Source organism: Cryptotermes secundus, unplaced genomic scaffold (genome assembly GCF_002891405.2).
Source record: "Cryptotermes secundus unplaced genomic scaffold, Csec_1.0 scaffold1806, whole genome shotgun sequence".
Taxonomy (NCBI): Eukaryota; Metazoa; Arthropoda; class Insecta; order Blattodea; family Kalotermitidae; genus Cryptotermes; species Cryptotermes secundus.
The window spans coordinates 154,371-226,459 of NW_019743678.1; the positions used below are offsets into that span (position 1 = coordinate 154,371).

The 72,089-nt window shown below is 39.6% G+C and overlaps 3 protein-coding genes across 3 annotated transcripts in view; 2 read left to right on the forward strand and 1 right to left on the reverse strand.

Annotated features, from left to right (window-relative positions):
- Positions 1 to 8,677: 8,677 nt before the first annotated feature.
- On the reverse strand, positions 8,678 to 17,716 carry LOC111874289 (caltractin). Its single transcript, XM_023869665.2, has 6 exons — positions 17,599 to 17,716; positions 17,394 to 17,462; positions 15,714 to 15,896; positions 15,254 to 15,335; positions 11,902 to 12,086; positions 8,678 to 11,637 (listed from the first exon to the last, which is right to left on the reverse strand). The coding sequence occupies exons 2-6, from the start codon at positions 17,394 to 17,396 to the stop codon at positions 11,548 to 11,550; spliced, it is 543 nt and encodes a 180-aa protein (XP_023725433.1). The 5' UTR covers positions 17,397 to 17,462; positions 17,599 to 17,716; the 3' UTR covers positions 8,678 to 11,547.
- Positions 17,717 to 17,780: 64 nt separating this feature from the next.
- Positions 17,781 to 54,707, forward strand: LOC111874290 (chromatin-remodeling complex ATPase chain Iswi). Its single transcript, XM_023869666.2, has 21 exons — positions 17,781 to 17,951; positions 21,353 to 21,415; positions 23,129 to 23,298; positions 23,532 to 23,664; positions 24,204 to 24,310; positions 24,972 to 25,113; positions 26,600 to 26,887; positions 30,214 to 30,282; positions 33,270 to 33,379; positions 34,396 to 34,561; positions 35,169 to 35,309; positions 36,386 to 36,580; positions 38,237 to 38,369; positions 41,227 to 41,375; positions 41,651 to 41,763; positions 42,111 to 42,237; positions 43,481 to 43,594; positions 45,430 to 45,555; positions 45,741 to 45,992; positions 49,404 to 49,564; positions 53,235 to 54,707. Exons 1-21 carry the CDS (start codon positions 17,901 to 17,903, stop codon positions 53,530 to 53,532), a joined length of 3,108 nt encoding a protein of 1,035 aa, XP_023725434.1. The 5' UTR covers positions 17,781 to 17,900; the 3' UTR covers positions 53,533 to 54,707.
- Positions 54,708 to 65,208: 10,501 nt separating this feature from the next.
- LOC111874278 (sensory neuron membrane protein 2-like) overlaps positions 65,209 to 72,089 on the forward strand; it is a 29,943-nt gene continuing 23,062 nt past the window's right edge. Inside the window, 1 exon segment of the mRNA XM_023869644.2 lies at positions 65,209 to 65,450. Within this exon segment, the coding sequence (XP_023725412.1) occupies positions 65,331 to 65,450 (120 nt within the window). The 5' untranslated portion in view covers positions 65,209 to 65,330.

A 72,089-nucleotide genomic window follows, 5' to 3' on the forward strand; every position in this document is an offset into this window, starting at 1 on the left:
GTGAGTCAGTCTAGTTACATGCTTAATGTGTACAGTCTCTTATTCAATGTTCTTCCCATTGCTGTTATGGAGCGGGCTCAGCGTCTGCGCAGAAAGGAGAAGACAGTGGTCCAGTTATAACATATATACACCCAAAAACAGGTGCTACAGAGAGATAAACGCCCTCAGGAGATAACGGCTACTCATCACACAGCGAACTCCGCATTTAATTTTCCTCGGTTTAAGCTCCCCCCGCCCAAGAGATCCGGATTAGCGCCGTCGGTATAGCAACTGGCTACGAGCTGGTCGACTGAGGGGTCGGACTTCGAATCACGGTAAGGTAAAGAATTTTCTCTTCTCCACGTCGTCCACATCGGCTCTGGGGTTCACCCAGCCTCTTAAGCAATGGGTACCAAGGGCTCTTTCCTCGGAGGTAAAGCGGCCGGGGCGTGAAGCTGACAACCCACCTCCAACCAGTGCCGAGGTCAAGAAAACGTAGGTCTATACATCCATTCCGGCATGTACTGTCTTCGCTCGCTTGGAAACCGGGGTCGTGGGTTCGAATCCCACTAAGGGCATGGATGTTTAGTTTGTGTGTGTGCGTTTTTCTGTGTTTGTCTACAGGCAGAGGCCTTGCGACGAGCTGATCACTCGCCCAAGGAGTCCTACCGAATGTGTAAGATCTAGTAAACCGAAGTGAAACGGAGTTCATGGAGGTAGGCCTAGGCCCACTGGGGCCGTAGTGCCAAGGGAAAAAGAAATAATCCATGCCCCCATACGTCTTTACAACTTTACCTTCATTAACTTAAGGTTTGCCCCATTTAATATTCAGTTTCAGCAATCCAAGACAACGAACTCAGTGGTCAGATGGAAACAGCGAATTCCCCCCAGTAAGTGTTAACGAGGCCGCAACATAGCTCAAGCGATTAGTCGCTGGCTTCCCACCGCGGCGGCCCGTGTTCGATCACGGGTCTGGTCAAGTGGGAATTGTGGTGGATAAATTGGCGCTGGAGCGGGTTTCGTCCGAGTACTTCGGTTTCCCCTGTCAATTTTCATTCCACCAAATTCTCCATCATCATAATCATTCGGGGCAGGCAAGGAATATATAAACATATTCACATAAAATATACATAGAAATATATATATGTAAGAAACACTTGTACATATTACACAAGCAAGAAATACATACATATGCATGGAAGAAATTCACGCATATATACACAGATACAAGTAATATATATCGTACGTAAGAAATACACGTATATGTATATATATATACTTCCATATATACGAGGAAGAAAAATATACATATATACATGAAGACTGAGGAGCTAACTTCGGAGTGACAGGTCACCATTCGAATCCCATCAGGGTCATACATTTTCCCCTTCATTACTTCTTCCGCACCACCTTCAGGCTTCAACCAGTATCATAACCTACAGTAACTGGGGGATTCTTATGTTGGTACGAAGCGGCCGAAGCGTGAAACTAACCATCTTCATCTAATTCCGACGTTAATACTACAGCGAGCCCTCCCTCTATCTCCCTCTGTTATTATGCCGTGTTTCTTCTTTTGCGGAACATTTCACAACGCTGTCAGTTTCTATAGAGCGTCGAGTGGTCAGATGACAGATGATTTATGAATTGGATTTGAAAGTAAGTGGCCGTGGCCTATTCGAGGTACTGTCCCGACATTTATCTGGTGGTACTAAGTAAAACCACGGAAAACCTCACTCAGGAACAGCGAGATCTCACCAAGATTCAAGTTGAGTACCTCTCGAGCACGAGGCAGGAGCCTTATCGACACGAATTTGGGGTTCCGTGACTAATAATATCGGGTTCTGGATTGGATGATTGGATTCATTGCCACTTCTAGTGCGATTACAATCGGTTGTAACAGCTCACAATCAATCTTCTTCCGAACCCTTCTTCCTTGAACGCCGATGTCGTTCTACGACTGACTGCAAACGGCCTTGATTGTTCCTCATAAATCTTCAGCACGGACCACCAAGAAAACACATCCAGAGCCCAGTAACGGATATCCTGTATTGTTGACACGGAGTGTTCGCCGATACATTGCCTAACAATGGACGCCCTATTGTTAACCCACGCGTAAGCGGGAAGGTGTTACCGGGTCGTTGCTTAGCTTTGGATATGCGCCACAATAGCCACATAGCAATTTTATCTTTTATCGACCATAAAGGGCCCAGTGTTCAAGTTGGGTGCCTGTTACTATGGTGTCGCGTAACTATAGAACGGATTCTGTGCCATGGACAGCAATAAGTTTCCGCTCAGGTGTGCCACACAATATTATTTTCCTCCAAAGAAATTGTTACTGCTTCACTGCCCTTTATTGCCTAAAATTCCTGGCTGATTGAAGAATGTAAGGATGCCTTACAGCCTTAAATTGTATCCATGGACATGCCTTCGTCTACCGCAGACAACAAATCATAAGATGTTCAGATTCCTTATACACCTTTTTTGTAGGGTAGAGGGTGACACATCAGTGATGGTGACAGTAGGAGAAAGTAGTTAAAACCAGGAATATTATTCATAGGAACAGAGAAGTGAACTGATTTTTACTATTGGCTACTATGTGTAAGTAATACATTTATTTTCTCAACGGTTTCCCCACACATTTTATTTGCATGAAGGTTATTGTCCACTGTAACGTAACGTTGTATACGCTAGTAGAAAATTATCAACCTTTCGGTAGAATATTCTGCCTCCATCTTACCTGAAGACGAAGGTATCAGTTTTCTCAAAAATTTTGGGACCTATGCATCAGACTGTACGGCGTCACATCCCTAAAACAGATGGCAAAACAAACATCCGTAGGTAGCACGAGCGTGGAGCAGAATGCAGCTAGCTATCCTAGCGCTCCTAGCGATCTTGGCTGAACTTGGCCATGGTAGGACAGTTGAGTTCGGTTGAGTTGGAGTGTGTTTAATGTTACGTTCAAGTAATGCAACGCTTACGGACTTCTTATCAGAATCGTCTCCTACTGTATTAATTTATGTAAAAGTAAAGCTATCCCTGTAACAGACCGTGAAGGCCCATAGGGTTGTGAGACGTTGAGGCTCCCACATTATCTAGACAGTCGGCTCAAAGATGGCGGTAAGTTTGTCAGCCTTACGCGCCGGCCGCGCTTTACTTCCCAGGAAAATATTAATTTACGTATGTACTTATTAATTAGTTATTATATTATTCAAGAGATGGTTGGATTTCATGTGTCAAATTGAATACATAATTCTTATAATAATAATCTTTGGTTTGGATTCGATCGTGAAGAATGCCAAGAACAAGCGATGTGATGAGCGAATATTTAAAAATGGTGAGTATTGGTGTTTCGGGAGCACGATCGGTTATTGTGTATGTCTTTTGATATTGTTGCTTTTCGTAATATTACTTGAAACAAGAATAAGAATCTATGCACTGAAATTCTTGCATAAAATATGAAATGAATATTTTGAAATTCACTGCTTTGCAACGCAGAAGTTCGTGGCCCCTGGCACTGGAAAGGAGATACGTACTTCATTTTGCATATCGTTTTTGTATGAGAAGTGGGTATTGAGAAATTTGACTTGAATGAGGATAATTAACTCAGCGTTCTGGAAATATTCTGATCTCTGTTTGTGATTTTATTTTGTTCCAACAGATGTTCTGATGGAGTGTACTTAGCCCCCCCGCGCGTTTGTATGTGAAAGTGCTAGTGAAGCATGACCAGACATTATCTATGCGTACAAGATCTGTACATATCACATCAAGGAGAATGCGATAGATTGGGGCATGTGTGCACATGGAAGAGAAAAGAATTACATACACATTTTGGTTGCAAAACCTGAAAATACTACTTGGGTGACCCAGGCATACATGGGCCGCGCCATAGCTCAAGCGGTTAGTCGCTGGCTTCCCACTGCGGCGGCCCGGGTTCGATCCCGGGTCTGGTCAAGTGGGATTTGTGGTGGACAAAGTGGCGCGGGGGTGGGTTTTCTCCAAGTAGTTCTTCGGTTTCCCCTGCCAATCTTCATTCCATCAAATTCTCCATTATAATCACCCTGGGCAGGCTACAATAGGCCAATCAGTGGCCACCGTGCCAAGTGGACCCAGTTGGACTCCACACCCCACTAAGCGAATTAAAAAAAAATATATAAGTATAGATGGGAGGATATTAAAATCCATAGTAACCTTTATCATCCATGTGTCATACTACTGTCATGGTGTGCACATGGGTCCAACAGCTTGAGCATCACATTGTTTTTAATATATGTACATATACCATTAAACTCAAGTTAAAAACTGATCACCAGCACCAAAGAAAGGGGAGAGATCTATATTCCCTATTTCCCTATGGTGAAGGTTAAATTAAATAGTGGGAAGGTATGGACTGAACTCATCTGCCTCAGAATAGGGTCCAGTGGTAATTACGAATACAGCAATGATTCGTCAGTTAATATTTTTAATATCTGAGTGACTACTGGCTTCTCAAGAAAGACTCTTTCGGTCATATAAGACCATCATCAGGCAATTATATGCAGGAATACGTACAGTTATTGAAATATCAATATGGATCCTTATCGGTGCAACACGTCATATTATATACTAACATAAAACTTTTGCCTCAAGTTGGTGTTATAATTGAAGTAGCAATTACATAAATAAGATAAAAGATAAATATAAAAGTATACCATATATCAAGATTTATAATGTGTGGAATATATTATTTAAAAAATAGTAAAAGTATTTTTAAAAATATTTAAAATANGGCTAGTACCCCGAGAAATTTTAATTTTTAGAATTTGGAAAAGAACGGAAAGTTTAAAGACATTTTAATTTGAAATTGAAGTTTTAAAAAGTGCCAATTTTGGAAATCAAATTGATGTGTGTGGGTTAACAAAGATTTTATACATACATACAATTTAAAAGACTGGTGTTTTAAATTTTAAACTGCGGGCAGTGTAGCAGCTACGTAAGAATATACACCTGATGATGGCCATTTAGGGCCGAAACATGTAGTGTGGAGGAAGGNAATAAAGATCGAAATTAAAACTGAGTATTTGTTGTGTTGACGGTAGATATAATTCCTATATGTATGTCAGCTTTATGTTCTAGCAACTTTACCCTGGGGAAACAGCCCCTGGTACCCACTGTACAGGAGGCTGGGGGGACCCCAGAGCTTGTACAGATATTAAGAAGAGAAAAATCTCTTGCCCCTCAGGAATCAAAACTCGATTCCTCGGCTGTCCAGCCCATACTCTAGTTACTACACAGACTGAGCTATCCCAGTTCATGTTCTTGTCTTCTGGCTTATGACACCATGTATATGGTTACTAACATAAGAACATACCCACCCAATCTTCAGATTAGAAGATGAAAGTGGTGTATTACTCCAAAATGTTTGTAATTGCCTACTGACTATATACTGTCATAATCCGGAAGGCAACAAGAATACTGTCATCTGTGAGTACTTCAGATCTATAAAATGTGCAAGATATACACCAATTTGCAGTTATACTTTGAAATTAAAGTTTATTGATAATAAACCTGAATATTTTGAATTTCTTTGTATAACACATCCCTAAAATAATTTGTTGGCCACTTATGAACAATCCCCCCCCCCATCCAATTCAGAAGGTCGCAGGTTCAAATACCGATGAGGTCATTGGATTTTTTTCAATTGACCTAATCCTTCCAGCTGCACTATGGCCCTGGGGTTCACTCAGCCCCTAACAGAAATGAGTACCAGGAATTAAATAAATAATTTTCCCAGGGAGTAGAGCACAGCCGGCACGTAAGGCTGACAACCTTACTGCCATCTTTGAGCCGATTGTCTAGATAATGTGGGACCCTCAATGTCTCACAACCCTATCGGTCTTCGTGGCCTGTTACAGGGATAGCTTTACTTTACTTACGAACAATACAAAAATCAGAATAGTACAACATTTTTCCAGTGTTCATTTATTCTTGTAATTTACTTTGTACTTCCAGGTAGTAAAAAGAAACACTAAAAATTATATCCTTTATTCAGTAAAATACAGTGAAATTGACTAGAACTGAAAATGTACTTCCATATAGTAAAAAGAAACACTAAAAATTGTAATATCCTTTATTCAGTAAAATACAGTGAAATTGACTAGAAATTAAAAATATTACACATTCAAATAAAAATATTTATCCAAATTTGATATTTTCAATTCATCGTTTTAATCCTTGTGGATTGATGCTTTAGGTAATTCAATGATGAAATGATCTTCAGTTAGCATTGTTATACAACTTACACTGTGAATCAGTTGTGAATAGAGATACGATGCATTGCACGTAATTGAGCCCAAGACATCAGACCAAAGGGGCACAGGGGCACTAACTCAATATGGCAACACATACTCTAATCATCGCTGTGAATTTCTCAAATAAGAAACTGCTTTGCAACAGATCCATATTCACAGTGTGGGCCATATAACATGCACATTTCTTTTACTCAGAAAGTGCCTACAAAACAGTGACTGCACATTGTATTCACATTTTCTCTCTCTCTGGTCAGGCAAAGGATGAACATGACTGATGGGAGTTTCAATATGCTGCCTGCTCCCTCACGCTATCTCCATTGCATGCTTCTCCTCTGTCAACATTGGTAAATTTTTAATTTTATTACTTAATGACAGAGCCAAGATAGGGCAGTTGGTATAGTGACTGGCTACAGGCTGCATGACTGAGGGGTCGGAGTTTGAATCCCGGTGGGGTCGAGAATTTTATCTTCTCTGTCATCCAGACTGGCTTTGGGGTCCACACAGCCTCCTATCCAGTGGGTACCAGGGTTTTTTCCCTGGGGGTAAAGCAGCCAGGCCTCAAGCTGCCCACTCACCTCCAGCTAGTGCCAAGGTCAAGAAAATGTGGATCCACACATCCATTCCCTCATACGCCTTCATGGCGTAGTTGAGTACAGTGATGACTTTACCTTTCCATTACACTGTACTGACACTATATATTGTTGATGATAGGATTAATGAATGTGAAGCAGTTGAAGTGAGAATGGGCATGGGATGACAAAGTACTCAGAGAAAACCTGCTTCAGGGCTGCTTTGTCCACCACAAATTCCATGCGACCTAACCTAGGATCAAACTCAGGCCACTATGGTGGGAAGTTAGAAATTAACTGCCTGAGCTGTAGTTCAGCAAACTGCAAATGCAAAGTGTGAATGAAAATACAAGTGACAACTGACTGGAGCAGAAGGCTTTCAGGGGGGGACGATGACGTTAAGCAGAGACACGAGAGAGAATCCATTCTTATTCTTTTCCCAGATGTAGTACATAAGCTAAAATAAAAAAAAAATATATTTAAAAGAATACATGTTGATAATTGTTTATTGTATATATAGTCCATGCAATGTACTTTGGACAACTGACATGCAAAAATATCTGCATTTTAAACTTTCCAAAAAACTGAGTTATGCATTATTTTGGCCAATATGTTAAAATCCTATGATTATGGACTCCTATGTTCTGATTATTTTACTTATGGTTTATCTAACATTGCTGTCAGTAGCTCAGATTATAAAGAGTGGAATAATTGGCTCACAGCAAATAATGAATTGCAAAGGATGTGTAGAAGGTAAAACAAGTTATCCCTGTGCTTAACTAATTAAGCACCATGAATGTGTATGGGGAAGTGGTGTAGATATCCACATTTTCTTGACCTCAGCACTAGTTGGAGGTGAGCAGTCAGCTTTAACCCCACGGAAAGAGCCCGCTGGTACCCACTGGATAGGAGGCTGGGTGGGCCCCCTTGCCAGTCTGGATGACACATGAAAATTCTTGACCCTACCAGGATTCGAACTTCGATCCCTTGGTCGTTCAGCCCATAGCCAGTTACTGCGCTATCTCAGCTCTTTATCAAAATCAGGTAATGCATACAAATCTGTTTTTTTATTTCTCAATATTATGGTACTTCTTTCTTCACTGAATGTCTATTTACTTCACAATGTAACTCAGATTTATCTAAATTCTTTTTATCTATCTTTTCCAGCTAGGACTAATTTAATTATACAGTAAAACTTGGTTATAGCAACATCGGTTTCTGCGACACCTTGTCTATTGCGTCAAATATTCAATGGTACAAACTAATTCCTCATAAAGCAACTGTTTTTATACCTTGCTTAGTACGACATGCACAAATGCATCAACCTCGTATGTAACGTCATTTTCACTCCTGAATTTCTCTGATATCGTGGGAAAGTTCGATGTGTCTGCCCACCCTCACTTTCTCTATTTGCTGACGTGACTCTCCTGGAAGAATACGACCGCGGGCTGCAAGAGGAGCGTGGGTTTTATGCGAAAACAAGGGTGTGGGGTGGGACTGCGTGAATAGTGCANTTAATGTTACGTTAGTCTGTACTTAACTACGTATTTCACTAAAAAATGCAACATTTTAACTCGGTTTTTGGTAGATTTTTACGTGACTAACATAAGGCTACTGTGGAAGTGCCCATTTCGGTTACAACGACATTCGTTTATAACGACACTATTTTTAGGTCCCTTTGATGACGTTATAACCAAGTTCTACTGTACTTGTAAGATTTGAGGTTTCAGGGCGGTCACTATGAAGAAAGCAGTCTTCTGGGATGTGGCACCATGTAGATGTGGTGTTAACTGCACTTGTTTGCACCTGCTCTCACAGTCTCTTCGCTTGCATTTTTCCTTATTTTTCCTTCTACCCTGAAGTTTGAGGCGATATGTTCCTCTGAAATGTCGGTTAACACCACATCTACATGGTGCCACCTCCCAGAAGACTCCTTTCTTCTTAATTATACTTGCTTATAGAAAATTATATTAATTCTTTAATTGATGTTACTATGTCACCCTTCAACTCCAGCTACTGTTTTGGTCAAAGCAAACTGCTGGTATATTTGTAGCATTAGAGTCCATTAATATTACCAAACTAAGAGTAGAAAATTAATTAGAACTACCTGTGAACCTTCCATTTTTCCATGTGCTCATTTCAATAACATACGTAACTGCACTGCTGCATAATGGTTTCTGAAATTCATTTCCAGGTCATACTGACACGATGAAATTTGCATGATTCTTTTGCAGCAATCAGACAACCGCTCTCTACTTCATATTCTTAAGGTGGGGTGCAGCTAAGACGCTTGCTACTTAGGCCACATGGAGATCCACTCACTGTACCAGTCCTAGATGACAGGTGAGAAATGTAGCATTTGGTACAATGAGAATTGGCAAGGGAAACTGAAGTACCAAAAATCTGTCCTATTGCCACTCTGTCCACCACAAATCTCACATGAATCTGGCTACTAATCACCTGAACTCAACCACTGACTATTCTGTCTAAGGCTTGTCATGGATTTCCTCAGTCCCTCCAGAAAAATGCTGGGAATACTTCAAATTAGACCATGACTGCTTCCTTCCTCACCCTCTCCAATTCATTATTCATTAAATCATCGTAACATTTGACACTACACTTTGAAATAATGACAGGTCACTAAATAAATAAATTAAAACAGCAGCATAAAACAATAATCAACACTGACTACAGGCTTGTATTATTAATTATTGATGCTGCTTCTGTTCTTCTGGGCAGTGTTGCCAGTGTTTCAGAGGTGAAGAAGTCTGACAACTTTTCCCTGTTCACTCTGCTGGCTGGCCCAGACCAGGAACCAGTATCCCACTCCCATGGTTCTGTTTGACCAATAATCTACATGTACACAGCTTACTCACTTCAACCCTGAAGATGATGTAGCTTCTACCCCTGAAATGTGGCAACATTGCCCATATCCACACAGTGCCAAGAACCAACAGTAATCATTTTAAATTTTCATGGCAAGTACATTAATGTGCGATTTTGTTTTCATCAGTGTCATTTTTAATGTTAAATGTTAATTCAGAATATAAGCTGTAGGTTATACAGTTTTTCAACTATAGCTTCTTGTGATACAGTGTGCTATGATTGTCTCTAAGAGGTCTAACACCTGTACCCAGTCACTTTTTTGATCATGTGCAGCAGCAAAGTCTACCAATGCTATTCCTTGAAACATAAAATAAAACTGGAGTTTTGTCCCTTTTGTCATATCACTACCACCACGCCTCTCTGAAAAAAAAAAGTACTGCTTGTAGCTACTCTTAACTCTATTTTACTTTTGGGATTTTAGGTTATCACAGTGTTAGTAATAAAGTTATGGTCTTCTGGCAGCACCTTTTCTTAGGGCCAGGTTCCTACTGGTGCGCTCTAAGCCTTGATCTTGTTCCTCCATTCCCAGTACCTCCACCATACTTCCATACATCGTTCACTCTTTTACCCTCAAAATGGGGGCGGTACATTTTTCCTAAATATTGTCGCATGTTGCCTATGCGGCACGACAAATAACTTCACGTAGGTAAAGGATGTAGTGAATATTTATTCTCCTTTGCTTCTACACTTATGTCACAATCCTTCTGCTGAGTCGCCTCTCTACTTCACTTCGCAAATGCTAGACTTCAGACTCTCTCGGTGAATGCATTCAACCCCCTTATATGTAGGTGGTTTCCAGACCAGATAGAATGCGCAATTTTCAACATTTCGGTTTCTGCTGTTTCGACAGACTGTTGTTATGCAACGAACCTTCCATCTCTGGGGAAACACGTTTGTTGATTCATCAATCCCTACACAACGGCCCACTGTTATTGCGTTACCATGGAAATGTCTACTGCAAACACGTTAATATTAATATCCAACTATCATGCTATACATCTCAAACCAGAAGACCATACTCTTGACAAAACTTTGTTTCTTGATATGTATGCCTGTGTTTTATGAAATCCCGCAAAAAAGCAAATTTTTGCAAAGGAACCTAGCAGATACATCTGTAGTGGCTGATATGGGGCCACAATATGCAAATGACATTTTTATGGAAAATTCTGCACACACGAGGGCTTAAGAAATTTAATATCATCTGTCTGAAACATCTTCGAAGGTATGACATCTTAGGTAGTCAATTTTGTGGAAGTCCTGTTATGTTCAGTGGTATCTCTTGTATAGCGATTTTAGATGCCATATCATGTTGGAAGAATCTAATGACTTTCTAATGATGATGTAGTGATCAATATCACTATGTGATGATGACACATCCTCAAAGGACCTTTAAGACACAGCATAATTCAAATATTAACAGTACTTTTCTGATCATAAGTAGAAATTCAGACTTTATGCAACAATGGACAAATCTGGTAATATTTTCCTGAGTATGATACAAACACACCAAGAATATGGAATGTCAAAAACTGAAATTCTTAATGTAGGCACAGAACTATTTACTTTGAATAATGAGGCAATATCTGCATACAAACATTTGGATATGGCAATGTGTGTAACAAAAATATATTAATTTTTATTTTACACTATTTTAGCACATTCACTGTGGTTCACAGACAAGAACCACCAATAGTAAGATTATGAAACATACTTGATATTTCTTTATACAGAAATATGGGAATTGTTTGACATCAGTCTTAACTGAAATGGCGGCACCCAACACAAATAAATATGACAATACAACACACAGACATTGAACAATTATCTTAATACAGACTAGTTTTCTTCATGATCCGAAGAAATTCTTCTTGGTTTATCTCTCCGTCCCCGTCTCTGTCAGCTTCATCAATCATTTCCTGACGAAAGAAGAGCTGTCTAAGTATACGTTTGCTGTTTAGTTTCAATATATACAGCACAACACTGCTTCTGAATCCCAACTATATGAATTGCCAATTAACCAAATCACCTCAACTAAGGTAAAGTTTCCCCAGTGCTTAACTAATTAAGGACTATGACCTGAAACCTCCAAAATACAAAGCAGGAATGCTAGCCACCCAACTGTAACATTCTATAGGTTGGCACACATGCGTGTGTGTGTGTGTGTATGAGAGAGAGAATACCTGTAGCTCTTCATCTGTTAGGTTCTCACCCAACTCCTTTGCAACACGCTTCAAATTCTTGAACGAAATCTTGCCGGTTTCATCATCATCAAATAATCTGAAAGCCTTCAGAATTTCTTCTTTAGAATCTTTCTCTGCCATTTTCAGAGTCATCAGGCCAAGAAATTCATCATAAGACAGAAAACCTGAAATCAGTATAAATTACCACAAAATAATTTACATCACTATATTATTCAGCCAATCAAGAAATCCTCTGGTTTGAAGAAAAAGATTCATCACTCTGTCCCTACCAGGCCACCACTACATCCTATCCTGAGCCACTTAAATCTGCTCCCACCCCTTCCATTCCTCTAAATTAATTTTGAATCTGTCCTGTCTTCACACAGGTCTCTCACACTGATGCTCCCTTGATGTCTATATGCATTTCTCATTTAAACTATGAATGCTATATGCCCTGTCCATCTTCTCCTACTTAATTTAATCACCACTGAAATATTAAATACAGGATGTTTCACGACTTTAGGTCATAACTGCAGGAGGTGATTTCCTAGGTCTCTGTGATCAAAAAATTTCATATAAACATGTGTCCGATTTTGGATGGTTACGGAGTTATGACCGTTTTTTCATTCCTGTACACGTCCTCCTGTGAACCGTGTCTATCATTTGACGGGGTGCTATTTTTAGCCAGCTACAGACAGAGCATTCTCGTTATCTTGACACTTGAGAGCTACATAAGGCGGGGTGGGTTGGTATGTCCAGCATGGTTCACAACTGAGCAGCATCCTGTGTTGCGGCCGGCGGTGGCATTAATCGAAACTCAGCTTTAAGCACCAATAAATTCAAATTAAAGGTAATTTCATGAAGTTAACTTTACATTCATACTTTAAATGTATCATGAATTATGCTGGTTTATTATTTTGTTCCATTTATTGTCAGTAATCATTACCTTCTACTCTTAGTTTAACACGGTCATAACTCCGTAACCGTCCAAAATCGGACACATATTTATATGAACTTTTCTGATCACAAAGACCTAGGAAATCACCTCCTGCAGTTATGCCCTAAAGTCGTGAAACACCCTGTATATAAATATTAATTAAGAAGTTCTGCATATAATGTATAATTTTCTGGATTATGACACCATGTTCTAGTACGGCAGCTGGGTACCAATGTTTCAGAAGAACATACTATATCCATCTTCAGGGTGGAAGGTGTCTTACTTTTCATTTATGGTTACTTAATGATATCATAAATTTAAACTATACAGCAACCAATGACAGAATTGTCAGTGAGGAATCAACTGAAAATGATAAGGAAGGATTTGGTAATTCTGTAATTTGAGGTACTATACTACCACATGTTTGGGTGGCTGTGATGTGGTTCAGATTGGTAATTTGTTTTATTTACCACTTACAGGTCATAACTACAATGCACACTATCTCCACACGAATCTGTTCATTCTGTCTGCACTAGTCCTCATTCTTCAGTCTCGCTGGAGGTCACACTCCAAATAAAGCCTTCAATTCCCGCAATGTCTTCACTGGCTGAATTCTCAACTAACACACTCATGAAACCATCAAATCACATGTTTAGGTCTCCCACTATGAACCTCCCGCAGCTGGCTCGCACCTTGAAGTGACTTCTTAGGAATTCCAGTCCTATAAACTCACACACATACATGGAAAATACAATTTGCTCCACTGTTACATAATCATCACGTCTACAGAGGCGTTGCCCAGCAAGGTGCCAATTAGCTGCTGTTGAGATGCGTTTACTGCAGTGCTGCCTAGCAACAAGCGCAGAACAGCTTGACATGGAGAAAACACCACTTACCATATTGTTGCATAATCGCAATGTTTACAGATTTCTGTGGCTCAACAGTTCTTGCATGGCGTAAAAACACCCTAACATTTGTCTGGAGTAAGCAAGGAAAACTGTGAAAAACCTCGGCCAGGATTACCAGTCTCCAGGGAAAGATCTGAACCAATGACCTCACACTGTCTCCATTCATGATCCATGATTCAAGAAGGAGCCAGTTCCCCTGAAGCACTGGTACCCGTTTGCTATACTATAACACTGTCTTATTTTTTCATTTATAGTTTATTTCGCAATGCTGTCAGTAGCTCAAACTATACAGCATTAAATGGTAGGATGATAAGTGATTAATGAATTGGAAAGGATGTAGTGGCAAGTGGTAGTGACCTAAGTTAAAAGGTATTAACAGGAATCTGAAAGGTGTGATTTAGTAAACCTGAATAAAACCTCCTCAGACAGGATCAATTAGTGTCAATTAGTTTTTTACAGTCTCACATGCAACACTATGTTCTATAAAATTTACTGAAAGACATTCGCTTTAAAAGTTTATCACTACGTTTTTCAACCAATGTCATCATCAGGTGTTAAAATTACTGGGCGAGAACACTGCTGTATTCTGTTTCGTTGCATACGTTGATCCCTCAATGTGCATGTATGAGCTGCTGGGTTATATTCTCTCCTATGCAAGAGGATGCTACAATATAATATTACTCAAACAGGATAGCTGGTCTCTGTGCCAAAATTTGAACCCAAGACCTCCCTGAAACCCAGATGAATCTTCATTACTGTGAAAACCTCAAATCTTCATTATGTAATTTTCCTTATCTTCGTGTTATATCCTTTTCCTTAGGCATCATTTTCAGTGGTCATAAAAAAGTGTGTATGAATTATGAAATACTCGTACAGGTCATCTTGGTTTACCAAACATTTGCAGACATGTGTATGGGTTATAAATATAGCTGTAACAATACATTAATGTATCAAAGTTAAACAGTAAAGTAGTCCCTGTGCCCAAGTACTATACTGTGAAAACAATACTTACTCACGGAGCTGAGCCCTTCTTCAGAAGCCGACAATTGTGCAGCTACTCAAGAGCTTCTGAGCATTTTATGGAATCCGAAGGTTCATTACCGTGTTCACAAGAGCCCTCCACTGGTACCTATCCTGAGCCAGATCAATCCAATCCATCCTATCTCTAACATGAAGGCAATATCTGACTTAATTCCAACACAGATTAAAAACCTTTGACTTGGCATGGGAAGAGCCGGGGGATATTACAAGGCCCTCAGTCTGGAGGGTTTTGGCTCTTCAAAGAGTACACTGGGGGGTACACAACAGATGAAGCAGTGGTCTGAGTGCTTGGGGCAACTAGAAGCCAACGCAGTACAATAAAGTGCTATGAAAGCACATAGGGGATACAGACAAAAAGCTTCTCATATTTGAGACCTCATGCTGTAAGCATATTATCCCTGAGAAAGTCCCTGCAATTCCCATTTATTCACTTCCTGATGTATTAAAAATCCATATATTCACTTACCTGATCCTTCTTTATCAATTTCTGTAATCATTTTCTTAATCTCCTCTTTCCTTGGTTCAAATCCTAAGGCTCTCATTGCTATCTGCAAATAACAGAAAAACGCAACTACAAATGAAGAAACTCTCGAGGCACTACAATACAAGCCAGAAGGTCACTGGTTCGATTTCCAATGAAGTTACTGGATTTTTTTTTCAATTGACCTAATCCTTCCAGCCACACTATGGCCTCACACTTAGCCTCAAACACAAATGAATACCAGGAATCTTCCTGGGGGTAAAGGGTGGCTGGTGCGTAAGACTGACCTCACCACCATCTGAGCCGACTGTCTAGACAATGTGGGAGCCTCGACATCTCACAGCACTATGGACCTCCATGGCCTGTTACAGGAATAGCTTTACCTAACCTCAACCCAGATCTAAAACAAATTAAGTTCAGTGATGTATGAGTAATATTGCAATACCTTTAATTCTTTTGTTTCAATTTTCCCATTTCCTTCAGTGTCAAATAGGTCAAATGCTTCCTTTATGTCCGCTTTCTGTTCTTCTGTTAGTTCAAACTTGGGACCAGATGACTTCTTCCTTGCACCAGTCACTGTAGCAGCAGTAGCAGTGGTACCTGTAGTCTGTTTCCTGAATTGTGATGCCTGACAAACGTGAATGAATTTACCAATGATTCTGTTTTCATGAACAATACAGAAGACTCGAAAGAACCCAGGTTTAAGATGTACACAGGATGTGTTCCAATATTTCTCCTGCCTTATTTAGGTTTACCTAGTACAAATTTTAGGTATGATTTTTATTGTTTCAAATCAAAAAATACACTCAGATGCCTTCTCAAGACTAAGAATTAAAACATATTAGTATTTTGTGTTTACACAGACTGAGGGTGTTTGAGAACAGGGGGCTGAGGAAAATACATGGACCAAAGAGAGATGATGTGATAGGAGATTGGAGAAAACTTCATAACTTGTACTCTTCTCCAAGTTTAATTTGAATGATCAAGTCAAGGATGATGAGATGGGGAGAGCATGTGGCATGAATGGGGGAGAGGATGAATGTATATAGGATATTGGTGGGAAAGCCAGAAGTAAAGAGACCACTAGGAAGACCAAGATGTAGGTAGGTAGATAATATTAAAATACATCTTAGAGAGATAGGATTGGGTTGTATGGACTGGATGATCTGGCTCAGGATAGGGACCAGTGGAGGGCTATTGTGAACATGGTGGTGAACATTTGGGTTCCATAAAATATTGGGAAGTTCTTGAGTAGCTGCATAATTGCAGGCTTCTCAAGAACGGCTCAGGTCCATGAAGTTAGTTAATTAGTATTTTGTGTTTATTACAATATTAAAATAAAATATTTTTAGAGAATGAGTTAGAATTCAATATTTATAGGCAGAAAAAAGTAACAATTACAATGGTTTGGCCATGTAAAAAGAATGGATGCAGCAATGATATTGAGGACATCAGAATTAAAATTTGAAGGGACGATTTATGAAATTACCCAGAACACGACAGCTCAACCAGAACTGGAACACATCATAATGAAAGGGATGAAATGACAAAAAATTTTAAGTGTTAAGACTGGGATGTAAGAAATGACTGGAAATTTCTTTATCCAGCAGTCCTTATAAAATGAAGTGTTGCCAGAAAATGGATCATAGGTATTCGAAGTGATAATTACTTCCAACTGTATCCCAGTTTCTTTTGAAAAATATCACAAAGCACACTACATTTTTCATACATTTATCTCAGGCAATCCCCTGAGCTCTTTACTCTGATCCAGTTTTAAGACCCTCAAAGAAAGCCTACTACAGAATGCTTCCCAGACTGAAATAGTATGAACATGAAACGTTGATGCTATACATAAATTTCCACAAATCGTGTTTTTATTTGATAAAAGTGCTCAAATTATGATGGGTGAAGGTGCACAAATGTACAGAATTTTAGTTATAAGCCCAACTGAATGAAACCCAAAGCAAATTCTTTATGACCAGTGTAACTGGTTCATAAGCAAACAAGCAATGACCCCTCATGCCAAAGACATTCCCCTTCTAAGGCTCTCATGAATCTACATTACCACCTCACAGTTTCCTAATCTACAAAAGGCAATTCTGTGTATCGTCTAGGACAAACATACCATCTTCTGTAAATGGTTCTATAAGGCGTAATACTTGTCGTCTCCCAGCACAAGCCACTAAGCCTGAAACTAGAAATAAATATATACACAGAACTGAAATTATTTATTTTGTGCTGTAAGGCATAAATGCAATATCTCTAATCATCCAAACTCGTCATTAATCAAACACCACTTCACAACAACAAATGCTACCGTTATTCAGTACCTTGTTAATATGATTTACATGAAGTTACCGACAAGCCAAAACAATAAACACCCATACACATTTACCCAGACGACCCAGACACCCCTCCTTTGTTTCACGCATTGCACATGGCCGTCGGAACCGGTCGCAACCGCGCGGATGCGGCTTTATATCTCCGCCATCTATTGTTATATATATGAATTAATGTAATTTCTTGGCCCGCCATATTTTACCTGTATTGTTCGGTGAAGTTCCGTGGTGATTTCCAGTTGACAAGACGGGAAAGACAGTGTGTTTGTATAAGATCTGAACTAGTAATCAATATGTCAAAACCAGAAGACAGCATGGATACAGGTGACACTGGGGAAAATTCGGTAAGAGTTGTACCACATTTCATTATTAAATGTTGCTGGCTTGCAAAGTATTTGCGGCAGTACATATTCTTATGAACTGTTAATAATAACGATTTAGAGAAAAGTGAAACATGACTACTGCACTCATTCTGCATGATCCGAGCGTTTTTGAAATGTAATGATAATGAAGTGAGATTTGCGAGTCTAACAGCAATCTAAATGAACAGTACATAGTGATAGAAGTTGTAGTATAGTGTAGAAGACAGTATATCGGAGAACGGCACATTTTCTGAGTATGGTGACAAGCAGTCTTAGGACGTTGGCCCTTTGAAGAATCGACGTCGCGGACTGCCATATAGTAACGGAACCGCCGTATTATTAAAGAAGGTGCACACGGTATCGTTGGTTGAGGCACTGCTTCAAGCCGGAAGGACGCGGGTTCGGTTCCCGATGAGGTAATTGGGTTTTTCAGTTGACTAAATCGACCCAGCCACACTATGACGGGGTCGACTCAGCCTCTTAACAGAGGTGCGTTCCAGGAATCATCCTGGGCTGTAAATGGTGGCCGGTGTGTGAGGCCAACAACCTTATTGCCAACTTTGAGCCGATTGCCTAGAAAATGAGAGAACCTCGACGTCTTACAACCGTGGGCCTCCACAGCCTGTTAGAATACAAGGATAACGTTACTTTAGATATATATATGGTACTGTACAATAGTAAAACCATTATCAAAGCCCCAGCTGTAATGAAACTATAACCAAAGCTTCAACCTCGTCCAGATCAAATGTTTTATAATTTTGGGACCTAAAATAATTCCCTGTGGTTTACTGAAATTGCACGCTGTTTAAACATAACAGCATCATTTTGTATTATAAAAGAAGTGTTTTTTGTTATCAGAGCAAGAACATTGTTAGTGTACATATCTCTGTGTTTGGAACAGTATCCTAGGAGGGATGCATTTTTCTATTCACTTTTGGTAACCTGTTACATATAATCATACAGCCACATGTCTGAATGAATCTTGGTTGTGTTCGGGATCAGCCATAATGATCTCTTCACTGTTTAGGAGTGGGATGCCTCACACTTTGGAACCTCTATCCAAAGCCCTAACCTGATGTGTCATACATACTAAAAGCCTAACTAAAACACAAACCTAACCTCTGGTTCTACCATATTGAAGTTGCAATGAAAAACAGAAATGTAACCTCTTGATTTAAAGATAAAGGTAAGGTAAAGTTGTCCCTGTGCTTAACTAATTAAGCACTACGCCATGAAGGTGTATGGGAGAGTGGATGTTTAGACCCACATTTTCTTGACCTTAGCACTAGTCAGAGGTGAGTGGTCAGCTTCACGCCCTGGCCGCTTTACCCTTGGGGAAAGGGCATGTGTTATCCATTGGATAGGAGGCTGGGTGGGCCCCAGAGCTGGTCTGGATGATATGGAGAAGAGAAAATTCTTGACCCTACTTGGATTCGAACTCCGACCCCACAATCCAGCCAGTCACTATACCAAAAGAGTTATGCTGGCTCCCCAACATACTAACATCAGAACAAGAGCACTAACACTATCCTCTTCCACCATACTAGAACCTGACCCAAATGAATTTGGTGGTGAAATGGAAACAAAAATTCTTTAAAGAAAAAAGCCAAACAAAATGTAAATCATGCAGTGCAACTTTTACATAAAGAAGATGTGACGGATATTTGCCAGCTAAGGTTGGTAGCATTATGTAGGAACACACCACTTTGTCAGAGCAGCATCATCATATGTCTGGAACAGTTGCAATCTATATTCCCAACAGAGCGGACAGAATACGTTTTAAGATGAGGCACTGACCGAACAATTAATGTGATATAATACCACATCTATACCACGGTCCTCCAAGCAACTTACCATATGTATACAAGTCCTGAATATACCATTATGTCCGCGGGTGTACAACAAGATTGCAGCAACTGACTTCATGTTATGCAATCTCACATGAAGAGTTTTTAACCATGTTTTACTCCATAACTTTCGTTTTATAAGAAGTTTATAATTCATTGTATTTTTATACCATGTATTTTATAATGTAACAGTTATCAAGTATCCAGATTTACTTTCACAATTGCAGTTCAATAGTGTGTGACTATAATAATCATTTGTTTTTCCTGATAATGGCTTTAAGAAGCCGAAACATGTAGCGTGGTAGTTTTAACCTTGACCATTATGTTGTGTTACAATGGACTCCAATACAGAATTGTATATACTAACACAACAGGATGCATGAAATGAAAAGAATAACATTGTTGACTCCTGTTATGTGTAGTATACTGTTTAAATGCTGAATGAAATTTTACTGGCCTGATTGGGCAGGTCCCCAGGAATAATTCGTCTTAGGTGTACAGTCTGTATACTGTGTCTGCCATGGGAACAAGGGTACATCGTTATCAGTGATGTAGACTATTGCATCATTACTTTTTTTTAATGCTAGTGGGGTGGGAATAAGTCCCTTGTACTGCGGCCACTTCTGGCCTATTGTACCAGCCCCAGATGATAGGTGAGGGTGATTGTGGAGCAGTTGGTGGAATTAAGATTGGCAGGGGAAACTGAAGTACTCGGAGAAAACCTGCCCCAGCGCCACTTTGCCCACCACAAATCCCACTTAACCAGACCTGGGATCAAACCCGGACCGCCACAATGGGAAACCAGCAACTAACCGCTTGAGCTGTGGTGTGGTCCACATCATCATTAAAAAGTGACTAGATTTTATTTTCAATATACTTCCAGTATACATATGCTGATAGGAAATGAAGACATAGTTACAACTTGGAGAAAGCCATATTGTGCTGTTACAACTATGTGCCTATCTAATAGCACCATTCAGGAACAGGACTTTTCTTCTGTAGTGTTGCTGTTGGCGTAGTAAGACTGGAAGGGATCATTTAATTGTTCACATTTTACCATATTCAGTGGAGAAAATTTTTAACACAGTCATAGTTTTCTTACCTTAAATTGGTTTTATTTATTTATGCTTTGTTTAATAGGGTTGTCTGTAGTGTGGACTCAGTACTAGTAGCATCAAGTGATAGGATAGTTGGTGAATAAAGAATTGGAAAGAATGCGGAAGCACTTAGGGCCTAGTTTGAGGTATGATTCCTGGCATTTGTCTCAAAGGACAGAGGAACTCCACTCAGGCTAGCTGATATCTGGGCCCCAGAATTTAAGCCTGAAACTTCTGAATGTGAAACATTAGCGCTACAGACCCAACCATGACATTAGGTTGTCTTAAATTATTTGCAGGAACTCATTGTGCATTCTAAAATGAAGGCATATTATTAAGTTTATCAACATGAAATGCTAGGAAAAATATAGTATCCCAAGTAGAATTTGCTATGTGATTTCTTAGATTTTATTTTCATTTTTTTTTTTTTTTTTCAGANAATGCTTCCTCAGCCGATACACTGTCATCCAGAGGCAAAACTGAGGACTATGAAACAAAAGTTGTAAGTACACCTTAAATTCTCATACAAAGTAGATTCACAGACATGAGTTCCATGTGTGTATCCATTATATCGGGTATGGCGAGGCATTGGCACTCACATATTGGCTGAGATCAGTGATTACAGGTTTTATCTATATGAATGCATCATACATCTGATTGTTGGTGATAATGAAGAAAGAAAGAAGCACACATTAAATAAAAATACATATAATTCAAAGTATTGTTGAATATAGAAATAGCTTATAGTGTTCAGTTTATCTCTGAAAGTGTATCAAACACAGAATGTGAATTTCAATTTGCCCTGCAGTGTTTTTCTGAACATTTTTTGTTTTGACGTGTTGTTTGGTAAGTTAAGCCTCAAATACATACAGAAATGGACCTAAAGTCATCATATGAAGATTTTGTAAGATTTGAGGCTTTCACGGCGGTCACTATGAAGAAAGCAGTCTTCTGGGATTTGGCACCGTGTATATGTATATATCCCAGAAGACTGCTTTCTTCATATGAAGATTTTGTTAAAATTGCCCAGTCTAAATGAAAATGTAAAATTTAATGAAAATTCATCTAGTGGTTATTGTTTCATGTATGCAGACAGATGGATTGAGTGAACTCAGTAGGCACCCTGAAGGGTTGCAAATAGGCCTAAAAGAATTATGTGGGTAAGCCAAAAACTGAATAATGCATGCACAGATAATTGCTGAAAGTACATAGTAATTCAGTAGCAGCAACAGTTCTTTTTCAAAAAATATATTTCTGTTACTTTATGTATCCTCCCCAGAATACAAGGAAATATTTTTACCCCAAGTGAGACAGCTATGAGAAAACACAAAGATTACATGTTGCTGATTATTTTGAACCATGAAATATAAAAAGTAAAATTTAAGCAGTTATACAAAATTAGTGTCATTTGTGTCACTCTGAAAACCATCCACAAACTAAGAATTTAACATTGAAAAATGTGTAGCAGTAGATATATCATGACGTCCACCATTCCATACTAGAATAGTGAGGATAGGTGGCACCATCTTTAATTTAACTTAGGTATCAGGCAATGTGGTGGGCCATGCTGTACCATAGTTGGTTAAGGCACTATGCTATGGGCTGAAAGGTCATGGGCTTGTTTCTTGAGGAGGTCACTGGATTTTTCAATTAACCTAAACCTTCCAGCAGCACTATGTCCCTGTGGTCAACTCAGCCTCTAACAGAATTGAGTACCAGGAGTCTTCCTGGGGGGTAAAGGGTGGCTGGTTGGCGCTTAAGGCTGACAACATCACTGCCATCTGTGAGCTGATTATCTAGAAAATGTTGGAGCCTCAACGTCTCACAACCCTATGGGCCTCCACGGCCTTTTGCAGGGATAGCTTTACCTTTTTATCTTTTATTAGGCAGTGTGAAAACAATTCAGCATCCCTGCCTTAATTTATGTTCAAGAATTCTGTCTGTTGGGATGTGACATCAAGTAGTCCAGCAGAAGTTGACCTGTGTTTTGGAGGAACATGCTGTCTTCAACTTTAGGGTCATAGTGTAAGCTTCCTTGCATTTTTGACCTACTCTCTGAGGCTGAAGATGGAAACAGTATGCCAGAACATCACTCTGTTGTACCAGACTGTATTTATCACATCACAAAAGATGGCATTTTTGTTCTTATATTGTATCTTATTGTGAGATGGGTTTTGAATTTATGAAAAACTCATTCAGCATTATTTCTTTATAGGAAACAGATCGGAGTAAACGGTTTGATTACCTTCTAAAACAGACAGAGATCTTCACGCATTTCATGTCCAACAATCAACGAGACAAGCCACCATCAAGTCCGCTAAAGGTGAAACCTGGCAGACCAAGAAAGAATCCAGACCAACCAAAAGGAGACCCTGGAGCAGGAGAGTGAGTGATGGTGCCGACATTGCAGACACCATCTATTGTCTTCTTTCAGTTTGATATTTGATGTTCTCTAATATTCAGTGTAGCAACATTTCCTACATCCTGTTTGTGCCATCATTTGATTTTGTTTTGTCATTATCGTATTATCTGTTAATGTGGCATTATAAAATAAATAGTTGAATATTGCTTCTGTTCCTGTTGGAAATGATTGGTCTTTATGAATTATTCTCTTGCAGTCATCGTCATCGAAAAACAGAACAGGAAGAAGATGAAGAATTGTTGGCTGAAACAAATTCAAGTAGGAGAACGATTATCAGCTTTGACCAGTCTCCACATTATGTAAAAAATGGAGAAATGAGAGATTATCAAGTAAGTGTGAAAGGTTTTCGTGTTCATTCCTGCAGTGAAGAGAGGGGGGTGAGACAATTGCAAACACCTGCCGTCATGTACTGTGTGAGCTGACACATTTCCATTGGTGCCTTGAAGCTCAGTGTGTTCATAAATGTACAGCAAAATTACCAAAGTGAGCCAGTTCTACCTACCATTTGCAGCACTGTCTTTACATGAGGTTAGCACCAGAAAGCTTGTAACCAGTATTTCAGGCTGCGCCATAGCTCAAGCGGTTAATTGCTGGTTTCCCACCGCGGAAGCCCGAGTTCAGTTCCGGGTCTGGTCAAGTGGGATTTGTGGTGGACAAAGTGGCGCTGAGGCAGGTTTTCTCCGAGTACTTCAGTTTCCCCTGCCAATCTTCATTCCACCAATTGCTCCACAATCACCCTCACCTTTCATCTGGGGCTGGTACAATAGGCCAGAATGGTCACAGTACATGGGACTTAGTCCCAACCCACTACCAATAAAAAAACAGTATTTCAACTGTATTATTTATATAATACCTTTTTGTTCTTTAGGTGCGAGGACTCAACTGGATGATTTCGCTGTATGAAAATGGCATAAACGGAATCCTTGCTGATGAAATGGGTCTCGGTAAAACACTGCAGACAATATCATTGCTGGGGTAAGAATTGTAACTTCATTTTTTTAAGACTACAGTTGTCTGGTTGTGAAGCAGTGTAGTTTGGTAGACATATACTAATGTTTCAGATGAACCTGGTATCTCTATCTACAGAGTAAAAGACGGTCAATCTTCTACCCTGAAGATGGAGGCAGTAGGTTCCTCCAAAACATTGGTATATATCTACCAAACTAGATAGTGTCGCATCTGAAAGAAACTATATTAATATTTGCTGCTATTAGAACATCTGTTCACATTCATTTTATTTTTCATTGGCTTTTACCAGCAGTGTTTATATAACTTTATAATCACTTATTTAAATAATACAATTGCATAAAGTCAATTAATAGACTCTTTTACTGAGTTCATTTGCTGTTGTCATGATGTTTTTTGGAATTAAACTGATTTGTTTAATCAAATACTACATTGTTTCTATTTCTGTTACACAGTTTTTATAAAATGCCACTAGATAGCAGTTCAGTCTACTTTCTGGTGTTGTACATTTCATTCATACATTTGTATATATGGCATACTGCTACTGTAAAGATAAAGGTATAGCCATTATACAGGGTTAGCCTAAATTGACTCTTGACAGAGTTATGGGGAATTGTGAACCCTGAGGAACATACAGTGTAAGACTCATCAAATGTTATTTCATCCCCAGATACATGAAACATTACCGGAACATTCCAGGACCACACATTGTCATTGTTCCAAAGTCAACACTTGCCAATTGGATGAACGAATTCAAGAAATGGGTTCCTTCTTTACGTGCAGTGTGTCTTATAGGTGACCAGGAGGCTAGGGTGAGGAGATTTTGTTAAGAAAAGCTTGCAGAATGTTAGATGATTCTTAAAGGATTGTTTCAAGTTTAATTGTATAAACTAACTGCACATTACATGTAAGTCATGAAACAGATGTAGATTTTGTGATCGTATTTCTTGATGCAAGTGTGACAGAATCATGATTTAGTCTGAAGCACTGACGGTAGTCTTTGTTTTAAGAACTAATTTACTGTAAGTCTTAAACGGGCTTACTGATTCTGAAATTACAGATCTCCCATGTGTTTGTTGGTGTAAGTTATTAAGGGCTTTATATGTATTAGTATGTCCACTCGCTGAAGTTTTGTTTAACCATTTGAAGCCCCGTGGTCACTATATGTACCACCTGATATAACATACTAAAACTCTGCATTGTATCCACAGGATACGTTTGTGTGTTCCATATGGTTTTCACAGTAAACAGTGATTTTTTCTCTCTCTAAACAGCATTAACCAGTTGTACTTTGTAGCAGAGATGTAATGTGTTTCTTGTGAGGTATCAAATGAATTTTTATATACTGTTAGGAAGAAATGCAGTCTTTAAGGCGTTAAATTTGATTTTGTTCAAGATGGACTGGGTTGTGGTATGTTAGATGTGGTGTCTAGGGTGTTGATGGTGTTTGTGTGATGAAAACAGTCTCCATTTTTATTTGTACCGCTAAAGTCTGAATCTCCGAGACTAAAACAGGAAAACAGCAAGGTACCATACTTCAGCAGCAAACTCACATATTTGCATTGCCAGAGGTACACAGATAGAGACTAGTTCATGCATTAGGCATTTCATGGATTTACAGCTTTTGCAAATGATGAAGTCGTGAATGTTGAAGGTTTGCTGTACATTAATTCTGGCTTAACTTACTCAATTTTGGCTGCCATCTCCTTCAAAACAGTCTCCTTGGGAACATATACAGCGATCTCATCATTTTTTTACGCTTCAGAAGCACCGTGGAAGTCATTTTCCTTAATGCTGTCAAGTACCGCTTGCGGTTCCCTTTGGATGTCAAGACACTGTTTCACAGTTTCATTTTCAATTTGGAAAACAAAGCAAAATCACAGGGGCTAAGTCCAGCGAGTAGGGAGGATAGGGAACAATAACCCTCTTGTTAGTCACAAACTCTGTGGTTTTCAGGACATGTGGGTGGGCACATTGTCATGATGAAGGAGCCAGTTGTGACTGCACCAAAGTTCTAGTATTTTTCATTGCATATTTTCTCTCAGGATTCAAAAAACATTACAGTGAAAGTCAGAGTTGACCGTAGTGTAGAGGAACAAATTCAAAGTGAACAATCCCTTCATGTCGAAAAAACAATGAGCTATGGCACGGCCCCAGAGAAAAGTTAACTGGACAGTACTATGTCCAGCACAGCTTTATTAATACTGAACTTTATTTTAGCAAATATTGTAGTGTTTACAGACAGTTAGAGTTATTTTTTGAAGTATTAAAGTGAAATATTTATGTTCTGTTTACTAGAATATTTTCATAAGGGAAACGCTGATGCCTGGTGAATGGGACGTGTGTGTGACATCATATGAAATGGTAATCAAGGAGAAAGGAGTATTCAAGAAGTTCAACTGGCGTTACATGGTTATTGATGAGGCCCACCGTATCAAGAACGAGAAGTCAAAACTCTCCGAAATTGTTCGTGAGTTCAAAACAACGAACCGTCTCCTGCTGACAGGAACACCTCTACAGAACAACCTTCATGAACTTTGGTCACTTCTCAACTTCCTCTTGCCAGAGGTCTTCACCTCATCAGATGTGAGTATTTACATAATGTGGGTAATGTTCAGATGTTTGATACAGAGCAGTGACTTTCCATACTGTTTTATGTGCAATGGCAACTTCGTTCGCTAAAACCTTCCCAAGTTAGTAATTTCAGTGTTAAATTAACTTTGTTTAACCTTTTATAGACTTTAAAGGATTCTGACGATGGTGTATGCTGTACAGAACTATAAGATTATTATTATTATTATTTTTGGAGAGGGTGGGTTCCCCATGCACCGTGACTAGTAGTCTATTGTACGTCCCCCTTTTAATTTCTGCTGTCGCCATACCCTACCAGTACTGGTGCTTGCTATCAGCCCCATTATGCCAGCGAGGTTGGCCCTCTTCTGGCAGTGGTACCCAATGCTTCCCCATCTACCGGAGGCGTTGGAAACTACTTCAGTGAGAAACTTTGCCAAATTTTGCTCAGGGGTCTCCTAGAGACATGAGGATCTTTTACGTGCCGTAAATCTACAACACGGGACCCACGACTCAAAGTCCCTCCCGGAGGACTTGTTCCCTGAATTTTTCCGCCCTCAAAAATTCCACGACCTCCGCCAAGTTTTGAACCCGCGTACCTTGAGTCATGAGGTGGGAACGTTACTCCTAGACTACGGAGGCCGCTTAACTAGTAAGGTTTATTTTGGACTCTATCCATCGTCTGGTATATATAAGACAAAAAAACCATAACGTTTCGGAGACTGGATCTGTATCTGTCCTCAGGTGGATTGGGCAAGATAGACCTACTAAGTTGGCCCCATTAGAAAGAGCTAGTCTCAATCACTGGACAAACCCCCGTCAGTAGAGAACAGCCTATAAACACATGACAACAGAACCTGTTGTCATGTGTTTATAGGTCTTGACACTGATGTATGAAACAAAGAATTTCCTCTTCACTTTTCTCTTCCCCTAGTCAGCAGGGCAAAGATCTGAAGACTGTAGCAAAAATGTGAACCATATGAGCAAAATGAAATAAGGTTTTTGGTTTTTCCAGCTGTTTTACCTCTCCAGAGACAGAAGTATGCCAAGTGTTACAAGAAGAAATGATTTTATAATGCAGAACCACTTTGTGAAAAAGTTGGAAACTCTTTCATAATCTTATAATATGTGACACTATGTCCTTTGCTGATAAAAACAAAGTTATTCGTTTATTTTAAAAATTGTATTGGTTATAGCATTTTAAATAAAGTGCTTAAAATTAGTTACATAAACTCCATCCAGCTCATCCTATGATGATTTAGAAAGTGTGGCATTTAAATTTTAAGTTGTTCCTCGGTGATCAAATCCACTTCTCTCAGAAGAAACCTTAAACAGGGATTTCACTGTGTCTTGATATACTTCGCCTGATTACAAATGCAGGAGCATGTGTCCCTTTGCTTGCACTCTGAAGCATGAAGATAGGTGAGAGCGTGTAGGTAAAACTCCATACAGTCTTAATGGCAGGTGGAGGATGAAGCTGTGTGGCTGCAGTCACTTTGCCCCAGAAAAGAAGCCCCCACTACAAATTCCACAGAGCCAGTCTGTGTGTAGTGACAGATTTTGTATTATCACTGTTATCTGTCAGTTGATGCTTGAACTATCCTGGCTTACAAGTACAGATAGAAGCATTTTTTAGTAATTAATTGACTAACCAACTAAGCAAATGGACAAACGTGTCCACAAGTCTCAGGGTCTTGTGTAATATTTCAGAACATCCCCCTCCCCTTTTTGTTTGTGGTGGTGAATTTTTTGTCCCCTGCCCAGCCTCCAAGCTGGAAGACCACCCCTTGATGAGTCCGTGACTGCTTAGTCAGTATATACAGTGGAACCTCGCTTAATGAGCACCTCTCATAATGAGTAATTCGCATAATGAGAAAAACAAATTGTAAAAAAATGACTCACTTAACGAGCGACGTTTCGCATAACGAGTGATGAGAGGGGAAGTCCCGGATCGTGCACTTGCTACATCAGTCTGTGTTTAGCACTCGTTCCGCTAGCATCTTAGTGTCGCTTGTGATCACACATTTTTTCAAACTTGTGTTCAGACATATTATTTGTGATTTTTTTTTGTGCAAAGATTAATAACCCTTGCAAAAATGTCCCCGAAGAAAAAGCCGCAAAAAGACAGCCACAAGAGAATAAAAATAACCGTAGAAATGAAACGTAAAATCATTGAAAACCGAGAACAAGGTGTGAGCGTGGCTGATGTAGCACACACATACACGTACAATCAGTCTACATCAACGATTTGCACGATCCTCGAGAACAAGGACAAGATTAAGGAGATAGATGCTTCAAAGGGAGTGACAAGAATATCTACCCAACGGTTACGTATTCTCAACGATGTTGAAAGGTTGCTCCTCATATGGATTTTTTTTCTGCAAATCGAATTCGTATTCCAGGTTGGTTCATTCCGCATAGAAAAAAAAAGATGAAGATGATTCACGTTCCTTAAGAATGTATATATAAATTTCTTTGAATAAACGTTATACATAAAAGTTTTTGAGTATTTTTTTGGTATTATCATGTTTTACATTAATTTAAATGGGAAAAATTGTTTCGCTTAACGACTGTTTCGCATTAAGAGTAAGATTCTGGAACGAATTATGCTCGTTAAGCGAGGTTCCTCTGTATGCAGTTGCACTCCATATCTGAAGGCTGTCAGGGTAACAGAGGCCTTTCATCAAAAGTTTTCTAATTTTCTGTGAACAAAATGGTGATATTGAAAGAGGGTTTAATAGGTTAATTATTCCCATAAATATTTTCTATTCATGTTTCAGTTCTCAATGCCAGTAATGGGATTTATATTGTAAAGAATGTGACACAAGTCATGCTGGAGCCCCTTTGACTCACATATATGCTGATACGGTAGTGAAGCATGTGGGTGGTAGAAGTTAACTCCATTGCATATTTGAACACCTGCTTGTAAATGCTGTCCCTGTAACAGACTTCTTAGGGTTGTGAGATTCTGAGGCTCCCACATTTTCTAAACAGTCAGCTCACAGATGGCAGTGGGTTTGTCAGCCTTATGTGCCGGCCACGCTTTACCCCCAGGATGATTCGTAGTACTCATTTCTGTTAGAGGCTGAGTTGACCCCAGGGCCATGTGTGGCTGGAAGGATGAGGTCAATTGAAAAAGTCCAATAATCTCATTGGGAATCGAACCCGTGGCCTTCCAGCTTGTAGCATAATGCCTCAACCAACTATACTGCCGCATACCTCCAAATACCTGCTAACCATTCATAATGGTTGCTCTATATTTATATTACATCAGGTTTTTAAGGGCTCATTTTGTAATGTAGTGAGTTATGTTTCTTGTTAATGTAATTCTTTCTTAACAGGACTTCGATGCATGGTTCAACACCAATAATTTCCTTGGAGACGCAACTTTAGTGGAAAGACTTCATGCTGTAAGTAGCATTCTAAGGTGACATTAGTGTTCCAAAACTTGGTTAACACAAGTTGCAGTTATTGTTGAATTTTGTTAAAATTATTCCCTCTTCAGTTGATTCTTCATGTTTCAAGTAACCATCCACATGAATCACCTAGTATCACTGCTAAATATAGACTTCACATACAACACAACCACTGTACACCATAAGAAGACTCCACACACGATTCAAGAAACTGTGGGAACATCCTACATACTATTACGCTGTTTCGCCAATCAGCAGACAACACTCACTCCTAAGTCAATTGCTGTCAGCTCTCATATTTATACAGCACCCGCTGTCCAACACACTTTTCACCATCATGTGCACTAACCAATCACATTGCTTCCAACGCTTGCATTTATACAGCACTCGCTGTGTAGTCCTCATTCAGATCATTACACGCACTAGCCAATCAGTGCTCACAATCGCAACTGCAAGTTTCGCTCCTCCATCACGCATGGTATAAAAGGCGGAGCCCAAAGCTCGCAATCGTTAGTGACCACATCAGCCAGTCAGCCGTCACACTTTGTCCAGAGCAATCGGTCTTCGGAGTCATCGGCTCTTCACTGCATCAGGGACGGCTGCCTCGGCTCTCTGGCAGTCATGCCCAACTCACCGGGCAACTGGCGCGGCTGCCGCCACTCCAGCGACCACGCTCCGCAACCAGATGTCTTCCAGCAACCACGCTCTGCAACCAGGCAACTTCCGGCAACTGCCACACTGCGAGCAGACAACTAACTCAGCTGGCACGGACAGCCGCCTACTACGGAGGAGCGAAATCTGCCGGCACACTCGCGGTGGAACAAACAGTGAGGGCGAATCAGTGAGAATAGGCAGATAGCAGGCGCGTGTGGTGAACATTAATAACGACCCCACAAAACCATGAAGTTCTGGAAACATAGAGCATCATTTTAAAGGGCATAATTTAACCTATTTTTTATTGCTAGTGGGTTGGGACTAAGTCCCTTGTACTTCGGCCACTTCTGGCGTATTGTACCAGCCCCAGATGATAGGTGAGGGTGATTGTGGAGCAATTGGTGGAATGAAGATTGACAGGGGAAACCAAAGCACTCTGAGAAAACCTGCCCCACCGCCACTTTGTCCACCACAGATCCCACTTGACCAGACCTGGGATCAAACCCAGGCTGCCGCAATGGGAAGCCAGCGACTAACTGCTTGAGCTATGGCGTGACCTTAAACTATCTTAATGAAATTCTACAATAATTGGAACTACTTCTAATAAAATTTTGGCACAGTGAACTAGAAAAAACAGTATAGTGTAGCAGTTATATAAAAGTGTACCTAATTTATAGTCTGTTGTTTCCATCTATAGTGCAATAATAATGCTTAAACCATACAATGATCGTAATATGTATAAAATGTTATTACAATTAATGAAATATTAGAAAATATATGCATTATCACAATGCTACACGTTTCAGCCATATACTGCCATCATCAATCAACAATTTTATAAGGTGTCTAATTCACTGCATGTTAATCGAATATCATTCTTTTCAGTGTGTCGTTGGTGCTTTCTTCATATCGTTTTTAAAATGTGGCTGTTCCTGCATTTAATTGGTGTGTTGCTTTCTTGATTGTGCATATCAAGTGTCCCTTTGCGTCCTTTGTGTCAGATACGGTTGTAAAGAAGGGAATGATGAGCTAGGATGAGCTGGACTCATCAGAAGAAGCTACTCATAATCACTGGACATTCCAGTGAACAAAAGTAGCCCTATCTAATGGAACTGAGTAGGAGGCTTTTCCTTTGTTGTACGTAATGAAGAAAACAAATCTGCTGTATGAAATATTGTAATTGAATACAACTTAATTTGTTTGAATGTCAAAAATGATAGTAATATTTGCTGTTACCATACCTTACTTACTTACTTACTTACTCATGGAGCTGAGCCCTTCTGGAGGAGCTGCCAATTCTGCAGCTACTCAAGAATTTCCCAGCATTTTATGGAACCCGAAGGTTCATTATCGTGTTCACAAGAGCCCTCCACTGGTCCCTATCCTGAGCCAGATCTATCCAGTTCATACCATCCCATCTTATCTCTCTTAAGATCCATTCTGATATTGTCCACCCACCTATGCCTTGGTCTTCCCTGTGGTCTCTTTCCTTCTGGCTTTCCCACCAATATCCTATACGCATTCCTCGTCTCCCCCATTNTATTTGTAATTATTTTAATTAACTGGAACGTGGCTATCTTGGACAAAGTGAAGTTTTGTGTGTTGGTGATTTCTTTTTCTACTATAAATGCCTCTGATGATGGCTCCGTGGTGAGCCGAAACATGTAAGGCAGGTGCTGACGAGGTGGAAAACTTAAAAAAGTGTCACATTTGACGGAAGAAACTTGATTGTTAACCCTCAGTCTATATTCCTCCCTTAATGTCAGAGACCAAGAGACACTCATACAGAACCACATGCAAAATTATAGTTTTGTATATTCTAATTTTTATGTTTTTGGACAGCAGACGAGAAGATAAAAGGTTCTGGACTGAATGGTAGCAAGCATTACCCGAGTTCAGTCTCCTCTTAATTTCCTCCTGAATCAGGTTACGATACCATCATCATAAATATTTAGACTTGGCATGTCCTCCTGATGTTCTCAGAGCCTTTTGATTTTAACTATTGAATGGGCACTGGATAAAGGAGAAACATGATACATGCTTAAACTATTTAACAATTACATGAGCTGTTTTCAGAACAAAGCAGACAAATCAGCAGAGCTCTGTGTTTGCCAATTTTATGAAATATGTCTCTTTGATTTTGATTTAAATTGAATTTCCTATTATGAAATTTCTGTTATATTTGCTAGTACTTGTGTATCTCATGTTCTGACTAATTGAGAGTACGTAAAGGTGTAAGAAGTTTTATATTTTAGAAGTTATTATAGATTTGGGCTGAAATAAATAAAGATGCTGTTGATATGAATAGTAATGTGTTTGTGGTTCAGGTTTTACGGCCATTCTTGCTGCGTCGTTTAAAAGCTGAAGTTGAGAAAAGATTGAAACCAAAGAAAGAACTGAAAATTTATGTTGGACTCAGTAAAATGCAAAGAGAATGGTAAGTGAAATATATGATCTTTTCTGTTTTTGATCACACGTGTGCTTGCATTGAGGTTGTAAATATGAGTGATTGGATGCATTATTGAGGCATTTCAGTGAAAAGTGATAAATCCTTTGTGCTTCTTTATTTGTGGGTTATTTAAAAATGTTGTCAGCGCCTCAAAATATAGTACATCAGTTGGTTGGATGATTACTAAGTAATAAATTGGAAAGCATTTGGAAGAGGTGGTTGTGGCCTAATTTGAAGTACTGTCCCTTCATTTGTCCAGAAAGGATAAAAAAATCTCTGAAGAACTTCAGCCAGGGTAACCATTCACTAGACCTAGAACTGGATTTGGAACCTCCAAGATATGAAGCAGGGGTACTACTCCATGTGACCACAACATTTAATGATATATGCATTTGTTACTTGGGAAAGTGTGATAAGAGAAATGTAGTTAAAACTGTTTACAGTGAAACATGTATTAAACAAAAAATTTTCCTTGAACACAAATTTCTTTCAGGTCCTGAACCAAACAAGCTGGCACGGTGGACTACGACTCATATTTGATCTCATCTGTTTCAACTCCCCCCCCCCTCAATCCTGTCAGGATAATAGTTGGGATAGTACCTTGATTAGGCCATGACCACTTCCATCTAGTTCATCTGTCATCATACTGTTCATTGATGTATAGTCTAGCTGCTGATAGCATCATGAAATAACCCACAAAATAATATGGCTTCTGAGAATGTAGAGGGAATACCAATGTAATATTCTGTATTTAGCCAATTTGAACTGTGTATAGAAAAGAAAATCAGGATCACAACAACAAGTGGCTTGCCTTAATATTTATTGCATGTTAAAGTCATTTTGTAATTTGTGAAAGAACATCTCTGTCAGGTAAAGAGAAGAATTTTGCTATCCTAAATTTCCCCTGTTTCAGATTGTCACTGGGAAGTTTCTGTTTGCTTTGTCATATCTAAAAAAACTAAAGGTTTGACCTAGTAATGTTTATATTATGTTTTTATGTAAAGGTATACAAAGGTGCTGATGAAGGATATTGATATTGTGAATGGTGCTGGCAAGATAGAGAAAATGAGACTGCAGAACATCCTCATGCAGCTGCGGAAGTGCTCCAACCATCCATATCTGTTTGATGGGGCAGAGCCTGGCCCCCCGTACACAACAGATGAACATCTAGTGAGTAAATGTTTTTTAATTTGTAGTCAAAGTTTGTTAAAAATAATGCTGAACAGATTCTAGGCTGGTAGATTCTAAAGGTTTCTGACGACGGTGTGTAACACTCGAGTAACTGGGTTTTCAGACTTTGTCTATCGTCCAGTATCCTAAAAACTAGAAAACATGATGTTTCAGAAATTGTACCTGTATGACATGACAGATTCTTCATGGGTTTCTGTAAGGTTTTAGTCTCGAGTGTTCAGGTTTCAATGTTTCTTCTTGCTTGACTTCTTCTTTGACCCTGAAGATCTGGGTGACATGTTCCTCTGAAACGTAAGTTGGCTTTCAGCAGATTACGCAGGGTTATATCCCAGTTAGTATTTAGTGTAAGATCCTTGACCTTGCAAAACTTTCAATGAATGTGAGAATACTAAAACTGGATTTCAACATAGTGTGCAGATTGATCAAGCTTTTGGTTTTAGGATGTCATCTGAAGTTAAAGTTTGTTTTGTATTTGGATAAAAGGGAATAATTATCATTGTTAGATATCAGTGTATTTATTTTTTTAATTACTTTTTTTATCTCCAAATAGATGTTTTTTGTATATTGCTATTAATTTGTCTTCTAGGTTTACAACTGCGGTAAAATGGTTATACTGGATAAACTACTTCCAAGGTTACAAGAACAGGAGTCGAGAGTTCTCATATTTAGCCAGATGACCAGAATGCTAGATATTCTGGAGGATTACTGTCATTGGAGGGGATACAGTGTAAGTACAGCACTCTGATCCGGTGTAGTTGTAAATTTTTTTAGGCACCCACGCGCATTATGGTTGAGCTGAAAACCAACATTTCAGAGACTTTGTCTGTTTGTAATTAACTGGCTGACATATGTATGCACTCGCGCACATTAGCTGACACACCCAGTGTTACCGAGGCATAATGCACACATATAAAGTAAACTAAACTAATCAGAAAGAAAATGAATTCAAACCAAAAGGAAACCAAAGGTCCTTCACCATTATATGAAATTTGGTCAAAATTGGTGTGGGACTAAATTTGGCATGGTTGTAGAGGAAAATTTCTCAAAGTCTCCCTGAAGAAGGAGGCAGCACATTCTTCCAAAAATGTTGGTGACTGTCTGCTGTACTACATGGCTTCACATCCCAGTATGCCACAATTTTAATAGAAATCTTGTAAGGTAAAGTTGTCCCTGTGCTTGACTAATTAAGCACTGTGCCATGAAGGCATATGTTGTTGGTTGTATAGATCCACATTTTCTTGACCTCGGCACTAGCTCAAGGTGAGTGATCAGCTTCATGCCCCAGCCGATTTACCTAAGGGAAAGTCACCCGGTACCCATTGAGCAGGAGGTTAGGTGGACCTCCTGAGCCCGTCTGGATGGCATGGATAAGAGAAAATTGTTGACCCTACCGGGACTCTCATTACAACCCCTCGGTCATCCAGCCTATAGCCATCACTATACTGACTGCGCTATTGCAACTCCTAATAGAAATGCTGTAGTGGTGTAAAACTCATATTTAGTTACATTAAACTGAAATTACTCATTTATGCATAATTATTTAGGAAATTTTTCTTGCATTTTCTTATTATTTTTTTTTTATCTTGTTTGTTGTTAGTATCATAAATTATTTCTGGTCAGCAGTAGAGTTTACATATATGGGCCACTCTCATGGATTTGTTCATCTGTATTCCATTATTGCATGATCTTGTCACTTTGAGATTTTACTACCTTATAAGAACATGTGAGCTTTACTGCCTTCATGCACCATACCAAGGTATTAAGCATACTTTCAGAGCTGTTGATTATCATATTTTTCTTCAGTATTGTCGTCTGGATGGACAGACACCCCACGAGGACCGGCAGAGGCAGATCAATGAATTTAATGCACCAGGCAGCGAGAAATTCATTTTTATGTTGTCGACAAGAGCTGGTGGTCTTGGTATTAACCTCGCCACAGCAGATGTTGTTATTATATATGACTCTGATTGGAATCCCCAGATGGATCTGCAGGCCATGGTAAGTAATGCCTCCTTCACGAGCGTCTTGATACCGACAGTCATAGGAATTTAATTACTAGCAGTGGGCACGTTTGAACATAGAACCCTCTGAGAACTTAACTCATGTACTAACCAGTAGATTAATGGGGTTTGTGTTTTGTAATTAACATACAAATTATGTAAGTTTTGAGGTTTTCACGGCGATGACAATGAAGNATGTTTTGTAATTAACATACAAATTAGGTTGTAACAGTCCTTGGAGGCCCATAAGGTTGTGAGATGTCAAGGCTCCCATATTTCCTAGATAGTCTGCTCACAGATGGAGGTGAAATTGTTAGCCTTATATGCTTGTCACGATAATTCCTGGTACTCATTTCTGTTCGGGGCTGAGTTGACCCCAGGGTCATAGTGCTTCTGGAATTATTAGGTTAGTTGAAAAATCCAATGACCTCATTGGGAAATGAACCCATGACCTTCCATAAAAGGATTTATGTAAATAGTATGTCATTGAAATTGTTAGTTTTCATCTTCTTCTAGCATCATTTCTATTTTGTATGAATTGGTGTTTGAAAAGCTTTCACCTTTTGTGCTTTTTATAGGTGCTTTCCTCTTTCCTGATAGCCTCCAGTACATATCTAAACCATCTTGCCCACAGGGTTGTGAGACATCGAGGCTCCCACATTTTCTAGATGGTTGGCTCAGTTGGTTGTGAGGTTGTCAGCCTTACGGTCCAGCCTCCCTTTACAACCAAGAAGATTCCTGATATTCATTTCTGTTAGAGACTTAGTCATCCCCAGGGCCACAATGTGGCTGGAAGGATTAGGTTAATTGAAAAATATGATGATCTCATTGGGAATTGAACCTGTGACCTCTGGCTTGTATTGTAGTGCCTCAACCAACTATGTTACCATATGCCCTTAACCATCTTGTAATGCCTTAAATGATCGTTTTTCCTCCCTAGCAGTACTTGTGTTAATGGCAGCAGGGAGGGAAAAAGTTGGCAGACCCAATTAGGGGCCTTGTTCTGTTGTCTTGCCACATTCAAACTATGGCAATGGAGCTAATGCCCAGATGTCATGCATATATCAGACAGTAGACACTCCAGTGTCCACTGGAATTCCTATTTAATGTTTGCAGTTCAAAGTTTTCCCTCATTTTGCATTCAGTTTCAGTGCTCGCAATTCAATAAACTCATTGTTGAATTGAATTGTCGTGTTTACCGATTTCCTAGCAACAGTCCTTGCATGGCTCGCCTGTTGTGTGACGTCATGTTTACCGCCTGCCTAGCAAGACCTCACCGCGGTGTAGGGAGGCAGAGTGTTGACTTGCCTGTTACATCACCGCGGGCAGGAGGTGGGCGGAGAGTTGACTAGCGCTGTTACGTCCGCTGGCGGGGGAAGGGGTGTCCTGCATAGCGCAAATACGTCACAATATATTTAAATTTCTTCTCAATTTAGTATTAAGATCCACTGGTACCCAAAGAAACCTTAAATAGGAGTTTGTTATAACTGGATTGGTTAGTTATAAAATAGATTGTAACTCCTATTTAGGATTGTACGTGTCCTTTTCCGGCTGGTGAATTCATTTGTGATGTAATGAAACAATTACCGTTGCAAAATTCTGATGGTCTGTGTACTGCTCTCTACCTTAAAATGTCTTGATGTTTCTGTAACAGGATCGAGCTCATCGTATTGGGCAGCTGAAGCAGGTGAAAGTATTCCGTCTGATCACAGAGAATACTGTCGAAGAGAAGATAGTGGAGAGAGCAGAAGTGAAGCTGAGACTGGACAAGCTTGTGATCCAACAAGGTACTGTATTTTTTTAATTCTTTTGGATACATGTCAGGTAGGGAAGGGAAGGTCATGTACGTTTGATTTATTCATTGCAACTAATGATTATTACCACGTTTCATTATATATTTCAGATTCCTCCCCCCCCAAACTTTGGGTGAATGATTTATGTGAGTGTTTACATAAAAGGCTTGTCATGGGTGATGTCAGCCTGGTGTATGCCAGCATATGGGTGGGAGAGGTTATGGCAATAACATCCAGTACCAAGTTTCTGCTGTTGTAGCAGTTTAAGTTTAGTTTACATCCTGTCAGTTTTTGTATGGCCACAAGATATATATATATACAGGGTGTTTCACGACTTTGGGGCGTAACTGCAGGAGGTGATTTCCTAGGGCTTTGTGATCAAAGAAGTTCACATAAACATGTGTCCGATTTTGGACGGTTACGGAGTTATGACCGTTTTAAACTCAGAATAGAAGGTAACGATTACTGACAATAAACGGAACAAAATAATAAACCAGCATAATACATGATACGTTTAAAGTATGAATGTAAAGTTAACTTCATGAAATTACCTTTAATTTGAATTTATTGGTGCTTAAAGCTGATTTTCGAAAATGCCACCGCCGGCCACAACACAGGCTGCCTCTCGGTTGTGAACCGCCCAGGTAAATACCAACCCACCATGCCTTAGGTACTTCTCAAATGTCGAGATAATGAGAACGCTCTGTCTGTAGCCGGCTAAAAATAACGACCTGTCAGATGATAGACACGGTTCACACAGGGCATGTACAGGAATGAAAAGACGGTCATAACTCCGTAAGTGTCCAAAATCGGACACGTGTTTATATGAACTTCTTTGATCACAAAAACCTAGGAAATCACCTCCTGCACTTATGCCATAAAGTCATGAAACACCCTGTATATTTTTTTATATTTCATCATTAAATATAAAAGCATTTATTTTCATTCGACAATCAGAGTGATCTCTGCAACACGTTAAATTTGAACCAGCTCCACAGCCAAAACTTTTATCAGCTGACTGTCTCAGCTAGTTGCGATAAACGTACATAAGAACTGATTTGAAGCCACCTGATTACGGAGTTGTTTTTGCTTTCTTCCAGAAGTATTCCTTTTAATATAATTTTCTCCTCCATGAGATATAATAAATAATTTATTATATAGATTGTAAAACCCTCATGAGATATCATAAGGTACTTGTTTCAACCATACATATTTTGCCTACCATTCAGTATGAAAAATAAATTCTCTCAGGTTTCTATGAAAAAATCATGTTCACCTGTAAGGACTACCAGTTAAATGTCTAAAGATTACACAGCTAAAAAATATACCTGCAGAATGTGCTTGTAACTAGAGTAGGTTATGTGTATCAGTAGTCAAATGTCAGAAGATTACACAGCTAAAAAATATACCTGAAGAATGTAGCTTGTAACTAGAGGAAGGTTATGTGTGTCAGTACTATGTGGCATATTTGTCAGTCACTTTTTATTTTAAGTAACTGATGTTTATTGAAATGTTACTATGCTACATGTTTCATTCGTTTTGACCATCATCAGACAAGGTTAATTTTAGTTCGTTCATTACCAGTGAGCATAGAGTAGTAACAATGGCCAGCAAACGAGTACATGCAGAGTGGGGGAGCACAGATAGTGGCGCAGCTTGCCCTCACTGTGGCCACTAAACAATGTCGCAATTCAGATTTTATGGAGGAGTTCCATTTGGCTGATTCTGGGACATTTCAGCTCATGTTTGGGACTGAGGATTTTATAAGGTCAGGCAAATAAGTTTCGAGTTGAATTTTTAATTTCATGCTGGGCAATCTGGTAATATTTTTCAAATTTATGTTTATAAACCAGTGTAAATGTTTTGCTTCCTCCTCTGTTGAAGTTTGAATGTCACAGTCTCTTTGATGTATCTATAAGAGTTAAAATAATGTGAGCAAGTTAGCTCAGGTGATAATGCTTCTGACCTGTATTCAAGAGATGCCTGGTTCAGATCTCGGCTGAGGACACTTAACTATCCTGATTGAGGTTTTTTCTTCCCTTAGTCCCTCTAGCCAGATGTTAGGATAGTACCTTGAAACAGACTGTGAACACACTTGTCATGTCCTTTCCAATTCATCATTCAGTAATCATTCTACCATTCAGTGCTGTGTGGTCAGAACTTAAAGTACCATTAAATGAATCACAAATAGAGGATGAATTGTGTGAAAGCAGGTTCGATATTACAGCGCGGTCGCATTTTGTGCAAGGATGCATTCCTGCAGGCCTCACATAATTCAAGACAAGTTTTCTCAGGCAAATAACAAATACATGATTCTTGCCAAATTTGGGGGGATGCACATTATATCAAACTCTGTGCATAAAATGCAGGTTTAATTTTTTATATCACACTATTTCAAATTCACATAAAGTGTGACCGCGCCATATTTTTGTTTTGAGGTTTGGTGGTTTTTACAGTAATGACAAAGTTTATTGTCTTCTAGAATGTGACGCTGTACAGTCTGATGAAAAGATGTCAGTGTATAGAGGAACATATGACCTCTGTCTTCAGGAGAAAGTTCTCCCATTGCCAGATTCCTACAATTTAGCCTAACGGTGGAGACAAAGTGTTCTGATTCATTGTTATCTTTTTACCCTGTTACATGACATGTCATTGGAGACAGCAGTGATCTTCAGCTCTTTTTCCGCTCATATATGCCATTTATGATATAATAGAACTCTGTGTCAACTGTTTTTGCTGTGTGACTTCACAGTTTGCTCAGCATGATGGGAATTTCATCTTTGATCATTACTGATAGTCAGAATCATCATTCTTGTGGTAAAGGAAAGTAATCAGATTAATCTTTGTTCAGGTCGTCTTGTGGACAACAAACAAAACCAACTAAACAAGGATGAGATGCTTAACATGATCCGCTATGGGGCAAACCAGGTCTTTGCTTCTAAGGATTCAGCCATAACCGATGAAGATATCGACACAATTCTCATGAAAGGAGAAGCAAAGGTGAATATGCCATTATTATAAATTTGTCATTGGTATAATATGGTATTTATCTGTGGAAACACAACATCTAATGTTACCCAGTTTAATGTTTTCTCTTATTTAGTGCTCAGTTTCAATGATTCAAGGTCAGTAACCACAGTGTTAGATTTTCTGCATGTTTGAGACTCTCTTCAGTTTGGTGTTCAGGTCTACTGTTCCCCAAAGAAGCCCTGAATGGAGGTTTAAATTTACATGCGATTCCTGATTTCATGAGGCCATTTTGTTTTTCTTTACAGACAGAGGAAATGAGACAAAAGTTGGCGGGTATGGGAGAATCTACACTTAGGAATTTTACACTGGATGCACCAGGCACAGACTCTGTCTACCAGTTTGAAGGGGAAGATTATCGGTAAGATATTTGTTGTTTGCAAGAACAGGCAGTGGAATGATAGCAGTATTTGTGTGTGACTCGGTGTGACACAATGTGATGTGATGGGGGGGAAGGAAGCTGGGAGAATCCAAAGTAACTAAGAACTGAAGATGTTATATAAAACACCTGATCTGGTAACTCACGAACTCCATGGAGCTAAGTCCTTGAGAATCAGAGAATAACAAAAAAAGCACTACATCAAAGTTATGAAGTGGGTTACATTTATAATTTTAGGTGTCATGTGGTATTTCAGTCTTAGAATATTTCTCATAGCATATTTAACTGCAGATTTTGATCTGGTCTGTATGTTGTATAATTTCATTCAGAGAGAAACAGAAAATTCTTGGCATTGGGAACTGGATTGAGCCCCCGAAACGAGAGCGAAAAGCCAACTACGCAGTGGATGCTTACTTCCGTGAGGCTCTCCGTGTTTCAGAACCAAAGGCACCAAAGGTAACTTTGAAAACTGCTGTCTTATTCACAAAATACAATATCCTATACATAGATTTAGCTGGTCATGGTAGCCGAGCGGTCTAAGGCATGTACTGTCTTCACTCGCTTGGAAACCGGGATCGTGGGTTCGAATCCCGCTCCGGGCATGGATGTGTGTGTGCGTTTTTCTGTGTTTGTGTACAGGTAGAGGCCATGCGACGAGCTGATCACCGGCCCAAGGAGTCCTACCGAATGTGTAAGATCTAGAAAAACCGAAGTGAACGGAGAAGTTCATGGAGGTAGGCCTAGGCCCACTGGGGCTGTAGTGCCAAGGAAAAAAAAAATACATAGAATTAGTGCTTGAGGTTCCAATCAGTATGAATGGTACTCAGGTCATCACACTTAAGTGACCAAACAGCTTGTTCACCAAATATAGGTGCATATGCTTAGGAGCATGAAAAACAATTAACAGCCAGAGGGCTCATGAAATATAAACCAGAATCTTGTCATATAGTATGTTTATTGTCTTCATGTTCCTTTTTCCTTTGGTTATTCAAAATAGACGTGTGAGAAGAGATTGAGATAATTTTTAAAATGTTAGTACTTATCTACCAAACTGCATGGTGTCACTTCCCAGAAGACATTCGTCTACATAGTCACTACTGTAGAACCACATATCTTACATTATTGTTGTCGTCATTATTGTAGTTGTAGTATTATTAATACTCGTTAGTGTCACGTATTCGGGGTTTCATGACTAATAATAATGGGTTCTGAATTCAATGAGTGGATTCATTGGCACTTCTTTACAATTACAATCAATTATGACAGCTCACTGTCTATGAGTATTACTGTCTACGACTCGCTCCTTTCCTTGTTGGACCACGAGTGTCTACTGTGACGAATGAAAAACAACAAATCTCTGCTCATGCATTGAACTCCTGCTGAATGCCATATGAAGAATCTGTCATGGCTGAAATCTACTGGACTGAATTGACTTTTGGTGGACTGGATACAGATCACCATCTCAAACGGTTAACTGTCCTCCTGTTGTCATGGGAATGTCTTTGTTAATATTTGTTACCTGGCAAATGAACTTCCACTTCTGTTGCTATTCCATCTTTCAAGCAATGTTTACTGAGCGTTGTCTAGTCATGGATTATTCAATCACATTATATTATATCCATTATTAATGTATATTTCGATATATTTAAGACAACAGTGTTGATTTATTTAATAAAGAGATGTAATTTTTGTTTTCTAGGCTCCACGACCACCTAAGCAACCAATTGTTCAAGATTTTCAGTTTTTCCCACCCCGGCTGTTTGAGCTGTTGGATCAGGAAATTTACTACTTCCGGAAAACAGTCGGTTATAAGGTTTGTATATATCTCTTTCAGTGAAATAAGCAGTTCAGTAATGAGTTTGCTATTGAAGTGGAACTTACCAGCAAATCAGAGTTTAGAATCTTAATGTGCTTCATTCAGTGTTAGCTTAAATTTTGGAAGGTATTTTCATTTGGGTATTAGAATCTTCTCAGGCTTCCAATCATGTCAACCCAGAACACATGTTTGGTTCCATATTCACATGGATAATAGCCTGAGAACATTTTATCACTTATGGTCATACAGATAGTCATCCTATAAGACTGTTGATTCATTACTTACAGGATCCGATGTTTTCTATTGTCTGTAGAATCCATCTTGTTTGAGGCAATTCAGTGAGAGACTCTTTCTTGGCATAATTACCTTAACGATATTGTTGCATTGCACAACAAAACTGTAACGTGTGCAGGGCTGGTCACTATAAGGTAGATTCATTTTGGTGTGAGATTAATACATGTGTACAAAACTGTGTTGAAACTCTTCAATGAAAGGGTTCATTTATGAGACAATGTACGTGTGAGGAGGTGAGGGTAATTTAACCTTTCAGTGTCAAGCCTGGCCATAGAACCACCTGCTATAAAAGCCAAGTGTGCTGGGGCGTAAATGTAGCTGTACAGAAACCCCCACAGTACTTCTCTCAAACGACAGACATTTCATGTGAAAACCGTTCTTTCCTCTAAACATTGGTATGTCACACTTTATGTCGTCTGTTACCAGAAATGCTAGACTGATTGATAAAGAGTAAACTACTGTCTTCAGCTGTTGTGGTTTTAATGCAGATGTACTGTGTACAGAGGGTTAAAATTTTTACTACAGACATATTTATTTATTTATTATGGTTTATTTGATTGTAGGCCTACTCATTAACTGTGACAATATAGTGTTGAACGGTCGGATTATTAGTGTAAATAATGAATTAGAGAGGATGCGGAAGGAAGCAGTCATGGTCTAATATGAGATATTGGCATGACAGTGTAATAGAGGGACTACAGAAAACATGAGTTGGTCTCCTGGCTGGGGTGTAGACCAGCTACCTCCAGAATACAAATCAGTAGTGCCACTGCTTGAACAAATGTGCTCATGTTAGAGAAATTGATCCTGCAGATTGACTAGCTTGAACTGACTCAGGTTAAGGTTCCACTGGCAGGGTTTTGTGAATACATTGATGAGCCTCATGTTCCATAAAACGATTTTCTAGCTGAGTAGAATAATTATTAACTTGAAAAAACCTGTACCATGAATTGATGGTATAAATACTGTGGCTGTCAGTGGCTGTTTTTAATAATTATCTATTAATAAGTTAGTTGATTAATAGAAACATATTTTCATGAGACGTTAAAAGTAATCCATTATTATTAATCTTTTACTAAAATATTTTAAAGTTTTTGGCACTGCAAATTTTTAATGAAAACAAATGAAGATGGTATCTGAGAATGTAGTATGATATCTGCAGTGTGGTTAGCTTTGCAGCACTGGGTTTGTATCTCTGTGATGTTACAGAGAAGAAGGTTTTAAGTCACTAAATGTCACTTCCAAGGAGAAAAAGAAGCAACTTCAGAGATTTATGCAGTAATGTACTTAACTCGGTATTACACTCACTGACTGGAACGTATTGTGCTTTCACTGTCGTAGCATGTTTCTCACTTGATCCTTTTAAGATTACATTTTATCAGATATCTTATTTAATGCCCCTTTCCATAACACCACAAGATGTGCGGTAGTAAGTTTGTATGTGCCATAAACAAACATTTAAGCTGTCACGGCATACAGAATCACAAAGAACATATTTGTAAGATATCTGAATGAACTGAATGCAACACATTTTGCAGGTTCCTAAGAATCCAGAACTGGGGTCTGATGCTTCGAGAATTCAAAAAGAAGAACAGCGCAAAATAGATGATGCCCAGCCACTCACAGAAGATGAAGTTGTGGAGAAAGAAAAGTTGCTCACACAGGTAGAAGAGGTTTCAGTTAATGAATTAATTTCAGTTGCTTATAAATCAGTGTGACTCTTCATCAAGATTTAGAGCAACTATGATCAGAATAAAAATTGATAGTCATGTTTGCTTTATGCCAGAAAAGGGCATATAACATAACTTAATATGTTTTCCTTCCCCCCCCCCCATATTTATTTTACTAGGGTTTCACAAACTGGACGAAGCGTGACTTCAATCAGTTCATTAAGGCCAACGAGAAGTACGGAAGAGATGACATTGATAACATTGCCAAGGATGTGGAAGGAAAGACTCCAGATGAGGTGATGCAATACAGCTCTGTATTCTGGGAACGGTGCCATGAACTACAAGATATTGACCGTATCATGGCACAGATTGACAGGGGAGAGGCCAAAATTCAGCGACGAGCCAGTATTAAGAAGGCACTGGATGCCAAGGTAAGGACACAGTTTTTGCTGTTTGCTGTCAGGGTTTGTTTTTTAAGGTTCGAAAAGTGTAAATATGTTATGTTCTTTTCCCCCCCGTCTTGTCACGGTAAGTAACTAATATACTTGGGCCTGCAGTTGAACACAATCCAGAATCATAAATAATGTTGTAAACTTGTTTTCACATCTTGGTCTTGTAATTTTGTATCCTGTTGTGAAATCTGAATTTATTAAAGTAGTTTTCTAGAAAAGTTTGAAATAGCAACTTGGTGTGACAGTAAAAGCAGATGAAGCATTTGAACTTCACAGGCGGCAGTGAGATCCCAAAAATACCGCATTTCACTACTGAGTACAGGTACCTGTTGTTATATTTACGTTTGGAAATGTTTCACTTTAATGTCATCAACTAAGTCAGATCAGTTTCAATTGATTGTGCTTGTTTTTAGTGTGAATTGCTTGTTGACAAATTGAGATAGGAAGAAGAAGAGTGAGTTCATTAATGCATGAGTTTTTGGATGAAGAATGTGACAGAAGGTAAAATTATGTTTGGTTTGTGCAGTTTGACCCTGTGTAACTTTTTTGGGAACACAACTATCAAATAAATCTAGGAATGCTTGTATTAATGTCTTCTGGGATGTGGCACCATGTAATCTGGTGGATTCTTATCAACATTTCAGAGGAATGTGCCCTGAAGGTTGAGGCAAGAAGTTCCGTAGAAACGCTGATAACCAGGGCCCGGATTTTGATGACCTGAAAATATTTAAAAAATGACCTAAAATATGACCCAAATATGTAATATGCAGGGCCCGGATTTTGATGACCTGAAAATATTTAAAAAATGACCCAAAAAATCCAGAAAAATGACCTAAAGGAGAATGAGAAAGAACACTTTGCTTCTGTATTATTCACATTTCAGAAAACATATGAAGAAAAATTCCCTAAAATGGCCAAAAATGACAAGAAGTACCCTTAAAAGTCCAAAAATTTACCCAAAAAATACTCCCAAAATGAAAAAATGACCTTAAACCTAAAAATATAAAAAAATGACAAAGAATTACCTATAAAATTTACATTTCTGTAACCAGGAGCTCATATCCGAGATTTATATATTTAAGAGCATCGAATAGGATACAAGGAAAAAAAGATGACATGTCATCAAAATCCGGGCCCTGCTGATAACTTTTTGCAATGCTACATGCCATCAAATTCCAGAAGACAGTGATCATCCTACGCAAACTCATATACAGTGCTTATGTCACCTGTTTACTGAAATTTATAGCCCAGGTGGTTAGGTGCTGGCTTCTCACCAGAGAGTCTTGGGTTCAGGCCTGGGTGAATTTATGTGAGATTCATGGTGAACACAGTGACATAAGAACAGGTTTCTTCCTGACTTACTTAAGTTTTCCTCATGTAATCACCATCACCTGAGGTGTGTGATGGCTCTGACCAGCCAGCGCATTATTGTGTCTTTGGTTATGAAGTTCTGGGCTTCATCTCTCACCCATCTGGTTACAGTGTAAGGATTCTGAGAACTGTATATTGTAGTGTATAAATCCATTGCTAGGCAAAGACCTCAAAACAAACAAGAAGACAACAGCCATTGCTATGCGATGGACAGTTATATTAGACCCATTTCTGGATAACAGCTCGGTAAACACTGCCACAGCATTGGTTATGCATGCAATGGAAAAAATATGGTGTTGCGTACATGGTCAGTGACAAAGAATTCTAAAGAAGAGAAATGGGGCAACTGGTTCAGTTGTTGGTTGCTGGTAGTTAGTTGAGAATTGGCAGTCAACTTCCAGAGTTGTCAGTCCAGTAGAGTTCTGCACGGGAGGCTGCGAAAATAGGACTTGAGTGGGGGAATTTGAAGAATCTCCACCAATAGAAGCTGCTGCTAGGTAATGGCTGTTTGAAGACACTGCAGGAAGACTTGGTATGTAGTGATTAGTGAATTTTGGAGTTCAGCGATAGCATTGTAATTACTTCTAGTTCCAAGTGGGGTTGTATAAGTGGTTGATAAATCCAGTATCCAATCCAGACCCCGTCTATAGTCACCCTTACACATGACAATATGATTGTAGCTGTTAAGGATGGTACATTGTCTTGATAAAAAGGAAAGATTTTAACCATAAAAAGTTGGATTACTGCTTGAAAATGTGAAATTACACTTTTACCATAAAGAATTCATGTGATTCGTATTGTGACATGTATACCCATTGCTAGGCAGTGACTTGGTAAACACATGCCTGCAGTAAACACACCTCAACAATAGGGAGGCTATTTTCTATGTGATCAACACCACAACCATTGCAATGCAGTGGTGCAGTAAACACACCTAAAACAATATGAGACAATAGAAGACAGTGTTTTTCATGGGGTCCATGCCAAGTTATAAAGAAGAATTGATTTGAGCAGCATAGAGTGAAGAGTCAAGTTTTGGGACAGCAGCCTGCTAGGATATAAGCTTGGAATTGAATTGGGTCAAATCTTCACAATCGGCAGCTGCAGAATTACGATAAGAAGGGAATTAGGCTGTGAAAGGGAGACTTCATGTGTGATTTTAAGAGACAGTGAGACGGTTATAAATCCATTTCCTGGATACGAGTAGTGAAGACTGAGAATCTTATAGTGTGTATACTGGTAAACTGTAAAGTGTGTAGATCAGTGGTAGCGCTGTATTGTCTCTAGTTCCGAGTACTGTGTATAAGGTGTTAATAAATCCAGTCATCCAATCCAGAACTTGTCTTATAAGTCACGCACAAACCCCTAAATCATGAAAATGTATGTAGAATATGTGAAGGTAATGTCAGAAGTGTTAATTTCAAGGGACAGATACAGGTTTCTCTTTTAGTAATATAGAAAGCAGTCACATAATCCACTACCAACTTGCATGGATTGTCATAGTTTCAGTGTTCTTGTCACACTTCCTGAGGAACCTAAACATGTGAGGAAGAAAAATATGTATTTAAAATATATTAATATATGGAGCACAAATATTGACGTAGATAAAGGCAACAGTACAGTATTATTACAGCAGCTGAGTTTCAGCTTTTGTTTAAGAAGTACAGGACGAGAAATTTCGGGGGGGGGGGATAATAAATGAAAAGGTTAGAGAGTAATTGTAGATAGATACATTGAAAGGCAGGTAAATGGAGCGGAACCCGTTTAAGCTTTTCCCTTATTTAATGATCAGTTTGAATTTTTCTAAGGCAGTAATCTCAGTTTTAAATTACCTCCAATTTAAGGTGTTCCTCAGTTCAATGTTCATTGGCTCAAAAAGAAACTTAAATGGATAGTTTTGATGTAAATGACAGAATAAGGGTACTTTTTCTAGTCAGGATTTTTGTTATGAAATTTATGCATTATTACAGAGAGCCCTGTGAGAAGGGACTTTCTCCTGCACTTGTTTTTGGCTTGCAGATGGCCAGATATCGTGCCCCGTTCCACCAGCTCCGGATAGCATACGGCACTAACAAAGGCAAGAACTATACAGAAGAGGAGGATAGGTTTCTTGTATGTATGTTACACAAGCTTGGATTTGACAAAGAAAATGTTTATGAAGAGCTCCGGGCAGCAGTGAGGTAAGGCTTGATGAAAGTGCTGCTGCAAGTGAAATTCAAAAAACAAAAGTAATTTACTCTTATTCTTTTTTTATTTCTTTTATTGCTAGTGGGGTGGGACTAAGCCCCTTGTACTGCGGCCACTTCTGGCCTATTGTACCAGTCCCACATGATAGTTGAGAGTGATTGTGGATCAGTTGGTGGAATGAAGATTGGCAGGGGAAACCGAAGTACTCAGAGAAAACCTGCCTCAGCGCCATGTTGTCCACCACAAATCCCACTTGACCAGACCTGGGATCGAACCCAGGCCGCCGTGATGGGAAGCTACCGACTAACCGCTTGAACTAAGGCGCAGCCCTATTCTTTTATTAAATTTACAACAAACAAGTATTTTTAATGTAATCACACCTGGTTCCCCACACACTCTTTTCAGTTTCTTTTGAAGCCAAGAAAACATTTCCTCTGACACGTGTTTAAAGTCAGAATCCATGTAAAATTTTATAGTTGTCCAGAAAAGGTGCATACTTTACAGTGTATGAGGGACAAGTGCATATGTAAATATTTGAACCATTTCTATTAAAATCTAATCGTGATGCATTGATCATCATTTGTGCATTCAAAAAGCAGAATCAGCCAGTTTGCACAGTGGTTGTAGCCAACACAATAAACATACCAGCAACTGAAGTCATGTTTAAATGTGTCCAAGTACAGAATATGCTTCATTAAATTCTGACCACTCTCTGACCTGTACTCCAATTTTTATAAGTTGATTGCTTTTGCTTTTTGGATCGACCTTGTATTTTATAGATTTTGATAGATAAAAGTAGGTGTCTACATGCTTGAGCCATAGAGGTAAGAACAACTATACAGAGTTCATGTGTGTGGTGTATAGCATAAGGTTACTTCTTGTTAATGACCATCTACCCTTATTGCAACAAATTCTTCTGAATTTAATAGCAGACAAATTTTGGTTTGTCAGCTACTTTCATACCTTTTAGATATTAGATTGTAAACCACTTCTGCTTGTATGATTTGTATTCTGTCCTGCTCCCCTCTGAAATTGGTGCTCATCTTTATGTAATGCAAGTTCAAGAAGTATTGTGACATGTTGCGCAACGGAGGACCCCTACCTCCCCAGCGGTACGTGGCGCTAACGTAGCGCTCTCGTTACTACTTGTCGCGCTACGCAGGACACCACTCCCCCCCCCGGCGGCGGCGGTGACGTGCCGAGCGGAGCCGAAGTGAGCCGAATCCCAGCGCACTGGTCGCTATGCAACGCNTATTGGTGCTCATCTTTATGTAATGCAAGTTCAAGAAGTATGTTGTTCATTTACATCTAATCCTCACCCATTATATTTGAATTTTTCTGTAAATTAAAATTTAATAAGGAATGATTAGCAATAAATATGCAGCTTACTAATGAAAACAGAATACNCAGATAAACAGTGGTTGAGATAGACGACCCTAGCAACAGTGATGCCTACCACGTGGTTGTTTTCTCGTTGCCCTGCTGAGGGTTTATAAGGGAGCTACACAGCCGCCGACGACAGTTCTCAGTTTGCAAGTTACGAGTTACAGACGCGTGTGCGAGAATCAGTTAAATAAACCAGTTAACAATCTCTACGGCGTCTTCAGTAACGAAACACGTTACAGTATGTTGTTCATTTACATCTAATCCTCACCCATTATATTTGAATTTTTCTGTAAATTAAAATTTAATAAGGAATGATTAGCAATAAATATGCAGCTTACTAATGAAAACAGAATACTCTTTGAAGTTGCACTAAATAAAACATGAACATTGGTAGGGTAAGGACACAGGGTAGAACACAAATCTTACAAGTGGCACTTGTAATGGCTGTTGAGTTGAAATGCATTTGATATTAAATTCAGAAGAATTTGTTGTGATAAGTGTAGATAAGCCGGGATCGTGGGTTCGAATCCCACTCAGGGCATGGATGTTTGTGTGCGTTTTTCTGTGTTTGTGTACAGGTAGAGGCCTTGCGACGAGCTGATCGCACACCCAAGGAGTCCTACCCTACGTCTAAGATCTAGAAAAACGGAAGTGAAACGGACAAGTTCATGGAAGTAGGCCTAGGCCCATTAGGGTTTTAGTGCCAAGGGGGGGGAAAAAGTGTAGATAGTCGTTTATAAGAAGTATTGGTAGAGTGGGAAGTAGTTTGTGTTTTCTTCTGCTTCACACATTTATGGTGTGATTGCAGTTTCAGGCTCTGTGACCAACAGGAAAGTTGAATCTGCTTTTGCATAGTATCTGATTTGAAATCTAGTAGTTCTTTTATTTGTTTGTAGATGTCAGTAGCCTATGACTGTTTTCAAAGTTCACATTTCAGGCAGAGAAATAATAATCCCAATAGGCTGAAAAGGAAGCTTTCAATGAGATATACTACTTCAGCTTTCTGAAAACCTGTGCACTAGATGGATTGCTTATCAGTCGCTTTAAAGCCCATTCTAGGGCCCATCATACTTTTTGTCATAGTGACCTTTGGTAACGTTCATATTTGTGATCAGGTTATCAGGAATTCTCAGCCACATTAGTAACTTTTTTTAACCTTTGGAAGGGTTGTTTAAATAAAATAATGTCACGTGTTTGGAATCCAGAAGGGTTACTTCCATGGAAACGCAATAACAGACCGTTGCATAGGAAGCAACAATAGCAGTATTGTAAATCTAACAGTGAGTCGCAACAGAAGGTTCACTGCATAGCAACGGCCGCAGATATATAAGAAGGTAATGCATTCACCGAGACAGTTTTGGGATAGTCGCAGTTGAAGACAGTCGAGATCCAGCCACGGTCAGAGACAGTTGGAAGATAGCCGCTGCAGAATGCAGTTGAAGTGATACTATTTGTATTTGAGTGTGCAAGAATAAGTGTGTTCGCTAAACCCGAGACCCACGTGAAGTGTCGGATTTAGCTAACACATTTATTCTTGCACACTCAAATACAAATAATATCACTTCAGCTGCATTCTGCGGCGGCTATCTTCCAACAATATTGTACTTTTCGTCAAATTTCTGTAAGTATAATTATTTTTAGAAAGCAGTTTTGCCTTTCTTGAAAAGAATATGTCAGTTATTCTTTACTGACTTCCTTTAACATTGTGTAACCCAGCCTTTTCATACAGCATCATAAAATGGACCCATTAAAGAGATCTTTACACATTCACTGTCATGCCCTTGTTCTGGGATTTACCTCCTGGACCAGTCGTATTTCAACAAAAACTGGATATTGAGGTTGCAACATTTGAAACAGAAAAGGAAGAGAACAAGCAAACAGCAGTCAACAGGCACATTTCATCTGTTTAGCTTTAACAGGCTACATTTGAAGATGGTCTTCATTTGAGTAATTTCTGTAGAAGAAGATGACATTTACATAAAAAGTGGCAATAGTCCTTTGTTTAATGTAATCAGCACTGGCATGCAGTCCCGTTGGCCGCTGGAATTGGCAGTGAATGTGTTAATGTGGGCCACAAATAAAGGATAATTTAACATTGTGGTGTTTCAGAAAAGAAAGGTTTTGTGTCCCTAGTTTTTAAATGATCCATCTCGCACTATGTACTTCCGCAAGTGACTGCCTGGTGCAGGCAGACAATGCTCCCTAGATCTGGATATGTTAACAGGCCTTATTGTTACATTTGTCTTGACATGTATTGAATATATCTGTATTTTACAGGAATGCTCCTCAGTTTCGTTTTGATTGGTTTATTAAGTCACGGACAGCAATGGAGTTACAACGTCGATGCAATACGCTTATCACACTCATAGAGCGAGAAAACCAAGAACTAGAAGAGAAGGAAAGGGCTGAGAAAAAGAAGCGTGGCCCCAGAGGAAGCAGTGGGGCGGGAGGAATACCTAACATGGGTTCGGGGACCGGAGGTGGCAGTAAAGGTTCACAGAAACGCAAGAATGAAAACATTCCAACACCCGATATCAAGGCTGCTCGGAAAAAGAAAAAGACAAGTGAGAAATGAAGTTACAAAAGCGGCTGGGCCACTGGACTGTATAGTATGTAGCTGTAGGTACATGACAGGAACTGTAGCATGTAAGAGTGCATCAAGTGACATGTTCGGTCGGACAGTATGCATCGCCTGCTGAATCGTCCACTTCATACAGTTTCCCATATTTATATTGAGACTTAATGTATAATTTCTTCTCACCGTTTTAGACCTTAAGTGAATTTAAAACAGATCTGGGTCACGTTGAAACACAGAATGAAGTCTCTTTGTCAAGACTGTAGTAATCTCTACTTAATGAAGGGATAAATAATTAAACCAGTTGTAAAACGTGTGTTACACTAGTTTTGGGACATGGCGCATTGTCCAGTATTCTGAACCGTAGAACTTAATGTTTCAGGGAGCTGGTTCTGCTTGATCATCAGATGAGCGGCCTCTAGATTTGGGTCCATTAGCAAGAGCTAATGCCAACCTCTGGACCTCAGTGGTGCTTACTGTTACTGCCTCGTATCTTTAGCTGTGGTAAAGGGGTTGTACCATCTCTCGCGGAGCGGGGGGTAGCAGTCTTGTCAGCCTAAGTCAGCGTGGGTACTACCAGTTTGGAATGTAGCGTCTTGGAGTGTGGTCAGGTGTATAGTACTACTCCTGGTCTCCGTAGGCAATGTTTTCCGCTCGGGGAGTAGGTCTGAACGGCCGCACAGCAAGGGTATAGCTTCGTGTGCACCACAACAGTGTTTGCCTTTCTGGGCGGCTAAAGTTGTCAGGCAGTAACAGTACTCAGTTGAGTTAGAAAGATCTAATCCCAGATATTAGACCAGTGATAATAGAATACTGGACAGTGGATGAAATCCAGAAAAATGTAAATACTGAGCAAATGAGTATTTAAAGCTTCTGTGTTTAAAACGTGACATTCAGAACACAATCTGAACAAAACATTTTCATGTCATGTCCAAAGTGACTAGTTATGTGGATATTTCAGAAATGCATGGATCTTAGTTATAAATGAGATTTCAAAATTTTATCTTGTATTTTTTTTATATGTGTAAGATTTTCAACAGGAACTGACAAATTTTTGTTTTACGGATTTATATAAATATATTTATGATTGGTACAGTGTACTTAGCAGGTACCATGAACAGAATTATGCTCATATGTTCTCTCTTTTTCTGTTATAAAATGTCCAACAAAATATATATCCCTGTGTAGAGTATTTCTTTAAGCTTTTTAACTCATTCACTGGTGGCTTAAATTTTAATTTATGTTCCTTTGAAATACAAAATATATTGTTATTGCATCCAGAAAGCCATAGCAAATGATTCTGTACAGTGCTGCCACCTTCTGAGGAACAGAACTATGTGCATTGACTGTCACTCGGCCAGAAAAAATGCTGGGATGTAACGAGCACAGCATTGCACCTAGGCCCAAAAGTTTGCTAGGGTATACTCAAAGTTAGAATTTTAACTGTACACTATGGTTTTTGGGAGCCAGGTTAGTGTAATTGTTATAGTAATTGGCTATGGGCTGGACACTGTAGGAGTTGGAGTTCAAGTCCTGGTAGCGTCAAGAATTCTCTCTTCTCTGAGTCATCCAGACTGGCTCTGGGGTCCGCCCAAGCTATCCAGTGGGTACCAAAGCGTGAAGCTGACCACTCACCTCCAGCTAGTATGAAAGTCGAGAAAATGTGGATATATACATCCACTTCCTCATACACCTTCATGGTGTGGTGATTAATTCGTTGAATATAGGGACTTTACACTATGCTTTTATAGTCATGTTTTCTAATGCCAACAGCTCTTTTGAAATTTTGTGTCTGAATATACAGGGTGGGATTCTCCTCTCTTCCAAGGGAGATTGTTATTGAAGATAGTAAGAAAATATAGCCAGTCTCGAACCTATGATCCTTGGCATAAGGGACCATAATCTGGCTGCTAGATCAGCAGATATTTGACTCTCAGGTAGTATGAACACAATCATTTATTTTAAAGTTACACTCATCATCATATGCAAGCTCGTTTTGTTTCTATTATGTAAGCTGAAATCCCCAAATAAAGTTTCTTTGTACCACTGTAAATTCAAACTCTTAACTGAGGAAAACCTTGGCTATGAAAATATTTGACACTGGAAGTATTCATGTGGTATCATCATTGTCAAAAACACAAATGAAGCTTTTTGCCTGCTGCAGTTACAAAACTATTCCTTCTGTCTTTTTTAGGCATTTATAACATCTTGTATCCTTCAGTTGAGATAGCTAAGCTTATAGTTAATTAAATAAAACCTTAACATGGATGCAAAGTGCAATGGAAACAGTTACTTCAGTATGTTCGGAATATTTTAGATGAAGGAGATTTTAAAGTGTAATTTATGATATCTTTGGGGAGCTTGAATATACATGCTAAATGAAAATCTTAAGTGAGAGAAATTCAGCACTGAGATCAATGACTTTTTTTCATTGAAATTTTATGTTAAATCAAGAACATCAAATTGGAGCTCTACCATGGACACAAATTCTAACAACTCCATTTAATCAAGGAAGCTGGGTAAAGGGACAGTTTTTCTGATCTCTAGTCAGAAGGTGTCAGATTAAAATTCTGGCTGGGACATTGGCAATCCTGTCTGGGATATTTCATGGCTTTACTGAGTAACTTCAGGCAAATGCTTGCTTATTACCTCAAATTAGGTCACAAATGGTCCTTTCTATATCCTTTCCAGTTAATTTTTCACCAAAGATCCCACCATTCAAAACTATAGTTTGACTTACAATGTCATTAAAGAAACCATATATAAATATGTAAATTGTCCAACTATAATTGCCAAGATGGTATTCCAGGTTATTGTTATTTCACAATCATAAGACTGTAGTGAACTGATGATATTTCATGTGTAGTTTGTAGATATGCAGATAACATCACCATATAAATTCATAATCCTGGTTACAAAACAGTGTTTCATGAAACCAAAATGTCTTCTGCACTCTCCATGTTAATTTCGGTTTTCCTGAAGAATTTAGCCGATAAATGCTGCATACTTTCAAAAGGTCTACCCCTCACACTTATGCAGCTACCATATTTATATTGTTGAAATCAAGGAGTTAGAAGGTATCAAAATAGAAAGGTCTTTAATGGCACACTCCTTGTATTGAGTGTTATGAAAATGTATGAATTAGTTTCTTATAATATCGGTATCTGATTGCTTACTAATAGATTCTGTACAATCAGTGCTCATTAAGCTGAATTCGAATGATAATTGAAGATAGTATTTGTAATTATTTATGGTTTGTGTATCGTACTCTACTGCATGGTCTTGCAGTGATTTCAGGGAACTTTTAGTTGCCCCAAGCACCAGGACCGCTACTGGGTCCTTTGTCCCCCCGCAAACTTGTCTTTGTCATTCAGAGAGCCAGAACCATCCTGACAGAGGCCCCCCTGACATCTGTCAGCTCTAACCATAGACAGCTTGAAGATCTCTTATGCCTACCAATAGCTGGCCATTGACAATCCTGCTGTTCATGCTTCTTGCTTTCTGAGAGATCCTTAATGTGTAGGTACTGCCTTAGTGTCAGTATCCCTGTTACCTGTCTGTACTGTTTTCAGGATCACTACCGTACCTCCTTCCAACAGTTGGAGCTAGAGAAATCTGTCGCTGTCCACAGAGCCCAGCATGCAAGGTGTAGTGTAGATGCAGAGCACTGTCACCTTATATCCCAAGGGCACTAGTGTCTGAATGCTATGCTGGTCTTGGCACAGTAGCGCATAGCTTGCATTAGGGCACCAACTCAGGCCACCCTACTGCTTCCATGAAGTGCCACTAGGAGGCAGCTGGTGTAACTTGGTCCCCTGATTGGTCTGCACTATGCATATGTCTGGAAGTATATAGATCTCTAAAGAACAGAGGCACAGAATAATTTTATAGAAGAACTTTTAAGTACATCATTACAAAGTTATACATTTCTGAACTATTGATTATGACTTACGAATTTAGTAGATAAGAGCTTTAATTATTTGTGGATCAGCAGTTTAATTCTGCATCATTTAGGAATTCTTTTGTACTGTTGAAAGATTTTATGTAAATTTAAGTCAAAAGCAGAATTATGGTAATAGAATTATGTTTTGTTAAGCATGAAATTATCCAGTGGGTACCGGGGGTAAAGCGGCTGGAGCTTGAAGTTGACCACTCACCTCCAACTAGCGCTGTGGTCAAGAAAGCATGGATCTATGCATCTGCTTCCCCATACGTCTTCATGGTGTAGTGCTTAGTTAAGCACAGCGACAACTTTACCTTTTTACCTTAAGCATGAAGTTACATGCTGGATTTGAGGTATTCACAGCAAAGGCTGTGAAAGATACTGTCTCTTGGGATATGCTATCATATAGTCCAGTTGAAGTTCACAGACATTTTGGAGAAATTTACTGCCTCCATCTTCAGGACCGAATATTGTTTAGCTTCTACCATATTACATGACATAACATTCCAGTGGATATTATTACTCATGAGCTTACCTGAAGACTGGCCTTCACTACTCCATTCGCTTAAGGTACATCCTTTGCATTTATGTGGTATGTTAATGTTTTGTAATAGTGGACAGTGGTTAATGTAGAAATGGGATGAGTAATTGTATGCGAATGTGCTCCTTGCTGTGTAGCTGTCTAGTATTAAAATGAAAGGACATTCAGATTCAAGAGTTTTTCAATTCCTTTTTGTCTTATTCTCTAAAGGTGTATTATGACCGGGGCCCGGATTTTGATGACCTGAAAATATTTAAAAAAAATAACCGAAAAATCAAGAAAAATGACCTAAAGGAGAAATGAAAGAACACTTCGCTTCCATATTATTCACATTTCAGAAAACATATGAAGAAAAATTCCCTAAAATGGCCAAAAGTGACAAGAAATACTCTTAAAAGTCCAAAAAATTACCCCCAAAATGAAAAAAATGACAAAATTACCTATAAAATTTACATTTCTGTAACCAGCAGCTCATATCCGAGATTTGAATATTTAAGAGCATCACATAGGATACAAGGAAAAAAAGATGAAGTCTCATCAAAATCCGGGCTCTGGTTATGACTGTTGATTATTTACATGGGAGCTGGATATTTCCCATTCCTTGAGATATATTTAATTTATATTGTATTTTAGACATTAACCCTTCTCTCACCTTTAATTTGATTGGTTGTTATTGTATTCACATATTCTTGTTTTTAATACTAGGGGAATGATGGAGATCAAACAGTGAACTTGTGTAGTTACTATAGGATTCTGACGATGGTGTATAACAAACTGATATATTGGGTTTTTGGACTTTATCCATCGTCCTGGTTTTTAAGATAACTAATAAAAACACGACGTTTCGGAAACTGGATCTGTTTCCGTCCTCATGTGAAGTAAAAGTACATATTCTGTTGGGTCCGATAGAAAGAGCTAGCCTCAATCACTGGAAACAGATCCAGTTTCCGAAACTTCGTGTTTTTATTAGTTATCTTAAAAACCAGGACGATGGATAAAGTCCAAAAACCCAATATATCAGAGTGAACTTGTGTGTTAACCACTAGGCATCTGGGCACGCAGTAGCATAGCTGGTTGAGGCACTATGGTACAAGCTGGAAGGTCGTGGGATTGAATCCCGATAAGTTGGATTTTTTTTCAATTAACCTAATCCTTCCAGCCACACTATGGCCCTGGAGTTGACTCAGCCTCTAACAGAAATGAGTACCGGGAATCTTCCTGGGGGTAAAGCGCGGCCGGCGCGTAAGGCTGAAAACCTCGCTGCCATCTGTGAGCCGATTGTCTAGAAACTGCGGGAACCTCGACGTCCTACGACCCTATGGGCCTTCACGACCTGTTACAAGGATAACTTTACCTTTTACCCGTAGCTAGATGGGATAATAGGTTCTCTTGAAGTCGAAACAGGCTAATTGGCTTATAACCTTGAAGTAAAAAGGAATATATCATTCGATCTTAATTGCATATAATGTGACACGAACATTTATATGGACTACTTAAATATGAAGTTGCTATCAAGTAGTAGAACTCAGATTTTGAATCCTTAGTGTCAATTTAATGGCTGGAGACTTATCAGGATGTACAGACAGGGTGCTTCACGACTTTAGGGCATAACTGCAGGAGGTGATTTCCTAGGTCTTTGTGATCAAAAAAGTTCATATAAACATGTGTCCGATTTTGGACGGTTACGGAGTTATGGCCGTTTTTTTCATTCCCGTACACGCCCTCGTGTGAACCGCGTCTGTCATCCGGCGGTTCGCTATTTTTAGCCAGCTACAGACAGAGCGTTCTCGTTATCTCTACACTTGAGAGCTACCTAAGGCGGGTTGGGTTGGTATGTCCGGCGCGGTTCACAACCGAGCGGCAGCCTGTGTTGCGGTCGGCGGTGGCATTTTCGGAAATCAGCTTTAAGCACCAATAAATTCAAATTAAAGGCAATTTCACAAAGTTAACTTTATAGTCATACTTTAAATGTATCATGTATTATGCTGGTTTATTATTTTGTTCCGTTTATTGTCAGTAATCGTTACCTTCTATTCTGAGTTTAAAGCGGTCATAACTCCGTAACCGTCCAAAATCGGACACATGTTTATATGAACTTTTTTGATCACAAAGGCCTAGGAAATCACCTCCTGCAGTTATGCCGTAAAGTCGTGAAATACCCTATATATATATATATACACTGTCAATATAACCTACACTATTATTGTTAATAGTATACAATGACGTGGTCACGTGTTTCTGGCTCGTAGATCATTTGCAGACCATACATAATCCATCAATTCTGGCGAAACTTTTTATTTTTACTGTTTTGAACGTTGGACAGAATGTTACTGGGTTTCGTACTCTGATTAAATTTATTAGTCTGTGTAAATTTATAAATTATTAGAAAATCATTAACGATTACTATGAAATTAAACTGTTATATTGTTACCATTTAAGGGTGTGTGCATGTATACCGAGTATGGATTGAATATTGGATTTATTGACTCGACTCGGAACTACGGGTAATTACAGTGCTACCGCTAGTTTCCACACTTGACAGATCACCACAGCAACCGCTTAGAATTTTCCAGCCTGCTTTGCCTTTAAGAGCTGTTCCCTGGCAGCGGCTTCTAACAATGGAGATTTTTCAGCTTGCCGAGCATAACTGCACTGCCAACCCTCAACTGACTCGCCATCTATTCTCAGTTAGCAGGCTGGCGGCCATTTCACATCATACTCCTAGTCTTCTCTTTAGTGGTTGAGTTTAAACTCTCAACTAGCTCAATTAGTATTAGCTGGCCTTGGGTCCTCGTTATACTATAGCTTCAGGGTGGACTCAACAGAAAACGCTGTCCTTATATTTTTGCGTGCGTGTTCGTTTCCGCGAAAACGTGTTTACAGGCCGTTACCAATAAACGGCCGTTTATTGATTAGCTCTATTACATAACAACGACTACATGTTACAATATCATACCATACAAATCATTATTATAGCGTCAGATTTTAGCATTAGGAATGAGGCATGTGCCTCACGCTTCGTGCTTTACTAGCCCAACTCGTGAGGATATTTCATGTTTACTGTTATAGAGCTATGGGCTACGGGCTGGACAGCCGAGGAATAAGGACTCGGTTCCTCACGGGGGCAAGAAATGTATCTCTTCTCAGCATCCAGACTGGCCCTGGGGCCCACGCAGCCTCATCACCAATGGGTATCGGGGGCTCTTTCCCTGATAGTAAAACGGCGGGGCCGTGAAGCTGTCCACTCATCTACATCTATTGTCGAGTTTGAGAATGTACGAAGCTATACCGTCGCTTCAAAATACGCCTTCATGTCATAGTGCGTAATTGGCCGCGCCATAGCTCAAGCGGTTAGTCGCTGGCTCTCCACCGCGGCGGCCCGGGTTCGATCAGGTCAAGTTGGAATTATGGTAGACAAAGTGGCGCCGGGGGAGGTTTTCTCCGAGTACTTCTGTTTCCCCTGCTAATCTTCATTCCACCAATTGCTCCACAATCACCCTCAACTATCATCTGGGGTTGGCAGCATAGCCCAGAAGTGGCCGCAGTACAAGGGACTTAGTCCCACCCCAGTAGCAATAAAAAATAATAGTGCTTAATTAATTAAGCCCTGGGACAGTTTGACCTTTACCACCATTTTTAGACTACTTGAAGAACATGGTGTTAAAGCTATCAAAAGTCGCCTACTTTCGAAATGAAACTCCTAGTTTTGAAAACAGGCGACGTGTTTCTGGGGAATTCAGCAATCAAAAACTTCCTTTTTCCAATGCATGTTCTACGTCATATGTATAACATCGTGGACGGTGTGCATGAGACACTAATTTCATGTGCATTGATCTGTTGCTCGCATGCTAATGTGAAAGATAAATTTAATGTGTGGCGATATTAATGCAATATGCCATGATTTTCTCAACGATTTCTGTCAGTGAAAAAAAAAAATCACCTAACTCCACTAAGTATAATCCTTCTTGAGAAGCTAACAGTCACTCAGCCATCCAAAAAATTTCCGTTTTTTTCAATGAACCTCTTGATTTCATTACCATGTTCACAACAGTCTGTCACTAATCCTTATCCTGAATCAAATGAATCGATTGGAGGTGTAACCCTACGCTTTCTTAACCTTGGAATAAATTGAAGGTGACTGGTCACATTCACGCCTGACCGCTTTATCCCTGCAGAAGTTCCCCCCCCCCATTACCCCCTGTGTAGGAGGTTTGGTGAGGCCCACAACCGGTCTGGATGAACTGACTGTAAGTAGAATCTGTTGCCCCTTCCGGGAGAAGAACTTCGATTTCCCGGTCGTCCATCCCAAGCCTACTCATTACATCAACTATCAGGTTTCCAGAACTTAATTGTTATTCACTTACTCAAGAACTTCCCAGAATTTTATAAAACCCGAAGTCTCATTGTCGTGTTCATAACAGACAGCCAACGATCCATATCCTGAGCTAGATAAATTCAATCCACGCCGTATCATTCAAATTTTCTAAAATCTTTCTTAATATTATTCTCCCATAAACCCCCAGGTTTTCTGTATTCTCTTGCCTTCAGGATTTACTACAAAAAAAAATGTGTTTATTCCTACTCTCCCATGCGTGATACATGCCTCACCCATCTCGTCTTCCCTGAGTTGATTATGGTAGTCATATTGTCCGAGGATTGCAAATTATTAAGGGACACGCGGTAGCATAGCTTGTTGAAGCACTATACAACAAACCGGAAGGTCGCGGGTTCGATTCCCGATGATGTAATTGAATTTTTTAATTTACCTACACCTTCCAGCCGCACTATGGCCCTGAGGTCGACTCAGGATCTAACAGAAATGAGTACCATGAATCTTCCTGGGGTTAAATGGCCCCCGGCGCGTAAGGCTGACAATCTCACCGCCATCTGTGAGCAGAATGTAGAAAAATGTGGCAGCCTCGATGTCTCACAGCACTATGGGCCTTCACGGCTTGATACAGGGATAGCTTTACTGTTAGCTTTAGCTTACACATCACGAAATTCTTTATTATGCAGTTTTCTCAGTTCGTCTGTTACTTCATTACGTCGCAGCATTATCCTCAGCACCCTGTCTCAGATATTCTCAGTCTGTATTCTTCCATCAAAGTGAGAGACCAAGTTTCACACCCACACAAAACTACGGACATACCTAAGACAATAAATCTTACAAAATTTTCCTCGTGTATCTTTAATATTCACCACGTAATTCACACAAAATTTGTGGAGCTTAATCATAGTCATGCTTTAATATATGTGCAGTGTAGTTTACGATTATTAAATCATCTTAAAGAAAACTGATAAAATTGTATTTGTGTGACATATACAATAAGGAGTTTAGCTATAACTAACAAATGTCAACAGTAGACACACCCCCAAATTAAAAAAAAAATCCAAATAATAATTTTACTGTTAAGAAGACGGTCTTCAGCTGATGGCGCCTTGTGATCTGGTAGATAGGTAGCAACATTTCGAAGGGACCTTATGCCTCCGTCTTCAAGATAAAATATCGCGCACTTGTTCTACCATGAATTTGAGAGAAATATGTTCTTCAAAAACGTTAATACCTATCTATCATTCTACTTGCGTCTCTATTACTAAAATTAATACAGTTAAGATCAATACATTAACTCATAATAAGACCCCAAAACAATAAATAATTTATGTACAAAGTAGTCCGGAAGGAAAGAGTCCACTGGGAAGACCAAGGCGTATGTGGGTGGACATTACTAAAATGGATCTTAGAGAGATAGGATGGAATGGTGTGGATTGGATTGATCTGACTCATGATAGGGACCAGTGGAGGGCTCTTGTGAACACGGTAATAAACCTTCGGGTTCCATAAAATGCTGGGAAGTTCTTGAGTAGCTGCAGAATTTGCGGCTCCTCAAGAAGGGCTCAGCTTCGTTAGTAAGTAACAAAGTAGTAAATCTCTCTAAAGTTAAATATATTAATTTATCCTAACTAAACACCCGTGAATTATCACGAGCTCAAATAAATATGAAATTAAATACAAATTACAAAAGTAAATAATTGGAACCACAGCCCGTTCTTATTATTTCGCCTAAAAGGAATTTTTATTTCGTGTGGATCTTCAACATTAACAGACTGCAACTAACAGTGTCTTGAAATTAATCAGCAGAAAACTATTATGTTTACTACATGAACATTTCTTTAGTAAGAAAATATGAAGAATGGAGACCATTTGAAAGAACTAGGTGTGGATGGAAGAGTGACATTAAAATAGAACTGTATTTTATTATTGCAAACCTCAATATAAGACCATAATATAAAGGGATTTAAAAATAGACGTTTAAACTTACACATTTTGCATGCCCATGAAATACAAGTGTTATTCGGAAAGTAACCTCCGGTGAGCTGTTAAAAAGAAAGCAATGGAAAAAAGTTGTTATATATAAAAATACTTACATACTTAAGCGATTTCTCGACATAACCACCGCCGGAATTAAGACACTTGTCTTCTCGAGGAAGAAGTTTTGTAAGCCTGTGTCAAGGGCCGCGCCATAGCTCAAGCGGTTAGTTACTGGCTTCCCACCGCGGTAGCCAGGGTTCGATCTCGGGTCTAGTCAAGTGGGATTTGTGATGGAGAAAGTGGCGCTGGGGCAGGTTTTCTCCGAGTACTTCGGTTTCCCCTGCCAATCTTCATTCCACCAGTTGCTCCACAATCACCCTCACCTATCATCTGGAGCTGGTACAATAGGCCAGAAGTGGCCGCAGTACAAGGGACTTAGTCCCACCCCACTAGCAATAAAAAATACTTTCCGAATTAGCCTCGTATTTGAATACAATATAGAAATTTCTACGAATTAGCATATAAATCTAATGTTGAACACGTGACCGAAACTGGTGGTAAATACGAGTATATATGAAAATATAAGCTAAGTTATGTTCTAACCAACAGCCTACGGGGTTAACAGGATGCTGAAATACAATATCAATCAAATATCAGCCTCTCAAGAAGGATTTTGCTCGAAGGATTCAAATAGTGAGAACCTTATATCTATTTCACTACATATGCGAGTAGTTTGAGATGGAGCATCGAAGAATGGACGTGTACAGACCTCCATATTATGAATTCGTTGTATGCACTTTATACAAAGAAGACACAACAATTCGTCATGCCACAAAAGCAGTTAAAGTGCGTGTAATTTGATTGTGACATCAGTTCGTAGCTAGCACATAGTGTCGCCATGACAACGGTTGCTCTGTTGATGCAGAACGCTATTCGTGGCTGCAAGTGACACGACACGTTTGTTGACAGTTGTAGTGTGGCGCTCACAAGGTGAAGTTCACACCATGAGGCACATCAGCACCGTAATCATTGGTACCAGTGTCTCGGGAGTCATTGTCTTGGTAGCAGGGATTGGTCTGGGCTGGTTTGGCTTCCCTGCATTGGTCGCTAAAGAGATAAAGAACGTGAGTACTTGTTGGAGAACAAATCATACAGTAAGACAGAATAATTTGCCTTCAGATGAATCTTTATATCTTTATCGTAACGCTAGAGCGATCACAGATTAATGAACATGTAATTAGTGAAGCATTTTTATTCTTAAATTCTGCCATACTGAATTCCATTACATTAAATTTGGTAGATATAACCTAAGAAATGATCACTCATTGAGCTGAGCCCTTCTTGAGAAGCTACCAATTGTACAGCTACTCAAGAATTTCCCAGCATTTTATGGAACCACAAGGTTTATTTCGGTGTTCGCAAGAGCCCTCCACTGGTCCCTATCCTGAGCCGGATCAATCCAATCTATACCATCCCATCCTATCTCTCTAAGGTCCATTTTAATATTGTTCACCCGCCTAGTTGTTAGTTTTCCCTGTGGCCTCCTTCCTTCTGGCTTTCCCACCAATATCCTATATGCACTCCTCTTCCCCCCCATTCGTTCTACATGCCCTGCCCATCTCATCTTCCTTGACTTCATCATTCTAATTATACTTGGAGAAAGGTAGAAGTTATGAAGCTCCTCATTATGCAGTTTTCTCCAACCTCCTGTCACTCCATCTCTCTTCGGTCCAAATATTCTCCTCAACATCCTGTTCTCAAACACCCTTAGCTTATGTTCCTCCCTTAATGTCAGAGACCAGGTTTCACACCCACACAGAATCACAGGCAAAATTATTAAAAAGAAAAAATTCTCATGTCTGATGAACTAGACCGGAAGAGTTCGTGACGTAATCATGATACTATTCCAAATTTGCTTGGAGAGACCGAGTAAAACTGCGAAAGCCTTCAGTCATGATAGTCAATGTTGCGGCAGAGATTTGAACCAAGTGCCTCTCGAAAACAAGCTTAGAGCGATACCGGCTACTTCGTTGGTGATTGGTCAAAAGAAAAGTAAAGCTATCCCTGTAACAGGCCCTGGAGGCCCACAGGGTTGTGAGACGTCGAGGCTCTCACATTTTCTGGACAATCGGCTCATAGATAGCAGTAAGGTTGTCAGCCTCACGCGCCGGCCGCCCTTTACCTCTCAGGAAGTTACCTGGTACTCATCTCTGTTAGAGGCTGAGTCGACCCCAGGGCCATAATGCAGCTGGAAAGATTAGGTCAATTGAAAAAAAATTCAATGACATCGAGATTCGATCCCGCGACTTTCCGGCTTGTAGCATAGTGCCTCAACCAACTACGCTACCGCGTGATAGTTGCTACATATTTCGGTCCACAATTTTGAGCCATCTTCATTCAGTCTCATCAAATAAGTCTCTTGTTATTGAAGTGTCATATTATCGATCCATGTTAGTGCTGTTCGTCATAATCATATCACGAAGTTGCAAGGCTATTAATACTTTTAAAATATTCCAGAATTTAAAATTATTTAAAATTCTGTTGTCGTTGAATGTAAAATTTTATGTTGTGTTTGTGTTTTTGTCTCGCAGTGTAGGTTGTTCTTCACCTGCGGTTCGCTGTTATACTGTATATTACAGAAACTATTCACGATAATGTTATTAATTTCTAGTTTTTTCGTACTTATTTTCTTGGGTATGTCGCTGCAATTTTTTCCTTCCTTAGGGTGTATTGTGTCTTCCTTCTGTGTGGACGTTTGTGTCTTATCTATTTTTGGTACATAATTTTGAAAATGGGGTTTCCAGAGCAATCTTATTTGTTTTAGCACCGTGTAGTATTTTAAGTGGTTACCAACGTTTCAGGGGCTGCTACTTCCGTGTTAAGGGTAGAACATCATATTGTTGATGTTTCAAATATGTAGATCCCAAAATTTCAAATATAATCTAAGTCTGTTGAACAGCTGCAGTCAACCAGACAGACCGAAGGACAAATATGTTTCTATTTTGTGTTTTCTCTATGACATTCACGGAAATGGCATGTTGAAATAATAATATCCTCATGAAGCTGTTTACTACACGCGTGTCACCACTGTTGTGAAGTATATGATGGTCAAATAATTATAGGGTACGCAATACGGCCATATTAGCTCAAAATGTCGAGACTCTTCTATTATCGACATCATAAAATATATAGCATCATTGTGGCAACATGGCACCGTTCCGTGTCAGGTTATTTTCATGCTATATCTGTTATCTTTATTACCATCTCGAAGTTCGTTCTGTGGTTCATTTTGCAACGCTGTCAGTGTCCGAGGCTCTACATCTGTTCTCCGAAATAGGTCCGCACGAATGACAGATTCCGACTCACGGTCACATTAATTTAACACTCATTAGACATACGTCCCAATTTTTTCGGACTTAAGACTCCAAATTCGACTTTTTGAACTTGGAGAGCTTGTTCAGAAAGCTGAAAAACGCTTGGATAGCTCTCCCAGCGCTCTCTGTTAAGCTGACAAAAAATAAAAACAAACTCCGTGGTTTTAGTCCGCAAACGAACTATACCGACCGAGCGACCGCCGCTTATCGGTGAAGTTAGTACCAACTTTTGCGTATAGAGTGTGTCGCGCGGTCAGCGCAACGGATCCCCACGGCTGTTAATTTCGGTTTTCTAGACAGGAGCCTCTATTTCCTTGAAATAGCTCCTCAGTTATCCTCACGATGATGAGTGGACCCCGTTCCAGACCCACTACTTCTCAGAAAATCTGGTAGCCCTGGAAATCGAGCACGGACCTCTGGATCTGTAGCCGGGAACTCTGACCACTAGACCATAGAGGCGGTCTCTGCTAAGCTGACACCGTTTCAAAATCTGCCATAATCGGAATTTTCTTCTCTGAATTCGACGAGTGATTGGAGGTGTCAAATTTTCATAAAATGTTAATGTATGCCTAATTGTTTCTAAAGATTGTGCATTCTATGGCAGCCCGAATTGCAACTTCTGACCAAAAACAGTAAAAAAATGTAAAAAAGTTAAAGCTAACTCTGTAACAGGCCGTCAAGGCCCATAGGAGCGTGAGATATCGAGGCTCCCACATTTTCTAGATATTTTCACAGATGGCGGTGAGGTTGTCAGCCTTACGAGCCTGTAGCTTTTTACCCCCAGAAAGGCTGTTGGTACCCATTTCTGTTAGAGCCCGAGTCGACTCCGGGGCCATAGTGTGGCTGAAAGATTTAGATCAATTGAAAATATCCACCTAATAGGGACTCAAACCCGCGACTATTCAGCTTGTAGCACAGTGCCTCAACCAACTACGCTACCGCGTACCCCTATGATAAAAGGTAAAAACCCCTAAATTAATCTCACGTTTAAAATGTCCTAATTACATTCAGCTCGTATTGCAGCGTGCCGTATTGTTTCTCGAAATTAAAATTCTTCGTAAAGAAATTATTTCTCTACAGTACACAAATTATATTCTATATATGACACTTTATTTCTACTTTTATAAGCTCTCCGTGAGTGTGACCCCGCACAATACGGACAACGCTGCCACCAATATCAGTGACAGAAATCGATAATAATCAACGTCAGTATAAAGACACTTAATCAATCACTTGATAAAGGGAATAAAGAAATCCACTCAAAGTTTTACAGACCTGTACTAAAATATCTCAGAACATTGGCACAGAATGAGGGAGGGGGGTACGAAATAGGCATTTGTCCCCATTTCCGGATTTATGGAAATAAAATTGAGAAAAAATGACCTATTACTTAGAATTTAAGACAAGCGGCCTCCCTAGTCTAGGGGTAACGTTCCCACCTCGTGACTCAAAGTACGCGGGTTCAAACCCGGCGGAGGTCGTGGAATTTTTAAGGGCGGAAAAATTCAGAGAACAAGTCCTCCGGGAGGGACTTTAAGCCGTGGGTCCCGTGTCGTAGCTTTACGGCACGTAAAAGAACCTCATGTCCCAAGGGGACCACTGAGCCAAATTCAGGACATTTCCCGCCCAACAGTAGTCTCTAACGCCTCTGGTAGATGGGGGAAGCATCGAGATACCGCTGAGCCAGTAGAGGCCGAACTCGCTGGCTGAGTCGGGACTGATGGCACGCACCAGTACCGGTAGGGAATAGAGACTGGTAGAATATCATAGGGGGACGCACAATGGACCAACAGTTGGTCTAAGTGCATGGGGAAACCCACCCTCTCCAATACAATACAATACAATACAATAGAATTTAAGACGCGTCCAATTTTATGAATTTTGGGTTGAAGGAAAAAGTTAGAAACGTGGACATTCCTCGAAATTAAGACACGCCTAAATTCTTCAACGGGATAGAAAATGTGTAGAATATGCGTCTTATATTCGAAGTAATACGGTATGGGTGTACCAAATATTAGTACCAAGAATTAATATTATTCTGCAACATTGCTCAATCGACGGTGTAAACACACAGGGCCGCAACTATGAGGAGATCAGTAAAAATACTTTTAAATCTCTGTTGCTTGTAGTCCGCAAGCGAACTATACCGACCGAGCGATCGCCGCTTGTCGGCGAAGTTAGTGCCAAGTTTAGCGGATAGATGGTATCACGTGGTCAGTGCAACGGATTTCCACTGCCGTTAATTTCCGTTTTCTAGACTGGAAAAATAATTTTAAACAATTTAAGAAAAATACTATCTCATTGGATATAACGCCTTATAGTCAGTAGAAAACCAACAGACTTTTCGGAGGAACTTATAACCTCCATATTCAGGGTCGAATAATACGATCAAGATACTAGAGTGAAAGCAGGCGGTATTCCGAAACGTCTGTTAATTTTCACGACCTTATATCCCAGAACCGTTATAACCGCCGCTGTGAGATCATCGAATCCTGCGAATATAATGGAAGTTTGTGAGCACAATTTTCTGCCCCCTTCCACAAGCCCCTAGGACAATATCCTGTAGGCACACGTGCCTCACAAAATGGATAATTCCCATCATAATTCATGCGTTACGCTTTCTGCATATAACTAACCTAATGGCGCGCCCACGTAAGTGGACCTGATCGATGGGTCTCTCGCCCCTGTAAAACCGTACAACTGGATAATGTTTTCTGTCGTTATCCAAGAACAATGAAAACGATTACCATCAGGTGAACACTCAACCATATTGTCTCGCTGTATACTGAACTACTTCCAGTTGACCTGTTTATCTAATGAAGGCCGCTTGCTGAGTTCCAAATTTTCATTATCTAATGTGAAACTTGGCCTCTGACATTAAGGGAGCAACACAGGCTGAGGGTGTTTGAGAACAGGGTGTTCAGGAGAATATTAGGGCTGAAGAGAGATGAAGTGACGAGAGGTTGGAGAAAACTGCATAATGAGGAGCTTCATAACTTGTACTCTTCTCCAAGTATAATTATAATAATCAAGTCAAGGATGATGAGATTGGCAGGGCATGTAGCAAGAATGGGGACGAAGAGGAATACATATAGGATATTGGCGGGAAAACTGGAAGGAAAGAGATCACTAAGGAGACAAAGACGTAGGTGGGTGAACAATATTAAAATATATCTTAGAGAGATAGGATGGTATAATATAGATTGGATTAATATGGCTCAGGATAGGGACAAGTGGAGGGCTCTTGTGAACACGGTAATGAACCTTCGGGTTCCATAAAATGCTGGGAAGTTCTTGAGGAGCTGCTCAATTTGGCGGCTTCTCAAGAAGAGCTCAAGTCCATGAGTAAACGAAGGTGTAGGGATATTTAATTCGGTTATTCAGAATGTTGGCTATCATATTCCACATTCCTAACAATACAAATTAATATATTGTCCTCTACTAACTCTGTAACTTGTACCATCTCAGAATGTCATTCGGGTTTGACTTCGGTTTAGAAATTACGAGACGAAGACTTGCATTTTACTCGTGATTATTATGTTTTTTGACTTTGCTGTTTGTTCCGTGTGCTAAAGAATATATTTTGTTGAGGCACTATGCTACAAGCCGGAAGGTCGTGCGACGAATCCCGATGAGGTCATTGGACTTTTTAATTTACCTAATCCTTCCAGCTGCATTGTGGCCCTGGGATCGACAATGTCTGTAACAGAAATTGGTAATCAGGAACCTTCCTGACCTTCCTGGGGGTAAAGGGCGGCCGGCGTGTAAGGTTGATAGCCTTACTGCCATCTGCAGTCCGATTGCCTAGAAAATGTGGGAGCCTCGACGTCTCACAACCCTATGAGCCTCCACGGCCTGTTACAGGGATAGTTTTACCTTTTTTCAAATAACATGACGTTTCGGAAACTAGATTTGTTTCCGTCCTCAGCTGTGAGGTAGAGACACCAGCTCTGCTGAAGCCGTTAGAAAGTGCTAAGCTCAAGGACACTAAATAACTCTGATGGAATGGGTGAGCTTAGCTCTTTCTAACGGACCCAACATGGTAGGTGTCTCACACAGCTCACCTGAGAAAGGAAATGGATCAAGTTTCTTCAAATTTGTGTTCATTTCTATTCTCCTTAATACCGGACGATAGAGAAAACCAAAACCCAGTAACTCGAGTTGTTATACCTCTTTGTTAGAGCCGTTTAGAACCTGCTGGTACGCAAATACATTAAGAATTGTCATTTTTTTAGTAATAAATCCGTGTGTTGAGTCCGAGGTTCTCACTGCTACGACTAGGAAGAGTACTGTCTTCAGGGATTTGAAACCATGTATTTTGGTAGAAGTTTACTGACGTTTCGGAGGACGTACTGCTTCCATTTCAGGTCGAACTTTAAGCCATACATG

Excerpts from the sequence above, each read along its gene's own strand:
- LOC111874289 (XM_023869665.2), bottom strand. Across the intron at positions 15,336-15,713 it reads TTGAAACAAAAGAATTAAAG|ATAGCAATGAGAGCCTTAGG; the intron begins GTATTGCAATAT and ends TGTTATTTGCAG. Across the intron at positions 12,087-15,253 it reads AATTGATAAAGAAGGATCAG|GTTTTCTGTCTTATGATGAA; the intron begins GTAAGTGAATAT and ends TACTGATTTCAG.
- LOC111874290 (XM_023869666.2), top strand. The coding sequence starts at position 17,901 with ATGTCAAAACCAGAAGACAGCATGGATACAGGTGACACTGGGGAAAAT. Across the intron at positions 38,370-41,226 it reads CAAGCTTGTGATCCAACAAG|GTCGTCTTGTGGACAACAAA; the intron begins GTACTGTATTTT and ends ATCTTTGTTCAG. Across the intron at positions 41,376-41,650 it reads TCATGAAAGGAGAAGCAAAG|ACAGAGGAAATGAGACAAAA; the intron begins GTGAATATGCCA and ends TTTTCTTTACAG.